Consider the following 72,089-nt stretch of genomic DNA (forward strand, 5'->3'; position numbering starts at 1 on the left):
TAGGGCGGTGTGGAGACAGAGCCAGGAGTGCAGATTCCAGGCTCTTGGCCTCACGTGGAAAGGTGCTGGCTCAGGTAGTAAATGACCATCAATTGTGATTGGATGGCCGTCAGCTGTGGCTAGTTGGCCGTTAGCTGTAACCAGTGAGCCATTGGCCACTAATATAACTGCCGTGGCTACGCTAGCAAGAAAAATGGGGGCTAGCAAGAAGATGGTGGCAGAGCTAGCAAGCGTGGATTGCAGTTTGGTGGGTTGCAGATCGTGTGGATCCTGCTTCCTGTGTCTCCAACTCAGGTTTCAGCGAGACTATAGTGGTATGACTCCCCTATCTATGGCTCCGTGGGTGTTCTTTTTTGGCCTTACCATATCCTGCATTCTTGTGCGGAGAGCGGGAGCTGAGACCTGTGTGACACCCTGCATGATAGGTGGCGTGCCATTTGGAGGCTCGAGAGGACCACCAATTCACCAAGGGGTCACGTTTCTCCCAGGTAGATCATGTTTCCTACTCCTGGCACCAGTCCTCATTGGCTTCCTGAGACTGTGTTCATACACACAAACTGCTCCACCGCCCTTTGGAGAGCTCTGGCCAGCACCATACCCTGCTCACTGCGCCATGTGTAATGCAGGGTCTCAGTTCCTGCTCCCCACACAAGAATGCAGGATATGGTGAGGCCAAAAAGGAACAACAAAGGAGCCATAGATAGGGGAGTTATACCACTATATTCTTGAAGTTTGCTGTTTAAGACACAAAAGCAAACATCCACCAGTACCCCGACGAGGGATCTTCCTGCACCCCAGTCTCGCTGGCGGCCGGTGAAACACAGGAAGTAGGATCCACATGATCCGCAATCCACCATTCGCACTTGCTAACCCCACTTTCTAGCCGCAATCCGCCTTCCACTTCTCTGCCAACCAATCAACCAACCAACAACCCCCAGGGTAGCTTCGCAGTTATATCAGTGGCTAATGGCTAACCAGTAACAGCTGATGGCCAACTAGTCACAGCTGACGGCCATCTACTACCTGAGCCAGCACCTTTCCACGTGAAGCCGAGAGCCTGGAAACTGTTCTCTGGGACACTTTCCCCACAGAGATGGTGGCCTGATTTTGTTACCATGTTTCTATAATAACAGACATATTGATCGGTGGGAAGACTGTACAGGGTACCAGGGTGTACTTCTTTATCCTCTCCCTCATAAAAGCACCAGAGCTAAAGTAGTGATGATGGTAGGGGAAGTAGAAGAGAGGCAGGAGCGGTGACCAGTCTAGTCTCACAGCTAAAACCACTTGAGGGAAGGCAGGATGTCCAGACCACACAAACTGCAAAGGTCAATGCTCTTGAGTCTTCCATTTGCAAAGCAGAGGGGACATGATAAAAACTGAGATGACCCTTGAATTGACTAAGACATTGACAAAATCATCAATTGAGACTCCACTTAAAACTTACCTAACCCTCAAGCAATTGTGGTAAACTGAGGCCCATTGAGACTGGAGTATGATTTCTGTGAGAAAATGAAAAATAAAGATTTATTACCCATTTAGGGTTATTACATGTCCCATGGTATTTGAAGAGAATTAAGGTTATATTCCATCTTACTATTGGCATTTAGGGGTTAATTTAAAGACTCTTTGAAATCCACTATTTAAGCAACTTGGACTGCATAAAAAATAACACGAGTACTGATATTTTAAACACATGTGCTATATTTGCCTCTACCCTGGAATGGTTTAGGTAATGAGTGAACTAAATCATCAGGTTGACATTCCAATTCAGTGAATGTGGTTGAGGGACTGACCCTGTGAGTTCCAGAACCTGCAGCTGCTATTATTATCCGATCTGCCTCATGTGCTACAGTGGATGTCGTGCGGGAGACCCGGCGGGGTCTCTGGTCCCGCTCCCCATACAAGAACGCAGGATATGGTGAGGCCAAAAAGGAACACCCACGGAGCCATAGGTAGGGGAGTCATACCACTATATTCTCTCTGGCGGCATTATACTCTCACTGGAGGCTGGATTCACACTGTCCGCAAACCGCCATCTACACTTGCCAGCCCAGCCGCCATCTTCTTGCTAGCCCCCATTCTTTCTCTCTCTTCCTCCCTCTCTCTAGCGTAGCCACAGCAGTTATATTAGTGGCCAATGGCTCACTGGTTACAGCTGACGGTCAACTAGCCACAGCTGCTGGCCATGCAATCACAGTTGGCCATTTACTACCTGAGCCAGCACCTGTCTATGTGAGGCCGAGAGCCTGGAAACTGCTTTCTGGGGCTCTGCCCCCACAGTGGATATTTTTCCAAACTCATAAAAATTTCTCTGCAAGGTCTATTGAATGTCGCTGGTATTTGTAACATAATAATCAAAATGAATTGTTGCTCTGGTGGTAGAATGAATATACAAGGGCTGATTAATCCATTTGCAGAACCTCTGAAATGAAGATGGAAAACATAATAACAGCCAACTCTTAGTATTAACCCTATGGGAATTCTGTTATTAATTGGTCTGGATTTGAGCACAGCTTTTAATCAACTTGCAGGGTTTTAAGCTTACACCCCCTGAACTGCTCATTCATCTCCAAGAACTGTGAAATAAATGTTGAACAAATGTCAGCGAAAGTCCTTTTAAGAGCTCATCTTAAGACATTTTATCTACATCCATATCTTGTAATAAAGCAGTGCAGCTGTGCTCCTGACTGAGCCTATGTCTGGAGAGAATCTGCCTGCAGTTTTTCAGAAGGATAAAGGGATACCTCTAAGCCACAGAATGAACAGGTTGTTGAATCTATACTTGGGCAATTCAGGCCAAACAAGCATGCTTAGGGAAGAAGGGGGAAAGTAGATCTTATAAATAAAAGTAATAGATTCAAATATTGGGATAATAAACTGGCATGTAATGCTGTTCTCAGCAGGGGTCTTTAAATATTTGGATTGCATCCTTTTTTGAAAACTAACTCCCCAGAACAGTGAAAACATGAGTGTATACGAGTATGTCTCCCAAGTGTAAACAAAATCCAGGAGATTCATGACCCCCTAATGTCCATCCTCTAACTCATGGAAAGAATCCTACTTTAGATGCTTTTATGGTAACTAGTGATTGCTGTTTTGCAACCCTCTTTACACCTGCTGTGATTGATTTAGTGACTGTCATGCGGGAGACCCTGCTCGCTGCGCCATTTGTCATGCGGGGCGGCCTGCGGGGTCTCTGCTCCCGCTCCCCATACAAGAACGCAGGATATGGTGAGGCCAAAAAGGAACACCCACAGAGCCATAGGTAGGGGAGTCATACCACTATATTCTCTCTGGCGGCACTATACTCTCACTGGAGGCTGGATCCACACTGTCCGCAAACCGCCATCCACGCTTGCCAGCCTAGCCGCCATCTTCTTGCTAGCCCCATTCTTTCTCTCTCCTCTCTCTCTCTGCTAGCGTAGCCACAGCAGTTATATTGTGGCCAATGGCTCACTGGTTACAGCTGACGGCCAACTAGCCACAGCTGATAGCCGTACAATCACAGTTGGCCATTTACTACCTGAGCCAACACCTGTCTATGTGAGGCGGAGAGCCTGGAAACTGCTTTCTGGGGCTCTGCCCCCACAGTGACTATCTTTTCTTTGCCGCCTAGAAGCTCCCTGAAGGCAGGAGCCCTGCAGATCTTTATTACTGAACCCCCAACACATAAGTAACACCTGAGTCATGGGTAGAACCCAGTAAATATTTATGAAATTCAAAAGACAGAATCCTCATCTATTGAATGTTTAATGTTCTTGTCCAAGTCTAGATAATGTTAAGAAAAGTGGAGAAAAATTTTCCAAAATTAGGAGAACACTGATTGTTCCCAGGCCTCCAGTCTGCATGGCTACCCTTTCATTGTACATGATTGACTTATTAATAATGGATTTGTGGGAAGCAGTGCTTGTAATTACGTTTGATTCATTCAGTTCTCTAAAGTCGTGCTGCTCAGACTTTAGCATGCATAAGAGTCACCTGGGAAGGTTGTGAAAACAGATTTTAGAACTTCCTCTGCTCTACCCTTAGATGCTCTGATTCTGGAGGACTGGCTTGGGACCTGAAATTTTGTGTTTCTAATAAGCTCCAGGTTATGCTACTACTGCTGGTCCGTGGACCACACTTTGAGGAGCAAGGCACTAAAATCCCTGTGAAGTGATGCTAATGACCTCATTTTCCGTATAAGGGATCTTGAGAGTCAGATCAGCCCCAGCTAACTCAACACAGTGAGAATTCTAAAGGAAGATCTTCAGACTCCGGTTTCTGTTTGTGTGTGACTATGTTATGAGGCCACACCACACATGGACCAGAATAACACCTCTATCACACCTCCACTCCATATTCCTCATAGGATCCTTCTTCAAGAGATATGACTACAAAGTAATTAAGCTCTTAATTTGTTTTATTTTATAAACACTGTCATAAAAGCATTAATCAAAATTTCCAGGAAGAAAAATAAATTTCTTCTAATTCCTCCATTTTATTATCTTTTTGCATTTTTGTATGAGCATGCTAATTTTTAAATAGCTGTGCAATGTAGGAGTTCGACTCCTGGTAGGTTCTTGGATTCAATGAGCCCCAAAAAAGACAATGGAGCCATAGGTAAAGGGTTCATACCACTATATTCTCGAGACAGCCTGTTGAGACACGGGAAGCAAACATCTGCCAATATCCCAACAAGACATCTTCCTGCACCACAGTCTCCATGGTGACTGGCGAGACACAGGATCCTCAACTTCCATGCCTGGTAAAGTAGCCATGGCAGGTATACGCATACAGAACAACGGTGGCTGCCGGCCTACTGCTTACATAAGTGCTTATATAGGGATGCGCCTGCCTTTCCATGTGAGGGGTACAGCCTGGAAACTGTTCTCTGGGACTCCGTCCCAACAAGCTGTAATCACGGTGAAGGTGAAATGTGTTCAGGTATTATTTAACGCATTGAACATATTTCCTTGTTGCATTGTTGTTTGTTCTTTTTTTATTTTAACAATGATTAAATGAATATATGAAAATGTGCGTGTGCGACTCTGTATTGTCTCTTCAATGTAGTCACCCCGAGAGGCTATAAGGCTACTCCATTGCTAGGGAGTTGCTCAATTATACTTGTGATGCCTCTTTTGGAAAAATTCTCTGAACCAGTTTTAAAGAAATTCAAGAAAAGCCGTCTCATTTAGCCTCAATCCGGTTTCGATCTGAAAAGAGTTACCAAATATCATCCCACACTATTAACCATGCTTGACTCTATAAGACATATTCCATTTCCAAAAAAGCAAATGTGTCATTAAAGAATCAATAATGGCCACCACTGAGGGATGTGAAGGAGACTTAAACGTCCTGGTGATTGCTATTTTGTGATGTTATTCAATTCCTCCTACGATGACTTATAATTCCTAAAAATACACTTTGTTTTACAGCACTGTATTCTTAACTTCTCATGGAAATATAAATATGTAAGAATAATAAACATAATTATGAGAAGAAAGTGAGTAACTAAGGGACCTGAGTCTACCAGATTTTATGGGGTTACAACAATTAAATAAATTTAGCACAGAGGCATGAATAGAAGAAGCGTTAATGGAAGAGAACAAATCCAAAAATGGGCTTGAATTCAGTATTTCATAAGACCAAGATTTTAAATCAATGTGAAATGGTGGATTTTTCAATTCATTGAATTGAGAAAAGTCATTAGATATTTGAAAACATAATTTAGTGGATCTCCATCTAAATTGTTGCACACACACACACACACACACACACACACACACACAATCCAGATGAAGGAAACATTTAAGTATTTAAATAAAGCTAAACTATAAAACTACCCAAAGGAAATACGGAAGACTGATAAATTTGACTATATAAAATGCAAATTTTCTTTATGGCAGCCATACCATATTGTAAACAAAGGTCAGGAGAGAAATGAGAAACTTGGAAAAAAATATTCTTAGCATGTAAGAAAAAAGAAAAATTTTTCTTATATAAAGTACTCTTTCAAATCAATAGTAAAAGACCAGAATCACAAGAGAATAATGTACAGCATCTCTGACCAGAAAACAGATCTCTAAGTAGTTTATAGACATGGAAAAAGTTGTGCGACATCATTCCTATTAAGTAAAATCACATTGAGACAAAAATGAGGCATCATTTTTCACTTATCAAATTGGAAGCTACTAAAAGATTTAATAATTTATAATATTATTAATAATGGTTAAAGGAACCAGACAGCCTCATGTACTCTGAATGAGGGTATAAATTGTTGTAACCTCATTGAATGTCAATGTGATAAAAAAAAATCTATCACAAAATAAAGTGTATATACAACTTAAACCAGAATTTTACTTCTAGGAATTTATGCCACAATTACACTCACAAATGTCCACTAAAATGTATGTATAAATGTATTCATTACAAAAAGATCTGCAATAGTTTAAAAAATGAGAAGCAACCTAAAACCCATAGGCGGGGGAATGGCTACATAAATTATGAAACATCCATTCAGTAGAATAAAAGATAATTACACAGAATGAGGTAGAGCTCTGTATGCTGACAAGGAAAAATCCCCAAGAGACATACTGTCAAATTAAAAAGAAGAGAAAAGAAAAGGCAAATTATAGAATAGCATAGAGAGTGTATATATTATGTTTCTGTCTTTTTAAAATGGAATGCTCAAAGTTAAAAATAATATCTAATATTTATTTAGTTCTCCCTATTTGTAAGTACATATTTCATAAGAATATTATGAAGATGAAATGAGATAATGTATATAACAACCTATGAGACTTGCTCTAGTTATCTATTGCCCATAATAAAACATTCTAACACTTAGTGGTTTAAAACAATAAGGGTTCCTTTATCACAATAATCAAAAGAATAGTTTATTCCTTTTTGTTGCTGGGTAGTATCCCATTGTATGAATATGCAACAATTTGTCTATTTACCTGTTAATGGACATTTGTATTGTTTCTAGGTTTTGGCTATTTATAAACGAAGCTGTTGTAAACATTCATGTACAGGTTAGGAGAATGAAAAGGCAAGCCATAGATGAAAAGAAAATAATTGCAGAGCCTCTGAAAAAGGATTTGTATCAGGATATACAAAAGACTCTCAAAACTCAGTAATGGGAAAATAAATAACCTAATAAATGAATAAAAAAATCTGAACAATCACTTCGCAAAAAAAAAAGATATAAGGATGGCAAACACATGATAAGATGTTCATCAGTCATTTGGAAAAGTTAAAATTGAAATGAGATATCACAACATACCTATTATAAACATGTTTGGAAGTTTCTTAAGAACTTAAATATACCTACCACATAAGTCATCTATTCCACTCCTAGGTATTCATTCAAACTGATTTTCGACTTCCAGTTTTTTTAATGTTTCTTTCATTAGAGTATAAGAGTGTAAGCATCTTGAGTTTAGGGACACTGTTCTTTAATCTTATTTTATCTCATCTCTTTATTTAATGTGGATATTCCTAGCATCACATATCATTTCTGGAACCTGATAGTTGTTCAGTAAATGTAACCTTGTAAACAAAATGTGAGCAATAAAAACCATCCCTGAACTTGATTTTCACTGGAGGAAGATAAAACAACAAAATAAAAACAGTAAGGGTTCATTCATTCCCATACTTCTGTGGATTTACTGGGTTGTTTTTCTGCTACTCCCATGTAGGCTCACTCATGTGACTACATTCAGCTGGTGAGTTGGCCAAGGGGGGCATTCAGGTAGGAAGACTGCAAGGGCTGGGCCTCTCCCTCCACATGGCCCATCAGCTGGGCTTCTTCCTGGCGGGCTTCCCCACATCATGGTCGTCTCAGGACAGCACTGCAACTGGAAAGTCCTCAAGAATTTAGCAAGATTCTGCTTGTATCACATTTGCAAGTCACATGAGTAAGTAGCAGAGCCGATGTGGGTCAATACAGAGATATGGAAAGCAAAAGGTAAGATTCTTTGGGAGCCATTACTGTAGTAAACTACAAGGTGTGTATAATCACCCTCATTTTACCAATGAAGAAACTGGGATTTAGAAAGAATTAAGTGACTTGCCAAAAGTCACACTGCTGCTAGTAACAAAAAGTTCTCTCCTGTTCCTCTGACTCCAGAGCCTATGCTCTTGACAACCACTGTATGTAGAATACCATTGTTTTTCCTACCTCAGACTTTCTACATTCTCTTCATATCTTTAATTTTAACTTCAGTTTTTGTTACGCCTTATTTTAAAGTAGGTTCAAAGCATATTCCAGCTTTTGCTTTATATCACATTTGGTTGGTCTACTTTGATTTTTCCTTGAGAGGTTTTTTATGATACGCCCTGCCTTTGCCCAACTCTCTGCCCTGAACTGCCTTCTGGAATGTCTTCTCACTTCAGAACTGCCTCTCGGTATCCCAGAAATACTTCAAAGTCTAGTCTGAATATCACACCTTCATCTAAGCTTTCCTCATTCACCCCGAGGTAAAACTGGTTGTTGCTAATTTAACACTTTATCTTAACACTTTTATCATATACTGCAATATTCAGGTATGAAGCTTCTATGTGACTTTCAGACCACAAGATTCCAGTCCCCTGGGTGTAGGAGGCTTAGAATAACACATCTCCGTGTGCACCAGTTTGCAGATCATAGCATCTTTTAACTGTGAGGTATTGACTGAATAACTGAAGCTACCTTTTTTCTAATTTGTATTTCTTTTTTAAATATCTTATAACAGTGCTTCTCAGACTTTAGTGAGCATAGGAATCACCTAGGGATCTTATTAAAATGCTAGCAGTTTCTAATTCCATAGGTCTACTTAGGGTTCAAGATTCTGCATCTTTGGAAAGCTTCCAAGAGATACTGATGCTTCTCATCCAGGGACCATACACTGAGTAGTGATATCCAAAAGACACAGTTCTGAGGGCTCCACACTTGAAAAATAGAGCAAGTATTTTGTAGAGCAAAATAATACCTATGAAACAACAACAACAAAAATAGTTAAAGTCAGAGTACCCAGAATAATTTGATGCATTTCTTATCACCAATTTTAAATCAATATATTTGGTCTTTGAACCATTCAGTAATCCTGGTTTCTGTTTTTATCTGGTAAACCAAAGAAGTGAAAAAGCCCCGGTACCTAGACAAGTGCTGGGACATTTTGGAGCTCTTGAAATTCTGTTGAAACCATTCAATATATGGTATCAGCATTTCATTGTGTGAACGTATTTATGTTTCATGATGCCTTTGCTTTTACTTGAGGTTAAAGCCAGCTTGATAACGGCTACTAGAGAACAGAACTGTTTGAGCTGAAACAAAATAAAAACCAAGTGATTCTTTTGAATAATTCCATACTGTATGTGCCTTATACTTTCACATAAGCTGAGAAGGACAGCTACCAGCTACACTGTAAATAAGATAGCAGGGTGGCTGCATTGGAAGTACTCATATTTCATGACTGTTGAGAGGTGTGTTTTGAGCAATGAGGTTCGTGCAGACAAAAGTTAATTTAATTCCTGTCAAAAGATGATACAATGAGAATATTAGTATGTCTAGGAAAAAATATGGTGACACCTTTGGAGGAGACAGCAATGGATTGAAACATCCCATATTTGGTTGAGAGAATCTTTACTTTAGATTTTAACTTTTTACTAGAACTCATATTGTTATATGATTGCATGATATATCAAGGATCTTGGACATTTTCTGTGCTCCAATTTTAGACCTGTTCTTTGTGTTGAATTTTTTTCTTTTAAATCCCTTTGAAGCTGTGTGATAATACCCATAAAACCAATAACAACAAGAACACTTGATTACATTTTTCAAAAATGTCATTGTTACAAAAGACAAAGAAAGAGTGGGCAGCTATTCCAGATTAAGATATAATGAGAAATAAAACTGAAACCTGTGCATCATTCCTAACTATATCCTATACGAAAATCAAAAATGTTTCATGAAGTATGACATAACTAAGAGAATTGATGAAATTGGATATGTATTGTAGATTATATGGAACTATTAAATCTAATGTTAAATATCCTTATTTTGATAATTAGTTATATCAAAAAACATCCATGATTTTATGAAAGCAAGAGCAAAATTCTGAGACAGGAAGAAGGTGGGGCCATCCAAGGAGAAGAAGGAAGGTCAGTTTGGCTAGACTAGAAAACAAGACAAGAGACTTTTATGAGCTTCGAGACAGAAACACTATTCAAGTACTAGGGAATAAAAGATCATGTTGTACCCAACATATTGTGTAATAATAAAGAAAATAATAGAGAGAATAATAAAATAAATGTAGCGAAATATTAAAAGTAGAAGAATTTGGGGAAAGAGTTCATAAAAGTTATTCTATTATTCTTATTAATTTTCTGTAAACTTAAAATTATTACAAAAATGTTAAAGAGTTAAAAAAAAAATCAAGTTATAGGATTTGTTAACGGGCCTGACAGGGCCCATTATAGTGGGCCCCCTGCGTTTAGAAATCTCTACACCACTAGAGGGCGCTAAACCCTATGTTCAAACAACTCCAAACTCCAGGGGACTCTTGAACAACTTCAACAATCATAGGTCTGCTCCACACTGGGATAAGTTCATTATTCTCGCTAAGGAGGAGCACTGCTGGACAGTTGCTGTGAGTCCCAGAGTTTATGCTGGAACCATAGAGACTAGATCCAGAAAAGCAGTGTTTCCAGAGATTCTGTACGACAGGAGTTTAGGGGCCACACTCTGGCTGGGGAGGCAGTATTCAGCTGTGCACTGCTTTTACTTCTGGTGGGTAGTTATTTAGGAGTACCTTGGGAGGTAATGAGATAATAAGGGGGGAAGTGCCTCTACAGACCACTTCTTAGCCCTGCTCCTAGTTCATACATCAGACTGGATGTGATTCCCTTTGCTCGGATATTACTATAAGGCCCAGAACAAAGAGCAGGGGCAGCGCAATGTTCAGAGTAAGGAAGAAGCTGAGACTCTGAAATAGAGTTTGCATCTCAGAGTAATTTCGTAAAATGAAACCACTTGAACAAAACATTGCTCCTAAATGAACAATAAAATATCAAATAACTTTAGCTCTCATTTTTTATGTATGCGAACACCCCCACCAAATATGACTCTAAAAGCTGCATGCTGATCTGTTAGTAATTTAGGTCTTTTGTGAAACTGATCTGGAAAATTATTTAGCTCTCATCCTTAACTGTTTGCTTTCTCTAGGGTCTTTCTGCAAATAAACATTTTGCTTTATAGCACTTGGTCTGTGATTTTAGGGATACGTAATATATTAATATAGAAAGGTTCTATGTTGCCTTTATGCATCATTCATTTTTTTTTCTTTGAGATGAGTGATGTATTTATTCATTCAACATTTTCTCAATATCCACTCTAGTAGATTTGTTGGTGCCCTTGGCCTTCCTGGAGATTATCTGCAGATTCAGTAAACAACACCCTCTTAAACATCTGGGGCCCTCCGCCTACAGGCTTTCTCTTGCTGTTGGCATAGGGTGAGGAATAGACCAGAAGTGCTGAGGAGTTGATGTTCCCTGTACGAAACATCCGCCAATGAGAACTGGGAGATAAATACCCCAGCTTCTCTTTGCCCTCGGCGGACTAATTCTGAGGTGGGTTCCACACAGTCTCTCAGAGGGTTCCCGGTGGGGTTAAGCTCCAGTTGCACCCACTGATAACCTACTCAATAACACAGCCTTTATTGGCCATCTTATCTTCACTGTTTATCTTTCCCAATCGCTCACCTGTGTTTCCTGACATACAGCAGAAGAAATTACTTGAACTCAAATACTTGTCTCTATGTGTTCAAACCAAGATAACTCCTCTGCCTGAGGTACTGGTCTATGCACGGGGTAGACAGTGGTAACAGGCAGAAAAAGTTTCTCCTCTCATGGGACTTACCTTTTAGTGGAAGCAACAGAGATGAACCAAGAAAAACTCAGAAATACATATGGAGAAAATATGTAAAATAGGGTGATGGGATAGAACATGGGTATGGAGAATCTATGGGAAGAAATATTTGAGCAACATTAGAATACTGAGAAGGGGTGAGCTTGGTCAAGATCTTTGGAAAGCAGATCAGGTAGTGGACCTAGTAAGAGCAAAATTCTGAAGCCGAAAGAGGTGGGGCAATCCAAGGAGCAGAAGGAATGCCAGTTTGGCTGGAGACTAGAAAATAAGACAAGAGAATTTTATGAGCTTTGAGACAGAAACACTAGGAGCACTGATATATAGAAAAAAATGTTATCTTTAATATTTATATTTACATTGTGGTTGCTTTGTATGTTTCTGCACAGAATACAATATTAACTCATGGGGGAATATATATTTATTCACTCAAAAAACATTTACTGATCACTTACTAGGCACAGGCACAGTTTTAGAAATGTAGGAACAGAACTAAGCAAAGTAAAAATCACTATCCTCATGGAGCTGACATTTTAGAGCATGGGAAAATATGAAAACATTTCCTGTTTATTTTAAATGACTGCTATTCACCATGATCCTTTAAATCACCTTTTCCTATGCCAGTGAAATTTTGGCTCAACTTCATAACTTTGTTAATAAGTTTCATTTTTAGAACTCAATACAATACTATTCAATACTTCAAATTCATAACCTATCTAAAGTTCTCTCCTTCCTCCAACTCTCCGAGATTCAAATTCTTCCAATGGAAAAGGAAAATAGCAAGTCTCTTTACTGAATGGATACAGTTGTTATAGTTGTTGGTAGGAACATGACTCTGTTTTCACTCTCAGTAGATCCCTTTTCATCTGATATAGCCCATCTTCCATTAGATACCTGTGGTTTTCTTGAGGTGATGTTCAACTGTTCCGTAGCTCTTCTATAGAAGGTTCCCTTAGAGAGAGGCAGCTAAGACTACTTTTGGCCCTGCCAGTGGTCCATGCTCCCAACACTTTTTTCATGTTAGGGATCCCAGTACTTGGCTAGGAGCCCCACAATTCCTGAACTCTATTAACCTCCATACTCCTACACATGGAGTCAGTGAAACTGTTAAGTCCTCACTCTCACTCTCCAATGGTGACAGAAAACAACACAATTAACAATGCTTTCCAAGCCTGCTGCATGTACCACTTTAGAGAAACCCTTGCCTTCAGATATTACTAAACTATAAGAGGACACTAGACTATATATTCAGCCACAACTCCAAACCCCAGCAGACCTATGTCAAGAACTCCCATGAACTTTAACAATTTTCTCTACTCTAATCAGAAAATGTCTGCAGATTTTAAACCCGGGTAAATATTCAATCCGAGATGAGATTAGCCTCCGTTTCTTATAACAACCCAAGACTTTATGAATCTTTTTTCTTAGAGCGCCACAGAACCTGACCTCAGATCTCAGGAAATAATATTTTTCCTCTCAGCCATGGTAAGAGAATTGTAGCTGATGCTGTAAGTGTCCCAGTCTCATGGCCTTCGCTTCCAGTACACACCCACAGCATCCTATTGCACATACTTGTGACTCTCAACTAAGGACCTTTCAGCCTCATGCAGTGTAGACTATACATGTTCAGGAATTGGTGCTGATCCCTTACATGGGACAACTCTGAGGTGTGTTCTGTGTTGTCTCCTGGTATTTCTCAACAGTACTGATATTCAATTGCTTTCAGTAACAACCTGCTCCATAATACAATCTTTTTTTTTTTTTTTTTTTTTTTAACAAATTTTATTGGGGGATAGTGTGTTTCTCCAGGGCCCATCAGCTCCGAGTCGTTGAGCTTCAATCTAGTTGTGGAAGATGCAGCTCAGCTCCAAGTCCAGTCACCATTTTTAATCTTTAGTTGTAGGGGTCACAGCCCACCATCCCATGCAGGGATTGAACTGGCAATCTTGTTGTTGAGAGCTTGCACTCTAGTCAACTGAGCCATCTGGCTGCCCTTCGGAAGCTCAATGGCAGCTCATTGTCCTCAATCCAGTTGTGGAGGGCGCAGCTCACTGGCCCATGTGGGAATCGAACCCACAGCCCTGTTGTGGTTAGAGCTCATGCTCTAACCAACTGAGCCATCCGGCCACCCCTCTGTGACACACTCTTTATTGGGTTTCCTTGCCTTTCTCACTCCCTCACTTCCCTATTGGGAGCTCCTGGAATCACATCCCAAATAAATCACTTAAATTCAGAATCAGCTTACAGGGGGACCCAAACCAAGATGAAAAAAGAAAACCTTCTATCATCAACCCAATACTTCCCCAAAACTCAACGGGGTACTGCATTTTATTTGCCCTTCTCAGCTTAGGGAATTAGCTATAATTTGGCTGATCAGGAAAGATTGCACTCAATACTAGATATATTTATTTACATTTACATTTATATTAATATTTATAAACCTATGTAAATATATGACTATTTGACATACATCTGGATATTTGGGTCAGAATAAAATATATTCAATCTCAGGAGCCTCATAAATAGTTATAGTTTTTCTGTGTTATGCTGTCCTCATCTGTAACAAAACAGTTGACTTCACCAAGTTCAGTGTTTCTTCCAACAGATGTTTCTTCAGCTCTATGAAATTTCTGGAACTTCCATCATAAAGGATGGAACATCAGTGTGTCTCTTTCCTGTAACATTCTTCCAAGCTTCAATGAGTGAAAAAACTGGGGGTGAGAAAGGAGCTTCTCTTCCCAGCAAAATGCACTTTGTAGGCCAGTGGGCAAATAGTTTTTGAGGCATTTCTGATGTTAGGAATGGTTAGGCAAAATTTTCTTTGTCTTGGTTTTCCTTGTAGAATACAGCCTTAATCTTTGACTTCATAGGGTGAGTTAATGTATCAGTGATAGGCATGGAAACAATTTAAAGACTTAGTTTAAATTGGTCCTAAGTTTAAAGGACTTATATCAGAAAACAAAGAGACACATAATAAGGTCTAATTTTACAGCATTCTTTTGGCCCATTAGCATACCAGTCGCAATGACTGAGCTGTTTTTACATATTCTCAACCTTGAAAGGAAATTCAGAAGAGTATCAGTGCCTTTCCCTGAAAAGACAAAGCCAAAAACACGTTTGATTTAATTGGAGATGTCTCAAGATTAAGGGCATCTGCTCATCTCAAGATCAAGGATTCTTGTTTTATTCCACATCTTCAACTTCATTCTCACAAACTGATTACTTTCTTCTTGCCTGCGGAGAGCCTTGGCACATTATTAGAGTTTCTGACTCTCAAAGCTGTTCATATTCATAGTGACTTTTACACCCAATCTAGCAGACACTGGGAATTAGCCACAGGAATCTCTTCTGCCCCTAGTACAATGTAGAGTATCAGAGCAGTGCCCTTTAAGCCAAAATCCTCTCTTTTTCCAAAATCATAGCCCATAATTTCACCATCTTATACTGGTTGGATTTCATATTTAATACCTTTTCTAATGCAAATTTCCAAAATTTATCTGTCTCATAGCAAATAACTTTGATTTGGCACTAAGTATTTAACCAAAACAACCAAGCAGCCATGGTTCTGCTAAGGAAATTAAAAAGGAAAAAATAAGAAGTGAGAGCAACTCTTTCAAACAGATGACATGGCAGTTATATTTCCCTTTAGTTTTTGAATGGCTCTTTTTTTTTTTTTCTTTTTTTTTTATGACCCAGAAAGAGGCAAGCTAGAATCAAGACATCTCACAATTTCCTAGACACTAATAACAGAAGAAACTATTTTATAGATCTTGTACCCCAGGGTCTTCACAAGTACAGAGTCCAGTTCTCAGAAATCGTGAAGCTTGAAGCTTTTGATGAAGAAACAGACAAATAAGCAAACAAAACCCCCAGATTTAATTATCAATTAGATGGGAAAATATCTGAGGAGGCAGTAGGGGAAAAGGAATTAATATTTTAGTCATCAGTCCTTTGTATGGAGACCCTGATATAAAAATTCCCACACTGGCTATGACCCACTCCCTTCAGCCTGATTATGCCATTGGCCATCAGAGCTAAAGCCTCTAATTTGAGGTCTCCTCAGTTAACTCTTTGCATAATGATGATTTTCCTTGCTATTGGATGCCAGTGTCTTATTCCTAACTCCCAAAGTCTTCAAGTTCCTGATTAAAATATAAGAGATACATGTTTACTAGATGTTTTGCACAAGACTTCACATTGTTCATGTAGTGTTGACTCATCAGCATCAAAGCCCAATCTTCTGGCTCTCAGTTGCTCACACTGCTATGTGTTGTCATAGCAGAAGCACCTGAAGTAGGAAAGGTTAAAGTCTAGAGGGCACGCAGGCACGGTCCTGTTTCTAACATTGTCATCCCAGCTGTGTCTTTCTCAAGACCTGACCTAGGAGAAAGTGCCCTTGAGTCCAATAATGGTTCTAGGCTGGAAATATCAATTTGTGAAAGTGGAATATTGTTAGTTTTCACTAAACATGATGTTGTTCTTCCTCTGTAGAAACTCTTTCTTTATTCTGAGCAGTCCAACCTAAAATTAGCCATTTCAGATCATACCAGACAGGTAATAGAATCCTCCCTGCTGGTTTTGGCAAGCACTGGGTTGGCCCTGGGTTGTGACTGGATGTGCCATCTGGAACCATTAATGGTACCCCCTTGGCTTGGAGAAGGCCACCCCAAAGACCAAGTTATGACCCTTCTAAAAGCAGGCCAAGGCTCAGATAACTGGCAGTAGTAACTTTTAAAGTGCTTCTTGCATGGAGAAATAGGGAAAACAGAAAGAGAGGACAATCCAACAGGGCCATTTGCATGAAAGTAGTGAGTTCATTATCAAATATGTGCCATATACAGCAAATAACCTCAGTCATCAGACAATAGAGCCAAATAGAGAGCAATACAGTGTCAATCAATAGTGTAAGACAAAAGAGCCATAAAGCCCAGGGAAACAGACCCTTGTGTTGAATCCAGTAGAGAAGGTAGCTGGCAGGCCACCACTTCAGCATTTTGGTGAATGCTGTTATTAGTGGTATTCCAGCTACTTCTCTCTCTGTCTTTGTCAAAGAATGAAACTTGTCCAGATTGTGACCCTATAGCAGTTGGAAATTACAGAACAGAATTGGAGCAATCAACAAACTGCCTAAGCTCCTCTGTTAAACTGATTCTACCAGCGAGAAAGAATCACAGCAGTCCTCATTATCTGAGGTTTGACTTCCCACAGTTTCAGTTACCTACTGTCAACTGTGGTCCAAAAATATTAAATGGAAAAGTCTAGATATTTTGAGAGAGAGAGAGAGAGAGAGAGAGAGAGAGAAACCATATTCACATAACTTTTGGTAGAGTATATTGTTATAATTGTTCTATTTTGTTATTAGTTATTGGTAGTCTCTTATTGTGCCTAATTTATAAGTTGAACTTAATCATAGGTATGTATGTATAGTTTATATAGGGTTTGGTGCTATTTGTGGTTTCAGGCACCTACTGGGGGGCATTCGAATGTATCCCCTGAAGATAAAGGTGGACCCACTGTATGTACATGGGAAGCTTACTGAAAGTGCCTAAGTCTTGCTAATGGTTTGGGTTAGAGAAAGCCCCTCATAGATGCCCCAGACATTTGTCCCACTGACAGACACTGATTTAGGTTTGGAGATAGTTCAGGAGGGGAAAGGAGAAAAGAATTAAAGCTATTCTTTCTGTGGGGTAATTCTTTGTTTTTTTCTTGCTAAATAAATTAATGGAAAACATATGGCTGACATTCGCCTTAGTAAGAGGGATAGATTATGTACTTTAAGATTATTAAGTACTTTAAGCACCTCTATCGTGACATACTAATTGTTATTGATTCTTATCTGTTTTCCATAAGGAATCACCTATAAACCAGTACTTCAATGTTCTGAGATTATTTTATATACTTGAAGCTACAATAAACTCTTTTTAGCACAACTTGTCCATAAGACAGATGTTACTCTGTCACAGTACAACAGGATTTTATTATAGACTCACAGCTTAGAGGGACAGTGGCTATTTTAGGATTCATCTTCCGGCACACTTACCAGCAGCTCAAATCTTGACAAGTATAACATTTACTAAAAAGTAGGCTACTCACTCCCCTTCTTACCAACAATTTAAGGTGAGTCTCCCTCCTCCACATTTTCCCCACTGCTAAGGAGCATGTCCACTGTTCTGACAAGAAAAAAAAATTACCTGCAACCATCTCTGGGTGAGGCCACTCAGAGTTTCAGGATTAGAGAGTTATAGAAAATAAGAACCAAGTTCATTAAATATTTCCTCCAGTGTATAAAGTCTACTATCAATCCGTCCTAAAGCAAAGAAGCAATATTTGAGGTTATACGGAATGTAAATACTAAGTACTGTGTGAAGGGGCCTTACTGCACGCAGAGGCTCTAAAGGGGCTGCAGATGAGCTGGTGTTATTGCTCCGACTGCCTGTGCAAGATTGCAACTAATAACTATGATTACATTCAAAAAGCCCTTGTTGGAAAATGACAGGAATGCATGCCCCCGTGACTTGACATTATTGCATTTCACACTCTGCTCCCTGGAGCTGCTGCTTTTCTAAGGTCTGTTGGTAAGAAAATCTATACCTCTCCATAGAGGCCCACGTTTTACTAAATGAATACATTTTCTTTGATAAAATACCTATGTTGTTTTCCAGATAGACAGTGTAATATTTTTTTTAAGGTGAGTCAACATTCTGCAGTCTTTCTCATTGCCTCTATTTTTTTTTTTTTTATTCTGGTCACCCTTTTAAACCAAAGGAGAGAAGTCGCAAACTACAAAGGCAGCATTTCCCCCACAGCTAAGGAGCATGCCTGTTTGGTTATAGCTGGTAATAGTACATTTTGTACAAGATTCTACAAAAGCATTTACAAAAATTATAGATCCAGAGACTTCTGTTTCTCCACCTGTAAAATGAGATGGGCTAAACTAAACTAAACTTTAAGATCACTTGCAAGCTAGTTCAAAAATAATTTGGGGGAAGATAAAGTGCTACTTTGTCCTTCAATCATTAGGCATATTCTTGCTAATCTAATCCAAGCTAGATGAAGAATTCTTTAAAAAGAACTTGATTCCACAACCCGACTCAGAAACCCTCTCTAACTACCTTATCAAGGAGCCACCCTTCTGAACTGAAGTTTTCTTTGAATGATTTAAGGCTAAAAGTCTTTCTGTTAGGTCATTAGAGAGAAGATGGAAAGCAAAAGACACTGTTTAGAAATTTCTCTTATAAATGTCAATACAAAAATTCAGAAATATTAAGTGAATTTCTCAAGTTCACACTGCTGGGGAACAGCAGAGTTGGGATTTTGGACTACACGTCTACTTACTTCTTAATGAATTATGTATTAAATCCCTGTCTTGTGGTAGGCATTGCGCATAGCATTACAAATCCTAGGGATGTAGAAATAAGATCCTGATCTTAATGAATCATGATACAGGTGAAGGGACTTACAACAACAACAAAACCATGGGCAATTGTCATAGAGTCTAAGTGTTTCAAAGTGTTGGAATAGGTGACCTCAAGATGCAGTGGTGCACATTAGTGGGGCACCTGAGATGGCCTGCGAGGGTGAGGGGAGACTGTTCAGTGGGGGTAACATCTGAGCTGAGCTCTGAAGGGAAAAATAGGGCTTAAGGAGCTGAAGACAAGGACTCCAAGCAGAGATTGCACAAGTTTAAGGGCATCTGAGGCCATGACAAGCCCAGCAGAAAAGAGCAACGCCAGCAGGTAGCCAAAGGTGAGCCACTGTGTTCACAGGATGAGGAGGCTGGTAAGTAATCCAGTCACTGAGGTAGACACAGCTCAGACCATGAGTAGTCCTTGTACCAGATGCATTGGAACTCTTCTCATCCCCTGGAGACAACCTAACCCCTGCCCACCCCTGGGACCTCTCTCTATTTATATCTATGGCCTCATCAAGGGGGTTGACTCTAGTGGGTACATTCCAGAGATATAAAGACATTTTTTCCAGGCCTGGGTAAATGATTAGATGAAAGACATGAGGAATAGGAGAGTGTAATTGAGAAAATTATCAGCAAATACAGGAAGGTAAAATATTTTGCTGCCCCACTAACTTCAGTTTTCTCATTGAAGTGGATGAGGAACTCCCCTGTGGGTTAACTTGGGTGCTGGAAGAGAAAGGAGAAGGCTAAAAGTAGCTAATTTGGGACCTGCTAGGGAGAACTGAGTAGAGAAACAAGACAGTGACCAGCCTAATTAATATGGGATGTAGCTCCTGATGCAGTATTTCAAGAAGGAGGTCATTGGGATTTACCCATGAGTGTAATAGGAAGACAGACAAGCAGGCAAGGCCAGTGTTCATGCCCCCACGCAAGGGATTGGCCAACTTCTGACCCTGAAGCTAATAATACTTGCACTCTATTTACAGGGTGATGGGGAAATTAGAAGAATCGTTGTTCAATGGGGACTGTTTTTGTTTGCTTATTTTTATATTTGTTGGTTTAATAGATAATAGACACCAGCTACAGAACTTGAGTCATCCACACTTGCTCCTAGTCACGTCTTATTATAGAAGCCACCCTCACAGTACTTTACCATGCGTAGTAATAATTCCTGGAAAAAAATCTTTACAAGAAACATGTCTTCCTCTAAAGTGAATAAGAACTGTGTGTGACAGAATATTTACCCAGCAGCATTTACCCAGCAGATAGGGAAAGTGGTATACATTTCCCCCAAAAGTTCTAGCTATAACACAGGCTTCTGGTAACAAAGCAGTGACTGATATCTTACTGCGTGGTTTTTGCGGGATTCAAGCAAACGAAGCACAAGCAAAGACTGTCACGGGGTTTCTAATCAACAAAGTGATACCACAGTAATTAGGTTTAAACTGACTCAGATCCCGTTCTTAGCATTAATTGGGGGGAAATATGTTGATTGCTTATTAATAGAACAGTATTAGTTTTATAGTCATTTAGTTTTGTAGTCATTTTCTTCCTGTTCATCAATTTGTTTGATTGCTTGTGTGGCAAACACTTGATCTTCCCTGTATGTGTTTAGCTATTTAAGACTTTTTTTTTAAATAGCCATTTATTAATTAGTGACGTCTTAAAGCGCAATTGTAGCTCCTGATGGACCATGGGAGATAATTTTGAACATTGAAATCTTCCAGGGGTGACATGGTGTTTCAGAAAATGTTAAGTGGGAGAGGGGAGAATAATGTGTCTTCCATCTGTGTGAGGAGGAAGGGGAAGCAAATACTCCAATTGTTGAAATAAATATGTGTTAACGATTCAGAACACGATGTGCCCTACTATTTACCCACTTTTAGTTAAAATTATCTGCCTAGTCAGGTTACAGATAATTCTGTCCACCCTCAAATCCCACATAGCTTTTTTCCCCCCACATTTGTTGTTCTGATTAATTTTATTTAATGATTTTTTTCTCTTCTAACTTTCTGGCACTTCCAAAGAGAGTTCAAACAGGTCCTTCCTCCTTCCTGGAATTATGTCATGTGGTCTATGACTCCTAGCTGGATCGGGGTCTACTTTTATACCTGGTTCTGTGCTAGGGATATGTATACAGTAGGTACATGGCAAGTTGTGAACAGTACAGAGAAAACGTAGGAATAAAAGTTATTCATATGTTCATAGTCTAAACCAGGAGTCACAAAGTCAACTGCCTATAGGTGATGTGCAGGAGAGAAACAGACTGAGTGTCAAAGAGTAGAAGGTGTAACAATAGTGAAAGAGGTGGTGGTTCTCAAATTGAAGCATACATCAGAATTGCCTGGTGGCCCTGATAGAGCCCAGATCTGGGGCCCACCTTTCGAGACTCTGCTTCAGTAGGTCTGGGGGTGGATGGGCCAGGAATTTTTCTTCCTACAAGTTTCAGGAGAATCTGCTTGTCCCTGGAGCACCCATTAAGTAGAGAACTAAATGTGAGAGCACATGCTTCACAAAAGCATTCAATTTACAAAACTAAAAGTTTTCAACAAAATGCAGTTTTGAAACACACCAACAATATCTTCAGGGAAGATATGATCCATTAGCTTCCTGTTTACAAATACTGATATAAACAAAATTAGGGAGTGGGCTTATGAAGAACCAGGCAGTGAGCCTAAAACAAATCAGTGTTACTTTGGAACTGCCTTCTTTTACTTCTTCCTTGGTTCCCAGGGAAGCCCCATTGAGAGGTTTAAGAGCTGGTGCTATTAAGCCTGTAGGAGGCAAGGACTAGGGCAAGGAATGTTGTGAGACCCTCTGCGCGCCCTGATATTTTTACAGGGATGACATCGTCACTCCCCAATGTTTTTACAAAGATGATATCAAGTCAAGCCAACCATTCATCATAAAAAAGTGGGCAGCAAAAATTTGCCAAAGGCAAATCTCAGGGGCTTAAAGATAAGGGGATGAAAGAAGTCCTTCTTTGCCTGGAAATAAGAGGGTAAAAGACTAATTCTAGCAAAGACATCTCTGTGTCAGGAAATACATTTTTATTTCATAAAGCCACAGTTGTGATATTGAATGTGTTATGGAGGAGGTATTATATTAAGAACATTACTTCATTTAATCCTCACAATAATGTAAGCATTACTATTATTTTCACTTTACAGAGGAGAAAATTGAGGCATAAGAATGTAAAGAAATTTGACTAAAATTAAAAAAAAAGATAATATATGGCACAACTGAAATTAAAAATCTTGGTCTCTTTCCTATCATCTCAACTATTTGACCGCTGTGATATAGTCCCCCCTCCCTCACATATTCATGATAATTTTGAGATTCCTTGGCAGCATCTCTTCCTCTTGCCTTAATTCCGTCTCTAGTAACATAATAATACCCACAAAATGGTTTAAGAGTGATGGGCTGTATTAACTCTACGCTGGGAAAAATCTATAGGTTTGTTAAATTTTTCCCATACAGGACAATTGCTGTGGGAGTGAAGATAGTGCTACAAGAAGAGCTAGTGTAAGTTTTGAATACCTGATATTTCATGAAAACCTATAGCGGCTCTATAATTTTGAGATATACTCTTATTCACATTTCTTGAATACTGATTTCACTGAAAAATCTTTATTTCCATTCTCAGAGCAGTACTGTGTCCCTTAGGACATGGTTGACCACAAGTAACATTAAACTTGACCAAACGTGGCTTAAAACAAGAAGTCAGAAGGTAGAAAACAAGACCTCTGGAGGTGGATGGTCCAAGGAAGATTCTGTAGCTCAGCGATCCCATCCAGGACCCAGGTTCTTTCTAACATTTAGTGCCCCGCCAACCCATTGCCATCACTTCTTAGGCTCTCTCTGCATGGTTGCAAGATGGCTGCTACAGCACCTCCTTGCTTCAATATGCCAAAAAGAAAGGAAGAACTGCATTGGGAGAAAGGGGTTGTCTTTTTATCTAGGGGTAGAATCTTTCCTGGATGTCCTCTTATATTCCTAGTTTCAGTGGAGAACAGGAAGGAAGTAGAGGGTAATCAGGATTGACTCTAATCAATCAAGATCTATTTCCTAGGTTTGGGCACATAGTTGATTTGGAAAAAAAATCTGCATTATGTTAAAAGGATGAAAGAGGGCATGGCTATGGGCAGAAGTGGCACTGTGTTTACCACTATCGCCATTACCCCCAATATCAAATCCTTTCCCACATAAAATCTTTTGTTGAGGGCTGCAGAGAATATATTAAATAGGACAGCACTTGATTTCTAGGAATTCACAATTTAATCTAAATCCAAATGGCACTGCAGAGATCAAACACAGGTGATGAAGGAGGAGACCAGAAATCACAATTAAGGGAAAGTTGTTTTTTTTTTTTAACTGCATATATTGTAGAGAGAAAATGCCATATTCCATCTTCCCAGATTTCATCTTGCAGTAAATGCTAATTTGTGAGATGGCTTTGATATGTCAGGCGAATATCTGATAGCAGAATCAGAATGTGGGCAAGCCACACATTTGCATCTGTTTTAATCTTTGAGAGTTGCTCTACTAAATGAGAGAAAGAACTTAATTTTATTCGAGCTCTGAAAATTATTATGAGTGACTCACCATGAATGTTGCATCCTTGGATATTAATAATAATTTTTTAAAAGTAGGCCTGCAGGCTGAATTTTTATTGGATTCTCTTCCAGTGCTATTCAAAGTTATTGAAAATGTCGGCTTAAGATAAAAGGACATTCATGAGTGATTGCTTATGCGCCACATAGATTCTCTGTAACTTGAAGCACTTGGATTTAATTCACAATCTACATTGCTATTCTTATTGTGCTCTCTACTTCTTCTCTGGTTATGGGGCTTTTGGTGACATTTTTAGACCCTTCTATTCTGCATTATTTTAAGTAGGTTTCAAAATTCACGACTAAGGAAAAGTAATTTTCCTAACTTATCTCTTTTGCCCCAAATAAAGAGTTCATTTCAGGCCACTGGGCTCATTCATATTTCTAGCCAGCCGTCCAACCTACATTGCCATTTAAGACAATTCATTTACAGCCCTTAGTATGGCACCTGCCAAAGAGACTGAGTAAGTGATAAGTAAATGCTACTTATCATTAATTTTAGCATGAAGATTCCTACTACGTCCAAACCTTTACTCAGGTACTCAAATGGTTAGTATGTAGACTCCGAAGCCTGACTAGCCGGGGGTTTATTGTCTCCACCACTGATAGGTAACCTGGACAAAGTCTTCCATCTCTTTGCATTTTCCCCATTGTAAAACTGAGATAACAAAAGTGATACCTCTATTTCCATTTGTTTAAGGATTAGGTGAAAGACTATGTCTAAGACACCTGGATTAGATGTGTTAACGACTTACTAGTTCTAGTACTTTTCCATTACTATCAATGCTACTACTACTGAAACTACTGCTAATAGTACTACTTCTACTGATGCTATTTTACATCGCTTCTGGGGTTTTTTTGGACATATATTTTCATCTTTTCCATCAACCTATATTCTTCTTATAGCCCCAAAGTCCTTCAAGTTTATGTAACAAATTGTCCCAAACACGAAGTGGTATAAAACAAAATTTTAATATTTTTGTGGATTTTATGGGTCAGGAATTTGGGCAGAACTGTGAGGACAGCTCATCTCTGCACAATGAGGTGTGAGTCCTGAGCTGGAAGACTCCAAGCCTGGCTCTATGGGCATTAGATGGGCCAGGCCAAGGCTGGGGCCAGAATCACCCTGGCTCTCTCACATGTCTGGCATCTAGACTGAGAAAACTCAAATGATTGAAGGTTGAAACAGCTGGAGCTCTCTGGGCATCTATTTTCAGATTTATGGTCTCCCCTCAAGAGACCATAAATCTTCCTCTCTTCAGTATGGAAGCTTCAGGCATGTGGGCTTTTTATATGACAGTTTGAGGATTCCATAGCAGGTTTCTCAAGATAGAGAAAGAGAGAGCAAGGCAGAAATTGTTACTTTTTATGACCTTTCTTCAGAAGTCATACAGCACCACTTCTGTCATATTCACAGGCCCACCAGTTTTAAGGAGAGGGAACATAGATCCCACCTCTCCAGGGAGGAGTGTCCATGTCTCCTTGTAAGGAAAGCATGTGAAATGGGAGCATAAGTGTAGTCATAGGTGTGGATACAGATGTGGATATCTTTGGAAACTAAATTCTGTCATGCCCCAATCAAACCCAGTCTTTAATATGAAGAATAGCTGCTCTTTCCCTTTGAAGTTCTCAATGTTTCTCTCACATAGTACATTAATTCAGAAAAGATGGTGCAGGGGCCTGGACCACAGGCAGATAAGCTAGCAGGCAGTCAAGGTCTCCTGGTTCCATGGGAATACTACTTCTCAGATAGCCAGTTCTGTACACTGACAAGCAGTCAAGGACTCCAGCTTCTTGGGATGCTGTGTGTGTGACAGCAGGCCTGCAGGCCTGCCAGGTGATTTCTCTCATAGAACACTCTATTTTGCTGTACCTGTGTAACCTTGCTTCTTCTCCACCTGGGTATGGATCACTACCCCTCTGGCCGACACCACTGCAGACTCTCCCTGGTCTGTAAGTCTCAATAAGCCTATGTCTCACACTCAGCCACCTAGCGTGGTCTTTGGGCTGCAGCTTCTCAAGCACAAGTCTTGGAACAACTTGAGCTCAGTCTGAACAGATGGGTCTTCCCCTTAATTGTTGGCCTCAGCTTAGCACTCCCTCAAAGAGAGCAGGAGCTATATTTTCTGGAGTGTGTTCCACAGAGTCTCGTCCTGAGCTGAGAGCACTGGAGGAGCTCAGTATTACTTGCTGTTTGTTTGATGGCCACTTTCCTTTTTTTCCCTGCTTCATGACTCATAGATACTTACTTTCCTGTTTCAAAGTCACATCCTCATTAACTGGATTTTAACACTAGCTTTCTAGATTTCTAGATTTCTGGAAATTTCTGTCATTCATCAGTATATTCATGATATTTTTATCAAATCATTCCAAACCCCACATATGGCTCCTCATTGTCTATTGTATACACCCAGAATTCTTAGCCTCCTTGTATGAGGAGCCATTTACTCAATTGCCCGTCCTTCTCATAAGCCCAAATTCTTTACTTCTTCATTAAGGTTTTCTACAATAATTTTCCTGATCTTTACTCACACTATAATATCCCACCTGGTTCCTTCCTTCAAGTTCTTTTTTACTTTTAAACCAGGTTCAAAGCTCTTACATTTCCATGAAAATCCTTTCATTCGTTCATACATTAACACTGACAACACTAACAACACACACACACACACACACACACACACACACACAGTACTTACAAAATCACTTTATGAGATTTTTAAATTACTGAAATGTTGCATCATCACTGGGGTTCCTTTGCCTATGTATACTCGTCCTGTTCAACCTAAGTATAAGACTCTTGGTTTCTAATGTGGCTCTGGTATTTTCATGCTACAAGCACCTCAGATTGCATCCGATATTGTATACCAAATATGTTTACTCCCAAATTGCTTGACAGAGATTCTGGATTATGAATGGGCAGTGTTAAAAACAAAATAAAATAAGCAAAACTCCAGATCAACTGATATGAATATTTTCCCAGAGGAAGAAACCAGAACTTAGTCTAACCATAAACCTCTAGAAGAAAATGTTAATGTTTAGAAATGTCACTACAGGAAAAAACAAAACCAAACAAACAAACAAAAACTGCTGCCATGTTTCAGAGAACTTGGATATGTTTTGCCTCCCTCCCTGTTCTTTATACAATATTAACCTACTCCGTGTTTGTGTGACAATAGCTAAAGTTGTATATTTTTCCACTAATTCTCAAGAAAAAACTAAGGAAGCATTCATGGGAAGAAGATGCATGACGGATCTTGTTAACTGTTGTATAGAGTTGGTTATCTAGTGAAACTGTGGGTCTGTCCTTGATTTGGCCATATCACCCGTCTTGGGTCACTGGAATCACCCTCTGTCATTATTCTGTGGCTCAGGCCCTAGTTTTGTACCATATTTTGGAGCAAGGGTCAGTGTGTTTCATGAAGTTGGATGTGATGGCTTTGTAATGTATCAAGGTAGCTAGGTTGAATTGTGCTTTACAGAATTCCCTTCCTCTATGTTTCTAGTCAAAAATGGGCTACCAAAAGTATTTTCATAGGAGATTTGGAGGCTGGATGTGACATATCAGCCCATGATTTTACTTTTGGAAAGTTGGGGAAGATGCTTTTGTCACTCACACTTTGTCATTAATTTACCAATTCATCCTGGTGCTGTGGGGCAGCACCTGGGCCTGAAACTGTCCAGCTTCCCCTGGATCCACTTTCACCTTCTCTGACTCTTGGGCCAGGTGTGTGTGTTTAGCTCATGGCAAAGAACTCCAGCTTTTGCAGGACACCCACATCGCCAAATGAGAGACAACAAGACTGAGATAGGTCCCAGTTCCTCCTTATGGGCTCTTGCCCATCCTTGATATCCTCTACCTTACCTCCATCTTCCTTTCCCAAATGTCCACCCTGGGGACTTAGTTTTATAGAGATTGTTTAAAGAATTGTTGCCACATGAGTTGTTACAGGTCAAATCCCTGTAACAAATCTATCTATCTATCTATCTATGTATCTATCTGTCTATCTATCTATCTATCTATCTATCTATCTATCTATCTATCTATCTATATATATATATATATATATATATCTCCATAGTGGTTTTGCTTCTCTGATTAAACCTTGGCTGATACAGTGGGTTTTATGTATTATTTTTTCATAAAATGGAAAATATGTCAGGTTTCAAAAATAACGTGTTTTTTCTAAGTGGAAAAAGGAGGATGTAGAGTTTGGTAGTTGGGTCTAATGTTGAGGTCTGTAGATGGGCTTGTTATAGGTCACCCTTTCAAAATATTCCATCTCCCTATCTGTATGTAGCAAGGGAAAAACAAATCCAAGCTAAGCCAAACAGTATACTACACTATGGTGATTCTCTTTACATTTGCTCTTCAGGAGATGAAACTATTTTTCAGTAGGATTTTTTTCCCCTAAAGAAATTTGTTCTTCACAGCCATTCCTCTCATACCAGAGAGATGTTCAAGGTCAGACAATTAGGTTCACAACTTGTTGCAACAATATTGCTAACCTTTTTTGACATTAGAGGGATATTCATTATGAATTTGTACCAACTGGACAAACAGTTAACCAAGTTTACTATTTGGAAGTGCTGAAAAGGCTGTGTGAAAAAGTTAGACAAAAACGACCTGAACTTTTCACCAACAATTCATGGCTCTTGCATCATGACAATGCACCAGCTCATATGGCACTGTCTGTGAGGGAGTTTTTATTTTTACTTTTTGTATTTTTAAATTATTTTTATTTTTTTTTTATTAAAGATTATTGGGGTGACAATGGTTAGTAAAGTTTATTGGGGTGACAATGGTTAGGTTTCAGATGTACAATTCTGTAATATGTCATCTATATACCACATTGTGTGTTCACCACCCAGAGTCAGTTTTGCTTCCATCACCATGCATTTGATCCTATTTACCCTCATCTACTACCCCTGTCCCCCGTTACCCTCTGGTAACCACTAAACTATTGTCTATGTCTATGAGTTTTTGTTTCTTTGTTTGTCTTGTTCCTTTGTCACTTCACAAAAATTAGAATGGCTATCATCAACAAGACAAATAATAACAAGTGTTGGAGAGGCTGTGGTGAAAAAGGAACCCTCATACACTGTTAGTGGGAATACAGATTGGTGCAGCTGCTATAGAAGGCAGTGTGGATGTTCCTCAAAATAATTAAGAATAAAATTACCATATGACCCAGCAATGTCTCTCCTAAGTATCTACCTGAAAAATATGAAAACATTTATCCATAAAGGTATATGTGCTCTGATGTTTATTGCAGCTTTATTTACAGTGGCCAAGACATAGAAACAACCAAAGTGTCCTTTGATAGATGAATGGATAAAGACGATGTGGTATAGATACACAATGGAATACTATTCTGCCCTAAGAAAAGGTGAAATAGTGCCATTTGTGACAACATGGATGGATCTTGAGATTATTATGCTAAGTGAAATAAGTAAGACAGAAAAAGTCAAGAACCATATGATTTCATGGATATGTGAGACATAAAACTGTGAGGGAGATTTTTAGCCAGTAAACAAATAACTGTATAGGAACACCCTCCTTACTCTCCTGATCTGGACCCCAATGACTTCTTTCTTTACCTGAAGGTTAAGGAAATATTGAGAAGATATTTTGATGACATTCAGGACATCAAGGGTAATACAACGACAGCTCAGATGGCCATTCCAGAAAGAGTTCCAAAATTGCTTTGAAGGGTGGACTAGGCACTGGCATTAGTGCATAGCTTCCCAAGGGGAGTACTTTGAAGGTGACCATAGAGATATTCAGCAATGAGGTATGTAGCACTTTTTCTAGGATGAGGTTGCAAACTTAATTGTCTGACCTCGTATCCCCAAACTCTGGCCCACTCCTTCTCATATCAAACTGCGTATCAAAGGGGCCCTATCTATGTATTTATTTATTCAGACCTTGCTTTTGAACTGAAAGTTTTTTCACTTTAAAAATAATTTTCCTGCACTGCACCTTGAGGAGAGATATCAATCTTAGCTTCCCTGAATAGCAGGGAAGGTTTTGCTGAACTGGTGGCCCTGAGAGCAGAACCACGTATATTATGGGGACATTTGATTCCTTGTTGTCCCCGCTCTCCCATGAAAGAACATGACAGAGAAACTAAATAATAAATCCACTAGCTTTCCAAATATATTTACAATTTGCTGTAATACTGAAGGCAGTCTGGAAAAGGCACTTTCTTGCCATCTTTTTATTCCATGACTGGTGACTGGGAAGCCATTCATGGCAGCCTCCTGTCAGAATTCAGTTACACTCAAATTCTTGTGGTCTTTGACTCCCACAGATTTCAAGTCATCACTTCCTCCTATCATGTTAATAAGCATTAACGATTTTCAGCCTGAATCATGGTAGTGCTCTATGTACCCATCCACCTCTACTAAATTTGTTTTTTGAATTCAATTGGTTATATGAAAGATGAAACCGTGGATGGAACTACACTTTTGTTTTTTCATCTGATTTTTGCTTATTTCTGTGTTGCTTTTGCTTCTGTTTCTTGAGTTTGTAGAGCTATAATAGTAGCCACATTGGTGAGAAGATGAGGAAGCGTCATTACTATTAAACAGAGACTGTTCAGGATCCCTCCTGAAATCTTCAATCTGGAAGGGGTCAGGAAGGGGTTCATTTATCCTCCTGAACCCTCTTGATTTGCAGTATGCAAAGCAAGATGATGGGGACATGGGTATGCTGATATGGATTAACTAGAAGTCAAATATTGGTGACCTGTAATCTAAGCAATAAACAACCTTCATTCTCAAGACATCCAAATAGGACCTAAACGGCCATAGTTTCAGCAGGGTTTCTGAGGTCATTTGGCATTTTGGAAAAAAGCACCAACTTTGCAACAGGCCCTACCTAGCTCAGATCACTGTCCCAAAACTGCTTATGGTACTTCCATGGGGCAAATAATTCAATCTCTAAGCCTCTATTCATTAATTTGTAAAACTGACATAGTAATGCCCACCTTTCAGGGTTGTTGTAAGATAAAAAATAATATAAGAAAATCACCTGACCCAAGTCCCTCACATCCTAGGTCATGTTGTAGAACTTGGGTGAAATTATCAAAATATTTGTTCAGTTTGATCGTCACTTAGTGAGAACTGGCAGAGTGAATGGGGAAGGACGACAGGGAGCACCTGGCAGAAGTTTGTGAGAGTTATAACCAGGAGTTAGTATTATGAAGCAACAATAGATAGGTCACTATTCACCTCATTCCATATGTATATATTTGGTATCCCCTGCCCCTTGCCATGTTAACCTGTCTTTCTGAATTGTTGAGACTATTCAAACAGTGTGCCAAACATCATTTACTGAAAAAATGACTTCCCTTAGATTATGTTGGTGAACAGTAAACCAGACATCTATCTCAGATGGGGGAGGCCTCTCTGCCGTATTTTGACACATAACTCAAGTCACTTATTTTCAACAAGCATTCAGTGAACCCCCTTGTATATAGAGCAGTATTGGTCATCTATAAGTGACTGGAGTGGGATTTGGATTATATCAAACCCCTAGGGCTTGACGTGGGTACATTGCTCACCTCAGGAAACCCATGTTCATCACTTTCAGGCGATGGAGAAAGGAGTTCAAATATTTTGACATTATTTATAAACTCAAATAACACAATAAGGAAAAAGAAATGTCTTTGAATATCCGTAAACTTGTTTTGCTTTGTGGAAAGTTGCTGCTTATTTCTTGCGTACTGCTTAGTAAAACAGGAAAGCATTTCATACTGGCTATTGGGTCCTATATATACATGCCTGCTATAGCTTTAAATTGTGTATTCTTGGAGTCCAATGGGATAAGTTTGATTCATTGATTGAGTCATTCATTCATTTCTTCATTCCTAAGAATCTTGACCCCTGATTGGTGACCTTAATTCCTGCTCTAACTCTTATCAGCATCATAGTTGACATTGATGTCTGGACTTTTCAGTTCTGTAACCTCCTGAACTTCAACTACCCTGTCCCATGACAATACCAAGAACCTGAAGCTGAGCCACCTCTAAAATCCAATTACTAAACTACAAAATCAAAGCTTTTTCTCCTTGACCCTTTCCGCATCAGTTCTTTGACCTCATTATTTTGCTAGCTCTTGCCACCTCCCTATTTTCTGCCTGTCATCCTGACACCCCATTATAGATCCTTTCAGTTATCTTCCTTATTTTTAATGTCATCAACCCCTCTTGTAAATTTCAAATCTAGATCCCTCTAAACTTCCCTTCCTTTCTGCCAAGGTGATACGGAACACCTCTGGAGAAAGTTATACGGTTATTTTCATTCATGCCACTCAGCAAGGCACTTGAAAGAAATTAAACACCAACTTAATTTGGTGTGGAATAGTTAGATTCTACTTTCTTAGATGCTTAAGCCTTACTAGGTTGAAGTGCTTTTATAAAAGGATAGCTGTGCTGTAGGAGGATATTGGTGGTTCTTATTTTCTCTACTGAGGAGTGGATCTGGGATTTCAGCACTGCTAGGTACACAATACTACTAGTTCATGACCTCAAAGTGCTTTTCTTTGAGGGTTTGCCAATGGTTCTGTAAAGATAAATCCTATGTGTCTATGCTCCTGGGAGGCAATTTCTTTAAAAAGCAAAACTGGTTGATTCCCCACTGCCCTCTGTCCTTAATTCCCGCTATTTGGGATGACTTTGTAGTTAAACCTGTCTGTAACTTGTAGCTTCTGCTAAAACTTATAAGCCTAAAGTGGGAAACTGGCACAATCGATTATTCCTTTAGCTTTGTCTGTAAACTATACACTAAAAGCGTCATCTGGTTCTTGTCTGAAACAGAATACACCAGGAAGTCTCCCTTCTTGAAGGCTTTCTGAGTTTGTCAACATACTGCTGATTTAAACAACATAACAACAACAACAACAATACAAAAAACATTCTTTAAATAAATGACCAGAAAACTGTAGTTCCAAATCCTTCATAAAATATCATTTATTTTTGTGGAAGTAAATAAATGTTTATTCATTTACCTTATATTTAATGTACCCAGAAGATCAACCCTAAATAATTTTTTGCAAGTTATGAAACGTGGCTTCCATTATTTCCAGTTCCCATTATCTTAACTCTTTTTTCTCTTCTCTTCATTCAATCTTCTATATCAGTTAGCTAGTGCTATGTAACAAACCACCCCAAAACTTAGTGGATTGAAACAACAACCAATTATTATTATTCATAATTCTATGGGTTGGCTGGGAAGTTTTTGCTGACCTGAGCTGACTATTAATGGATCTATTGTGTTCTGTGCAGTATCCGGGAGACTTTGTTTATCTTGGTTGAGATCTTTCATGTGTCTGTGGCCTCAGTTAAGATATTTAGGTAGACTTAATTTTCCCCCCTATGTCTCATACTCTTTCAGGCTAGCTTGGCATGTTTTCATGATGAAAATGGAAGAGCAAAAGAGAGAACAAAAGTGTGCAAGGGTAAGAACATGTTCCCAATCATTTCCACCATATTCTATTGGCTAAAGCAAATCACAAAGCAGCCCAGATTCCATGGGCAACCCAGACCCCTCCTCTTGATGGGTAGAACTGCACAGTCATGTTGCAAAGACTGTGGACACAGGAAAAGATAAAGGGTTGAGCCAGACAGAAAGCAGTCTGTCTGTCTCAGCTTTTCACATGTGCTGTAACTTTAAGATTTTCAGTCTATACCCTCCCAAACATGCCTTTTCATCCTTAAAATTTGTGGTTAGGAACTCATCCGAGGAACATATTCACAGGAAATGAATGTCTCTTAAGTTAAATGTGCTACCTTTCTATGGAAAATAATACTGAAGAACTATCCACCCCTCACCCCCAGCACACACGTACAACATAGACTCTCTGAAATAAAGAACATCACGCATAAGCAAGTAGTTCCAAGAAGCATTTTAAGTGGCAAGGGGGAATTATTAGTGAAATTCTTTATATAACAACAGTAATAATTACAAAGGATACAATAATAATGCCCATTTACATTTATTGACCACTTACTATGTTCTAGATTTTGAGCCAAAGTTTTAATTCATGATTTCATTTCTTTGAGAAAGTTACTGTTGATATGATACCAGTTTTGTAGACGAGGATATTGAGACTTAAATGTATAAGTAATGTACACTCAGTCCCCCAGCTATTTGATGGCCATGCCAGGATTTGCACCAGCACTTTCCTATCACAAAGTGAATGTCCTCCACCAGTGCATGTACCCACAGCTGGCTTTCTCTACAAATATTGCTCCCCACTGGTGGTTCTTAACCTTGGCTGCACAGTGAAATCACCTGCTTAAAAAAATACTGATGCCTTGATACTACCCCCAAACGTGCCGGAACTTGTACTGAGCATGGGAATTTTTAAATCTCCCCATGAGGTTCTCATATGCAGTTTTGCCAACGAAAATGTGATTTCTGAACCAGCAGCATCACCTTAGCATATTAGAAATGCAAATTCACAGGCCCCACCCCAGACCTGTTGAGTCAGAATGTCTGCAGTGAGACTCAGGAATCTGCAACTTAACATCCTCTAAGTGATTCTGATGCATGTGACTGTTTGAGAATTACCACATCACACAAACGATATTCAACCTTGTGCATCAGAATCCGCTAGAGAGCTTTATTAAAACTGGAGATACCTGGGCTCTGTCCCAGAACTATTGAAACTGTGTTTTCATGTCAGTCTTCAGGAAACTCTGATGCACCCAGGATTGAGAACCACATCTTTATACTAAATAGACTGTCCTGCTTTATATATTTCCATTGTATGGACTTTAGTATTTATTAAGCTTACATGGTTTTTCTCTCTCTCCCCAGATACAGAAACATAATGAGCACATCTTTGTTCTAAAAAAAAGGTTTGGTGCTAAAACTAAAGAATCACACTCTATGATGAGAACAGAGCCTGAATCTGTGGCATGCTAGAAATGACAGATTGATTTCTATCTCAGCTATAATTAGTAGAATATAATGTCAGAGGAATGGCTGAGCTCTGAGCACTGGGATGAAGCCACCCATGACCCCAGGACCCATAATACACATCCCAGTAGAATCCTGACTGTAGCCATTATCCTATCTAGATATAAATCAAAAGCCCAAGCATAACTGACTTTAAGATTAAACTCAGAAGCTGATGTCCGGTATGGACATTGGATTTCCCATGGCAAATAAGAAATCACATTCTACTTCTTCCCAGAATTGCCATGTTCAATTTCTGTTGGCATATCTGAAAAATACTGGCCCATTACTAATTGGCCCCTTAGCTCTCTGTCCTAGAACAGAAGAAATGAGGTTCAGAAAATATTTCTATTTCAGGTTATCTGGAAACTTTTACAAAATGTATTCTTTAGTAACTTTCACTTTAGTAACTTTTACTGAGAGCCCTACATGTAGAACAGAGGATCTATACATCTTCAGAGAACATACTTTTAAAATCAGCTTTATTTTCAATCAAAATGCCTTCAGTTTCCACATACTTCAATTAGTTTATAACCCAATAACAGACATTTACTAAGTGGTTATTGGCTAGAAATGCTGTGGATTATTTAAAATAATTTGTGCATAGTAGGACATGCTATCCAAAGTGTGATTTCCAGACCAGCAGTATTAGCATCTCTTGGGATCTTGTTAGAAATGAAGTTCTCAGGTCCCAACCCAATTCTACTGAGTCATTTTAATAAGATCTCCAGGAGATCTGTATTAACATTAATATTTGGAAAACATTGCAATAGAAGATGTGGTCTTATCTTCTCAAGGCAGTTGAAAAAATACTACGTACATCTATGAAAAGTTATAAATCATATTAAAAATTGAGGATGGACCAAAGCATGGTCTCTTCTCTCATGAATCTTAAAGATTAGAGATAAATTAATGTGACAAGTTGAATAATTATCTTAGGTCAAGTCCCACAGAAGCAGAACCTGAGAAAAGGGTTTGGTGCGCATAACTTATTGGGGGGGCGGGTTCTCAGGAGAAGGGATATGAGAGAATCAGAATGGGCGATGGGAAGGAGATAAATCATGATGTGGTCCCAGCTGGAGTCAGCTTTTTGTAGTTTCTGTGAAAGAGTATTTGGCTGTGGGCTGCCCCTGGATTGTGAGGACATAAACTCTTGGCCAAAGTGGCTTGCACAAAACTGAGAGCAATTCTCTAAAGAAAGAGAGAAACTGTGAGATGTTGGCAGCCAACACTCACAGCAGCTGAGGGATGGGTGCACTGGCGATTAAAGGGAATCTGGACAGGGCACAAACAGCATCCATTGGAATAACGTAACATATAAATCAGCACAAGGAATTAAGATAATGGCTGCCATGGCAAAGTACCTCATTTGTAGTATCCTTTATATATTGAGAGGAAAGACACAGTTGCTGTGTAAATCAGTGGTCTGGAAAGATGCCACAGAGAAAGTAGAATCTGAACTGGACACTGGAGAACGCAGTCATCTTTCCCCTTCCAACAACAGCTCTTGATTTTCTCTGGGGAAATCTCACTTCCTCCACCATCTCCACATGTGGTTTATGACGGTCACAATACCTCACACTTCAGGGGTGGCCATAAACTCAGGTGTACTCAGGGAATCATATCCCCTTGGTCACAGGGATTGGTTCTGGTATGAGGACTTGACCAAAGTCCTCATCACCAATGAGAGGCCCAATAAACTTGATCAGCTGTTAGGAAAGGGAGCTCTCTCTCTTGTTCTAGATTGTGGAGTCCCAAAATAAGTACAAATTGGTAGTTACAAAATAGTCACAGGGATGTAAAATACAGCATAGGGAATATAGTCAGTAATATGGTAATAACGATGTATAGAGCCAGGTGGGTACTAGACTAATTGGGGGGCTCACTCATAAATTATATAAATGTCTAATCACTATGCATACACCTGAAATTAATATAAAATAATCTTGAATGCCAAGTTCATTCCTCTGTAAGTCCATATGGGGAGATGGATAATTAGCCAAAAAATAAAAATATATAATAAGGTCAACTGAGAAGACAGCAAAGCTGAAAGTGAGAGAAATTAAGATCTGATTATATGAAGCATGAAGCATGACCAATCCCTGGGAATTTTCAGGATATGTAAGTTAATAAACTGATAAATTCTTTTATTTTTATTTTTTTTGCTTTAGCCAATTTGAGCCTATTTATATAAATATTTTTAACAGCAATGTTGCTGTTAAAAATATTTTAGGATTTAGGTATGAATACAGCTTTTCCTGTTTTTCATTTTCCTTGTGGTCTTAAGAAGATGGACTTTCCAGTCCCCTTCCTCCTTTTTATGAATCATTCCCTGTTATTTATACCGTGGCAGAAACACTATTTTTGATGTAAGTATGCTCTATGTTCAGATCACTCCTAAATCAAAAATGAGAATGTTTTCTTACAAGTTACTTCACAACTGCATGTTCTTTTTGAGCCCATACACTTATAGTAGATGAAAATAAGGTGAAAAATAACATATATTAGGGAAAGATGACATATTTCTTAATTCGATCTTGACCAAAATGTATCAATTTATTTCTTGACTTTGTAAATTAAAACAACATTTTAGAGAGAATATTTTCACCAGCAACCTCTCTCAAGCTCTATCTTATTTTCAAATATTGATAGAAATATTCTTGCAAACAAGATGAAAATATATTGACTTTAAAAAGAGAACTACTGAGCAAAACAGTTGAGTAAATATTTTATGACACCATAAAAACTAGGCAATTTATTGCCAGTATCAAAAAACATGAAGCAGACAATCAAGATGGTACAGTAGGTAAATGCTCTGTTTACCTTTGCTCACAACCACGTGAAAATTACAACTAATCTACAAAACAACCATTATTGAGAATCACCGAAAAATCAAGCTGAACTGAAACCTTTCAACTAAGGACCTGCAGAAGAAGCCACCTCCAGACTGGTAGGAAGGGCAGAGATACTGAACAAGCTGGTCCCACACCCGCATGTGACCATTAAAGATCGGGAGGGCTATTTTGGCTGTGGGGGCCCCCCATCCTCTAGAGGAGTGAAAGATCCTAGCCCTACCCCAGCCCAGGGTTCCTGTACCAGGAAGATAAGTCCCATAATTTCTGGTTTTGAAACCCAGTGGAGATTGTGACTGAGTGAGACTGAGTATAGCTGCACTCCCAGGCACTTCTTTTAAAGGAGCTGCACCTGGACTTACCCACCAATGGAATCACTCACTCTGAGCTCCAGCACTGGGATAGCAGCTGGAAAGGTGGCAGGGACAATGGTGGGGAATTGAGCTGTCTGGCTTGGGATGGGGGCTGGAGAAGCGTCTTTCTCCTGGATGGGGGAGCTGGTAGAGGCTATTGTTTCTTAGTTGAGCCCTCCATCTTCCCGGTATGGGAACAGAAGCAGCCGCCATATCTGAGTCTCTGCTGTTCATTAGCCACACTCTGGCGATTTGAGACCTGGCCCTGCCCAAATTTTGGACACACCCAGGATGCTTTCAGTGGCTTTTTTTGCTCACAATGCCTGCCTTGGTTCAAGCTGCAGACTTTCCTAGGGCCTCTCAAATATTTGTGGAATCCAGACAAGCAGCATCTGGCTTGAGCATGTCCTGTACCTCTGGCTGAGCATCCCTAAGCTGGCACTAGTGGCAGCCAGCCTTGGTTCGTGGCCTGGCCTGTCAAGGTGCTTCCAAGCACAGCATGGGTGGCAGCAATCTGCGGATTTCTTTCTGACCCCTGCTGGGTGGCCCCAGGTGGTCACAGGCTGTGGCTGAACTTGAACTACAGTGAATCTCCTCCAAGGTGGTCCTTGGGCTGGTGTCCCCAGTGGCCAGCTTCAAAACTAGCTGGAGCATCACCGAGTTGCCTACAAGTACAACACACCCCAGGGGCAGATTGGGTAGACACCACAGTCCTGCTGAGGCAGATCCTGCTTTGTAGGGTCAGCCCCTGCACAACAACTCCTCCACTGTAGTCTAGGCCAGTCCTCACAACCAGTGAGCCCAAGGGTCAGCCCCTCCCATTGATGTGCAATTATCAAGCAAGGCTCAACTACAAGAGGAGGGCACACACAGCCCACACAAGGGACAAACCTGGAACACATGGCTCAAGTAACCAGAAAGACTGTGCCACTGAACCCCCAGCACACCTACTACATAAGGCCACTCTGCTAAGATGGAAGACATAGCAGCCCTACCTAATACATAGAAACAAACACAATAAGGCAGCCAAAATGGGGAGACAAAGAAACATTCCCAAATAAAAGAACAGAATAAAGCTCCAGAAAAAGAAGTAGGCAAAACGGAGATAAGCCATTTATCAGACACAGAGTTCCAAACACTGGTTATACGAATGCTCAGTGATCTCAGGGAGAACTTCAACAGAGAGATGAGCAGCATAAAAATGGAGATGAAAACAATAAAAAAGAACCAAATAATAAAGGAGACAGAAATAAAGGATACAATAATGGAAATGAAGAATATATTACAGGGGATCAACAGTAGATTAGATGAAGCAGAGGATCCAACCAGTGATGTAGAAGATAAGGTAGCAGAAAGCACCCAACCAGAACATCAAAAAGAAAAAAAAAATTGAGGTGTTTAAGGGAGGACTATATCAAGTTTACCAACATTTGTATTATAGGGGTACCAGAAGGAGAAGAGAGAGAGCAAGGAGTTGAAAACCTATTTGAAGAAATAATGACAGAAAACTTCCCAAATCTGGTGAATGAAATGGACATACAAGCCCAGGAAGCACAGAGAGTCCCAAACAAGATAAACCCAAAGAGGCCAACACCTAGACACATCATAATTAAAATGCCAAAGGTTAAAGACAAAGAGAGAATCTTAAAAGCAGCAAAAGAAAAGCAGTTAGTTGCATACAAGGGAGCCCCCATAAGACTATCAGCTGATTTCTCAACAGAAACTTTGCGGGCCAGAAGGGACTGGCAGGAAGTATTCCAAGTGATGAAAAGCAATGACATACAACCAAGATTGTGCTATGCAGCAAGGCTGTCATTTAGAATTGAAAGACAGATAAGGAGCTTTCCAGACAAGAAAAAGCTGAAGGAATTCATCACCACCAAACCATTATTAAAAGGAATGTTAAAGGGACTTCTTTAAGACTGGAAGGGGGTTAAGGATGGGTGAAAGTGGAAGGGATTAAGAAGTACAAACTGAAAAAAAAAAAAAGGAAGTACAAATTGGTTGTTATACAGTAGTCATGGGGATGGAGGGTATAGCATAAGGAACATAGTCAATAATGTTGTAATAAATAGGTATAGTGCCAGATAAGTACTAGATCTATCAGGGCAATAAACGGGAGTGGGGTTGGGGGCAGGGTGTAAAAGGTGAAGGCATTAAGAAATACAAATTGATAGTTAATATAACGGGAATATAATCCACAATGTTATAAAGATCATGTAAGTTGCCAGATGGGCACTGGACTTATCAGGGGGATCACGTAATAGACTGTAGATGCCTGACCAATGCACTGCACACCTGAAGCTGAAGTACAGTAATATTGAATGTCAACTATAACTAAATATATAGGTTTATATAGTCATGGGATGTGGAATATAATATTAGGGAAGACAGTCGATGGTATTGTAACAGCTATATAAGATGTCAGAGGGGTAGTATCTTGGGGGTGGGTTATCACTTTATGAGTGGTTTAAATGTCTAACTATTATGTTGTGTTCTATACCTGAAACTAACACAATAAATAAATAAATAAAGCAATCAGAAATACCTTGGGGATGGGGGAAACACTGAAAATAAATAAGTCTGAGTTTCAAAGTACCCCTAAGAACTAAAGTAGTAGGGAACACATTTTCAAAATTTATGTGGACTTCTAGGCGATTATACTACTCATAAAAACTACCATCAAGTGAGTGCTCACCAAATAGACACTTGACAAACCTTGTCATTCTTAATCCTCATAACCATACCTGAAAAGAGGAGGAATCTGATGCTAAGTGTAGTTTGTTTTTAACTTTTCCAAGAACACAGGTTGAATAAATAGTAGAGCTGGGATCCAACCCCAAGTCTCTCTAAGTCCAGAGCCTAAACTAATAATGACGCTACACTTGCCATTTCATATCTGATTTTCCTTTCTCTGTTGACATAAACCTTGGCCTTCTGCAGTTCCTTTGAACTCAGGGTGGTGACGGGGTTCACATTTACCTACAGTGACTTTTCCACCTGAGTTGGCTAGGGAACAGAATGTCAACACTGACAACAAAAGGAAGGCTGGTTCTGATTCTATTCCTTCCCTCTTCAGGTCTGCAGCAGGCAAAGCACTGAATTTGACTGGACAGTACCAGGAATGGAGGGCTTCCTACATTTTGGCAGGGCTGAGATACTCCTGTGACAGAATAAATCCCGAGGAAGGTTCCATCTATTAGAAAGGCTGTGAAGTGTGACATTTCAGCCACAGTTCTCTAGTTCTTCCTCAAACACAGGCTGCACAACATGGCAGCTAACATTCAACAGTAGTTCATTGCATCATGTTCCACACTTGCCATCCACACTTATCATTTAGTATTTACCGTTACACAATTGCCTTCCACACTTACCATTTCATGTTTGGCATGAAAATTCAAATGACTTTTCGTTATGCATGGAAGAGTTTATGGATCTAGGCCTGGATTTGCCAAACACTGACCTCTTAAAAGATACAGGTTAGTCACTGTAATGAATATCAATCTTCATACTGGGATGAGAAAGCAAGGTTGTTCTCTTTAAGTCAATTGTCTGTTTTTGAAAATAAGCAATGGGAAAAGTTATTCATATGGTTTTATGAATGAGTTTTTAACTAGTGACATGTTAAGGTTATTTTCAAAGCTGAGTTCTTTGTAGGCCACTTGGTCCTAAAATTTTTAGATAAATCGATTTGTATTTTTTTATGGTCTTCCAAAATATCCTTATAAATGAGTTAAAACCATTGTCGCATATGCCTGTCCTCCAACCACTTAACATATTCCCACATGAATGTTCATTGTTCTTTTTTCTTTTTTGCTTGAGGAAGAGCATGCTTAAGTGGGAAGAGAGCACTGCACAATGGTCATTCTACAGATCATGTTCAGAAAGGTACACAGGACATAGGATGTTTTGCTAATGAAGATCAACTGAAGCGTGGGTTCCTCCGAGCAACTTCCCCAGCATCGTCCCTCCGAGGGGTCAGGCATTTCCTTGAAGGCAACTGTGGTTCACTAAAGATAGTGCCCCTCAAGGGGTGCCTTCCTGTTTTTTATAAAAAACATTTTCTCTAGATTTTTTGAAGTCTTCATTTGTTACTTTCATTCTGCATTCTCTCAAGGCCATTAGACCAGCTTCCATATAGATTGCCTTGGTGTCAGGACCAGAGAGATCATCTTTAGCCATGATCAAATTGTCCAGTGCCACGTCATCAGCCAGCATCATTCTGCTTGTGTGGACATGAAAGATGTGCTTTTTAGTCCTTTTGTCAGGCAGGGAGATCTCAATCTTCCTATCAATGTGGCATAGCTGATTAGTGCTGGATCCAAAGTTTCTATTCAGTGTATAGACATGATAACTTTCTCATCTCTCCTTGAATCAAATCCCTTCAACATTGTTTGCTGAGTTTCTCTCTCACCATTGGAATTTGAGTCATATCTTTTTGTCCCAATGGCATCAATTTCATCAATAAACACAATGGATAGTAAATGTTCTTCAGCAACCTGAAATAATTCCCAAACTAGTTTTGGCCCATGACCTAGGTACTTCTGAATAAGTTCAGAGCCAGCCACTCTCAAGAAAGTGGCCAGGGTTTGGTTTGCTAATGCTTTGGCTAATGAGGTTTTGCCTGTGTCAGGTGGACACTAGAGAATAGATCTCTTTGGGAGAGTTATACCCATCCTTCATAATGCTCAGCATGAGTGAGAAGAATCTCCACAGATTCCTTAATTTACTGGATTACGTTGTGCAACCCCAATGTTCGCATAGGTCTCCTGTGGGAACTTTTTCACCTTCATCACTGTGACCATGGGATTTGTATCATCCATCAGCACCCCTATCGTGCCATGCCCCTTGTGTTTGGGCAGGAACAAACAGCCCAGCTCCAGCAGATTCTTGTCCACAAATGAAAGAATGCTGACATAATGTTCTGAGCCCACAAATGTAGACACAATGGTGTGATTGTCAATGATCTCTTCCAAGGTTCCCACCAATATTGGGGTACCCTCAGCTCATCCACCTTTGATCTTTCCTCCTCTTGTTTTACTTATAAAGTCTTCATTTGTTCCTGATTTCTAATAAATCTGTCCTCCATGAAAAGATAGTCTTTAATTCTCTCTAACTTCAAAAATGTAAACCGGCACTGAGTGTGAGTTGTCACCAATGGCAGTTTGCTGGCAATATCTGGTCCCTTTGTTTTCTTCTTTTCCCCCACTGTAGTTGGTACAGGCGGTTCATCTTTCTTCTTGTTTCTTCTTGTTGTCCTTTTCCTCCTTCTTGTCACCTGCAGGACCATGACCACCCCTCTGACTTGGACCCATCTTGATTCTGTTGCCTGAGCTGCTGCTGCCAGAAGTGGAATGTGCATTTTTCTTAAAGAGAACAGAAAAAGACACTTGACATCATTTACCAATATTGTATCCAATGTTCTTTATTTGTCCCTTAGTGTGTACACTGCCGATCAAATGAAGGGCCCTACTATGCATATAGGTGACAGGTTCAAAAGCAAAATTATCCTGAAACTCTGGGCTGTACATATTTTCTTGGAGCTTATAATAGGCTTGTTTTTGCCAGCCTGATATCTCTTTTTGGACAACAGGAATCTTACCTTTCACTTAGCTGAAGCCCTCCTTTTACTTTTCGTTCTCATGTTTGGCATTGACTCTACCTCGGCCAGGCCAGTTCATCTTTAGCCTCACCAATCGGTAATGGAATAGATGCATGAGCCAAGGCTGGCCAATGGGAGCTCAAAGCAGGACTTTTGATACAGTTACCAGAAAAGAGGGTCTTTCTCTTCCCTATGTTGGGGGAGCATAAGCCTGAGCTGCTAGAAGCCATTCTTGCCATTTAAGATGATTTGGCCTAAGAATAAATTAAACAGAGAAAAGAAATAAGACTGAAGAAAAAAGGCTCTCCTATGACATAGCCATCACTGTTTCTGAAGTTAGGCAATTTTAGATTTTGCATAAGCCAACACATGGACTTTTTGTTCAAGTTTATTTTAACTAAGTTTTCTGTTACTTACAAACCAAAAGCATCATAATCAACATAAAAATTCTAACTGAAATCTACCCATTTCCATACCCTATTGGAAATTTCCTTTAGGAGAAGCCTATTCAAGGAAGATTGATCTGAAAATGAGCTGATTTAGAGGCTTCTTCATGTGTTGGAATTTTTCTGGGTCTCTCTGGCATTAATCCAGACTTTGTAAATACATGAAATATCCTAGGGTAGACCTGATATATGGGGGTAGCACCCACTTTCTACAGGAACCACACTGAACCCAGCAAAGACCTGCTCTCCAGAGATTGGTCGCTTGACGGTGTCTCTCAACTTTTGGAGGTCAGAAGTATGATGGAAGATAATTGGGCTAAGATGGGATGTGGTTTCTGATATTTACCTGCCAGGTCTGTCAGAATCCTGAATTCTGTACTAAAGTAAAACCAACAGCAAATTTTTAGTCTGGAAGTCCTAGATCACTGAACACTTTTCTGTGTTTTTATAGGTAAGTAAGAAGGCAGATATCTGATACCTTATAAGGCATTATTCTATTCCATCTGTTCTCAAACAGTAGCATGCCTCTGAATCACCTGGAGGGTGTATTACAACACACAATCTCTGATTCAGTAAGCCTGAAGTAAGGCCCCCAAATGTGCATTCTAACCAGTTCGAGGTGATGGTGATTCTGCTGGTCTGGGGAACCACAATTTGAGAACCACTGTTCTATAAGAATACTATTCACCGCACAGGTAACAGTGTTGGGTGGACAGCTAACACTGATCAGGCAAGATATGAATAAGATGGCAGTGCCCCAGTAGAATTCACTGCTGATGAAGAAGGTGAAAACCATTTCCCCAGAAAAGTTGTTAGGATTATTTCTCTCTTTTTGGAGTGCAAAAATGCATTTATGTACCCTGAACTTAGCACCTTTTTTCCTACCTGAGTCAAGTTCCCTAAGCTGCATATGCCAGTGATTTTCAAGTCATCTTGTTGCCTTCCTGTCTTTCTGTGGCTTCCGCAGAGTTTTCAACGGCCAAAAAAGTCATCAGTCATGGCACAAGAGCTTTTGTAAATATTAGGCCAGACAACACAGATTAGGAAAACTTCAAACTGGATAATTAGTCAGGAAAAATAAGTACTCTTTAGCAAACACCATAATAACCACATTGAGCTTCCAGCTAATCAATTTACTGGGCCATCTGTCTAAGAAAATGGGGCAGGAGTCAGTGCCATTGTGTGAGTCTGCAGGGGGCTTGGAGGAGACTGGATGGTGATGGGAACCTCTTCCTAACCTAAAGGAACCTAACGGATAAGACTTCTAGCCACAGTCTTTCTGCCTGGAATCTGTCATGAGCTTCAGCTTTCAGAGAACGTCTCCGTGGGGGTTGCTGGACATCAGAGGCACATCCTCAGGCCATCAGCCTGTTTGCATCTGAGATGGCCTAAGCCTGTTAATCTTTGGATCCTCTATTGTATCAGCAACCTTTTTTAATTGAATTTTTATATTTAAATCATTCTCATAAATGATAATTTTTTTAATTATTGTAAGTGTATTTTTAAACAAATATTATTTATTCTTCATCAATTAACCTTACTGGGCCCTACTATGTGTAATCCTCCATACACAAGGATTAGAAATGAACTAAATAACTTGGGCTTTAAGGAACTTGTGGGATGGTTAAAGTAAGAAGACACACAAAGAATGTTACTTTCACAAAGACTCCAGCCGCAGCCCAGCTAGAATTAGACGCCCTCCACCCAGGGGCTCCCATGCATGGACATCATCTCCTCGTCTGACTGTAGTTCACTGGACTGGAACCTCCCAAGGGAAGGACAAGGTCTCATTTGTATGCTCAGCATCTATTACAGTGACTGACACAAGGTAGACATTCTACTGGTGTCTAATAACTGAGAGAGAATGCACTAAAAATACAAGGCGGTATATAACATCTACATCAGCACATAGGGCAATTTATAAAGAGTGCACATGGAAAGTTTCTCCAAACATGAACTCTGCATAAGTTTTAATCAATAAAAAAAGATATGTTCTATGTGGATGGTACAGAGTTAACAAATACACAGGGGCAGGATGGTGTACCCAGAGCTCTAGGATATAGATGGGACTGCTCACCTGCAGTGGTGACTCCATCTTGTAGAAGTAGGAAAAGGCGATGGTGAAAGTCATGCTAAGCTATTTGTATGGATTATTTCACTGGGCTGTCTATATAACAAGTCCATGAGTTAGTCACTATTATTTGCTGTTTTATAGATGACGAAATAGAGGCTGAGACAAAATAAGCATCTGTTCTGTATTATTCAAGAGATATAACATGGCTAGTCTAGGGATGCAATGGTCTATACTCAGGGTCTAAATCAGTAACACTGCAGTCCACTGCCACCTTGTAGGATCAAGCAGAGGCCTTGTACATTTGAACCAAGAATCACCTCTTTTGCTCATTTTGAATGGGTTGTGTGTTTCTCATTACTGAGTTTTAAGTGTTCATTGTATGTTTTAGATGCCAATCTTTTAACAAATATGTTTTGCAATTATTTTCTCCCAGTTTGTACCTTGTCATTTCATTCCCTGAACAGTGTTTTTCACAGAGCATGAGTTTTTAATTTTAATAAAGTGCAATTTTTCAATCATTTCTCTCATAGATTGTACTTTCGTTATTGTATCTAGAAAGGCATCACCAATCCTAAGGTCACCTAGATTTTTCTCCTATGTTAGCTTCTAGGAATTTTGTAGTTTTGCATTTTATATGTAGGTCTATGATCTATTTTGAGTTAAATTTTGTGTAAGATAAATGTCTAGAATTTGTTGTGTGTGTGTTTTTTGTTTTTTGTTTTTTTTGCATGTGGATGTTCTGTTGTTCCAGCACCATTTGTTGAAAAGCTTTTATTTTTGAAATGCTTTTGCTCCTTTCTCAAATATCAGCAGACAACATATGTGTGGTCTGAGTGTGGGATCTCTTTTTTTGTTTCATTGATATATTTGTCTATTTTTCATCAATAGTCCACTGTCTTGTTTACTGTAACTGTATAGTAATTCTTGAAGTTGGAGAATGTCAATCATCTATTATTTTTAAACTCTAAATTTTGCATTTTGGAAAACATGTGTTTGTCAATCTTTATAAATTCACATTGTGTTGTCAGGGTCTGCATACGTAATAGAGGATGCCACTCCCTTCTGCCTATCAACACCTCAATCTATCACCAGAGTGTAGGGGTTTGTTCTCTCCAACCACCAGCTAGCCAGCGACAATCAAAATGAATGGACCAAGTATCCACGCTTTACTAAATGTTAAGAAATACTGTAGAGCTTTCCACAGCCTTGGGGCATCTCTGAGGCAGAATGTGGTACCTGGAGGACCCTCAGATGACATGGCCAGAGTAGAAATGGACTGGGGGAGGCAATAGTAGAGTGACCACCTGTCTACTGCCTGTTGAGCCGTATTCAGAGCTCAGTGCTAGGATGGGGCTTCTTAGTCAGGGGCTGATTTCAAGCTCTTACTAGCTGCGCATCTTCCAAGGTCCTTCACAATGCTCACTGACCCTGGCTTCTGGGGTCAGTACAAAAGTCGTTGTCTGCTAGTACTTAATTTTCTCTATTTCCTTCTTAGAATGCCACAACCCTTCTTTTAGATCTCTGAAGTCGTCTGTCTGAAAATTTTGTTCCTTTGATCCACAAAGACAGATTCCCCTTTCCCCCCCTCCCACACACAGTCACATTTTTCCCTCCTGTCATGGATGATGTAAAGAAATAGATTTTGTGCCCCCAAATCGTTTCTCTCTAGTCATGGCCAATAAAAAGAGAAATTCAATCTCTAGTAGATCATTCTCCCTGTTGTATACATTTTTATTTGCTAGTAATCCAGATATAATCCACACTACGTAATGAAGCGCTCATCTCTCATTTTCCCTGTCTCGTGAGCATACACTCCTGGCTACAGGCAGGATTGGTTTTATATTAGCTTTTACCTCCAAAGCCCTCCCCTATCAAAACTCACACAAAAGAAACAGCCAGGTGCCAAAATGTGTATAGATGAATTTTACCTCTATCTATGGTAGTCATGCCTCAAAACAGCACAGTCTGATAATGTGTTCCATCAAAGTAAGAAACTCAAGACTTTTGCCCCATTAGGCAATTATATACAAAGAATAAGGAGTATTCTGCTCTCCTTGGAAGAGAGAACAGTAGTTACTAGTTCTGTCTCTCAGCCAGGTAACACTCCCACTCCCAATGCCAATATCATACTGGATAAATTGCTCTATGTAAGATTTAATAGTCAACTGATTCAATTGTAAGTAGTGTTCGATAGAAAATGGAAGCAATTATTTTCCACGATCACTAAATATCATAGAAATCCATGTTCTCTGTAAAGAAAGCTTTCACAGAATAAGGATATATTTCCTCAAAAAGAAGATGGGCATGATTTCCAGATAACTATTCAGTTCATAACTCTAAATTATAGGTTGTAAGTAAAGAAACAGTTTTTCTCATGTCATCACAATGAATAGAAACTTTTCATGCTTATTTTTTCTTAGAAAATAGTCATGGAGGGTGATGCATTACCTTGTTCATAAATGCTTCGTGCCAGTAGACATTGAAAAGATATCCATTCCCAACTTGAAGCACTAACAATTTTTCACTTTTTAAGCTGCCACAAGAGGGTAAGATAGACAGCAGGATAAAGGGCATATATTCAGTTCACACTTTTTCGAGCACCAATTAACCAGTTGTAGATCCTACTCCTTTCTTATTTCTCTTTTCACTTATCCACAATTTGGCCATTTTATTTTTCACCATGTCAGAAGAGAGATACAGAGAGGTAATAAAATTCAAAGTAATCCATTCAGTCACCTTTTAATATGTCTTGTAAAAGACTACATAGAATGGAGTTTGACATTACTGACTAAAATTGTAACTCAGTAATATTTGTATTTTATTTAGGTCTGTGTTCTCCTTCTGTCTGTGATAATTTTTTAAATTACATTTTTCTGTTACTGTTGGCATTCAATATTAATTTATATTAATTTCAGGTGTACAGCATAGTGGTTAGACATTTATATAATTTATGCAGTGATCCCCAACCCCTTCATTAGTCTAATACCCACCCGATACTATACATAGTTGTTGCAACATTATTGACTATATTCCCTATGCTATACTTTACATCTCTGTGACTATTTTGTAACTACCAATTTGAATTTCTTAATCCCTTTGCTGCTTCATAACATAATTGTGAAGATGTATCTTGCATACAAATAAATATTAATTGAATGAATCAATATACATATAATGCTTGGTCTTGCCCTTTTTTCTCATATCTCACCAGAATCTGTCTTATATCTCTATTCTCTCTCTCTCTCTCTCTCTCTCTCTCTCTCTCTTTCTCTCTCTCTCTCTCTCTCTCACAAATATTGATGTACAGAAGAATTGCTAACACTCACATTTATTACTGGGCCCAAGGTCAGATTTTCTGATTCAGTTGGTTTGGTAAAAGACCCAAGATTTTGCATTTCTAATATGTTCCCAAGTGATGCTTATGCTACTTGTCCAAGTGACCATATTTGAAAATCACTGCTCTAATGTACATGCCTTCTCTTTTTGGTGGCTTCTTTCACTCTACTCAGGAATGCTTTGTGTGGCAAACAACTTTGTTCCCCTTGCCGCATCCCCTAGGGATATCTCAGATTTCAGCTATGCTGGACAGTTCCATGCAAGACCCAAGCTGCCAGAGATCCCACTCATTTGGGTATTTATCTCCTGTTCCATTTTGGTGCCTCCTCTGAAACTGTAGGAACCCTCTCAACACACAGTCTAGAAATACAGGGCAGCTAAAGTCCCTGAAGGATGAGAGCTTGAGGTTAAATGCCCATCATCATGTTTGTCATGGGGTCAGTGCTGAGAGTAATTCTGTAGGCGTCTCAGAGGTCCCACAGAATTCAGTCCCCATTAACTACTGTAGCAACCTTGACATCGCATATTCATATTGGTTGCTGCACTTCCCTGTATCACTCACTCTTTTTTTCTCATTCCTACCTCCTGAGTCATGTTCCTATAAACTACCAGCACCAGTATTTTTGTCCCAGGTTTTGCTTTCAGGCAAATCTAAACACAAACACCTTCCCTGACTTTTAGTAACGATGAGCTAATGTCCTATTTCTCCCATTCCCTTTATCTTCAGCTATCTATATGACCATTTACTCAGTTACTCTATTTCCTTACCTCTTAGTTGCTTCTTCTGAAAGAAAAGATGGCCTCCATTTGCTGTACTCTTCCAAGATCCATCTCAGGTAAATAGCTTTCTATGTTTCAGATTCTACATACTTTTTCCAGGCCCCTTTCTTTTCCACTCTGCAGGATTTAATATGTTAACACTCTATTGTTCTTGAAACTCAGATGAAGAACCATCTCTCCTCTGTAGCTGGGCCATCTACTCCATATGGACTTTTTCAGAACTCTATAACACTTTATTGTGCTTGCTCAGTCATATGTCCTGTCTCATTCTAGTAAGTTCATTAGTCAGAAATTCCCAAGTTTTCTACATTCACAACATCCTTAGTATCTCCGTAATTTTTTCACAACACCCTAGGGCCAAAGGAAATACTAATAGCTCCATTTATCAAAGAGTTATGTTCAAACAACTTAACACAATATATGTAGTGACAAATGATTAGCCGTTTGGAAACATGACACACATAAATATTGACTACATTGTAAATAAGCACAATTACTAATAGGATGTGTGTGCCTTTTGAGCACTGCAAAACTTCTAAAAATTTTGTATCAGATTGGACACCCTCACACTCATTTCCTTTCTCACATTCATTTTTATACATGTTTATCTGAAAACTCAGGTTTGAAAGATATAACATCATTAAAAAGAATGTAACCAAATCTAATGGATATTGAAACTGTGAACTACTTTTATTTAATAATGGACATATAGATCAATGAAATAGAATTGAGAACCCAGAAATAAAGTTACACATTTATGGTGAATTTATATTTGACAAGGGTGCCATTACAATTTAATGGGTAAAGAATAGTCTTTTCAATAAATGGTGCTGGAGCAACTAGAGGTCCACATGCAAAAGAATGATCTTGGATCACCCCTTCAAACCACATACAAACTGAGCTCAAAATAAACTTAACTATAACAGCCAAAACCCATAAAACTTTTAGAAGAAAACATAGGTGTAAATAAGTGTCCATGACCTTTAAATAGGCTATGATTTCTTAGATATGATACCAAAAGCACAAGCATCCAAAGAAAAAAAATAGATAATTTGACTTCATCAAAATTAAATATGTTTGTGCTTTACATGATATAAACAATGAAAGGACTACCCACAGAATGGGAGAAAATACTTGCATATCATATATCTGATAAGGGACTTATATGTAGAATATATGTAAAGAACTCTTACAACTCAATAATAAAAATACACATAGTCCAATTTAAAAATTGGCAAAGGATTTAAATAGCTAGACCCTTCTCCAAATAAGATGTACAAATTGTCAATAAGCACAGAGAAAGATGTTCAGCATCATTAGTCATTATGGAAATATCAATTAAAACTGCAATGAAATATACTTCATACCCATTGGAATGTCTATATTCAAAAACAAGGAATAATAATTATTGTAAAAGATGTGGAGAAAATGGAACAACACCTACAGTCCTGGATGGAAGGTAAAATGGTGCAATCCTTTGGTAAGCATTTTGGCAGTGTCTCAAAAAGTTAGGCATAGAGTTATCTTATGACACAGCAGTTTTACTCCTAGATATATATACCCAGTTAAGAACATATGCCCACACAAATAACCTGCAAATAGATATCATAACAGCATTATTCATAATGCCAAAAAATGGGAAAAACACAAATGTCCTTCAACTGATGAAAGGATAAACAAAATATGGTATAACTTTACAATAAAATGTTGTTTGGCCTTAAAAGGAATGAAGCATTGATAAATGTTTGGTTAGATGGATCTTGTAAGATGGATGAACCTTGAAAACATTTTGCTAAGTGAAAAGGTAGGCATAAAAGGCCTCATGTTATATGGATACATTTATATAAAATGTCCAGCATAGGCTAATTAGTAAAAATTAAAAGCAGATCCGTGGTTTTCATAGGTCTGAGAGACTGGGTTGACTGCTAACGGGTACAGAGTTTCTTTGGGGGTGATGAAAATATTCTAGTATTAGACAGTGGTGATTGCACAAATGTGTGAATATATTAAACACCAGTGAATTGTCTACTTTATAAAGGTGAATTGTATATTAATTATATCTTGATACAAATTGTCAAATGATCTACACTTTAATTCTGGTCCAGTAGTCCAACCAACCCCTTCCTAATTCTAAGGGAGAGACTTAAATTTTCAGCTAAGCCTCTGCTACAACTCACAGTCTGAAGTGGTTCCATCAACGTGTGGTGAGTGAGAATGAAGAAAAACTGATAAATTAGCCCAACCTTCTTGAAGAAAATGTTTTTGAAGGACCAGAAAGTGTTTTGCTTTGCCAAATTCAACAAAATCTGCTAAACCATGAGCTGAACTGTTTTTGTTAGCGTCTATCTTTACCCACCAAAGAGGAAAATGAAAGACAGGATGACGACTAGCTTAGCAAAGCAACGTTGTTAAGAGCACAAATTCTGAAACCAGAACTCATAGATTTAAATATCAGCAGAACTAATTCTATCTGTAAAATATTCAGGAAACCACTTACCATTTTTGTGCCAGTTTCTTCATTTCTAAACCCTGGCAGTCAATTCTACACACTAGGATTATTATGAGAATGTAATGAGTTGATATTTATAAATCATTTAATACTGTGTCCAGTATATAGTAAGCATGATATAAATGTGTTTTAACTAAATATACCATGTTAAATAAAGACAATAAATGATGGTGAACACAGTTAGAACATATAAAATATCAAGATACACACACAAAATGCAGTGCTTATTACAACATAATATAATTTGCTGTTTCTTGGACCTGATAGTTTAGCCCCCAGTTTTGGGACTCCTCTGAGTCCAATGCCCTTGGATGATCTCTGAATTCCTGAATCTACATCCCCATTGTTCCATCTGTCTCCTTCCCTCTTTCCTTGTGGGGTACCTGAGTTTCATCTCCTGCCTACTTGCCCCTATACTACATAAACCTTGAACAAAACTTCCTTCCACTGCTTCTCTGAGAAATACAGTTGTATGGAGAATAGCTCTCATTTCTTAAACTTAGGTAAGCAAGGAATGTTATATTTGCTTATTTTCTCATTTTCTTTATAAGTCAAATTGAATCTAATTCCAAGCCCCTAATCTTTTGAGCCGGCAAGAACCTTCGGGGATAGGGGGGCTCTCACTGACTCTCGTCCATCTGGGTTCAGATGTAGGACCCAACCCACTAATACTGTCCACACCATATTTTGTGGCCTCAAAGTCTGACAGCTCTGCTACTTTGATGCCAGGCTCATGTGTGAGAATCCTGGTAGAGACTGAAACTATAAGAGCTTGGGGCAGACTCCTTAGGGATACCAGTAATGGTTTTTGAGTTTGGTGACTTCCCAAGATGCAGGGTACAAACTGCAATTCCTGGTGCCTTCCATGTTAAAGATCTAACCAGAAAAGACTGAGTCACATTGACACCAGCTAGTCATCCACGCCTGGACCAGGGCTGCTTGAGGAAACCTTTCTGGCCATTTGGTCATATTCCTTGAAGGCTGTCAGTGCCACAGTGCTGTTTATTTCTCTCAAATGAATGAGGATGCCAGGACCCTCTCAGATGATATCCAAATTATTCATCACTCCTCTTGTAACTAACTCCAGTCAAGCCTAATTTTCCAAAGTATACACTCCACGTTGTGTCTGGCTTGCTACACAACTTTCAAATCTCAACACATATGTGTTTTCACCTTCCTGCTCATGTGTGATCACCAAATAGATACACGAATCCAACCAACTCTTTCAATTGCCATAGCTGGGCAAGAGTTGTTAAGCATTTCCGCAAAGAAACTGAGGTGTTTGAAAGTTAGAGAATGAGGAGAAGAGCTGTCCAATGGAATTTTCTGTGATGATGGGCATTTTCTGTGTTTCTGATGTCAAATGTGGTGATCTCTAGCCATATGTTGATATCGAACCCTTGAAATTTAGCTAATGAAACATTGCAATTAAAACGTTTGAAATGTGGAACAGAGGGACGAATTTTTACTTTAAAAAAATGTAATCCATTTATAAGTGTGTTTAAATAGCCCCAAGTAGCTAGGGGCTGCTGTGTTGAGCAGTGCACCCTATGCAAAGAATTCCCAATGTGAGACTACACAGCTTTCCCAGCCCCTTCTCCCCAGAAGCCTGACACTCTTTCAGCATTTCAGTGACATATTCTAAACTAATATTTCCAAAATATAAACAATGCATAGATATCTTTTCAAGGAAAAATAAAATTCCTGGACCCAAATGCTGTCTGAATTTGATATGCTTGTGGTGTTTGTAGTCAACGATGGCTCAATTTTTTCACCATGTTTCCATTATTAAACAACCACAAAACCTCTATTTGTACCAGGTAATGACATCTCAGAGCCTTCACTTGGCTCCACTGAAATTGCAGGACAAGATTTATTTATAAGGGACCATCTGGGCGATCTGAGATAGGCTTTAAAATATTATTCTTTTATTCACTCATCCAATAAAAATCTTGAAAGCAAAATTTCTCCTTGAGAATTTGTAACCCCCAGTTTGACAGACACTATCCTGACATTGACTTTAAAAAGTTCTATTTCCTGACACTACACTCCTGAAAAATATCTCCAGTTTTTGGAAATGAGTAATCTCAACCTGGATTCCAACAGTTGCTGACAGCCAGCCCTGGGATCAACACAGGCTAGTGTCTAGTGTGCAGGGAATTCTATTTCAACAAATCAGGACCCACTAATGGAGTTCCTTTCCCTTCTGGAATGGTCTTCAATTTTTTTCCAGAAAACAAAACAAAGTCTTAAACATTACCATCATCAACTGCCAGTGTGAAATTTTATGAGAAAGTCCCTTTGCTAATTTCAAATTATTCTCTTGGCTCTCTCATGAGCCTGGATCTCTCTGCAACATTTAGTCTTGGAAATGTTTTCCCCTGAGGTTCAGCTGTCAATCTCAGAGTAGTTTCCACATCTCTCCCCTTATAAGGAGCACCATGCCCTTGATGGATGGATGTTTACTACCTGCCTAATGAGTTGCACTTTTGTAGTCAGGATTTGGTGCATGTAAACTCAGTTCAAGGGGAATGATTTAATGATACAGCTACACATTGTTCCCTATGACCCATATGTTGGGAAACATTCTACAACATACCTTGTAAATAACTCAGAACCCTCCTACCTGTCAGAAATTAAGGTACTTTTAATTGGACCATTCACTTTCACATTGTGGGTGGTTCCAGTCCCTCCCCACAATTTCACAAAGTCCTTCCCCGCAATTTCACAAAATCTCCAGAGTTATTATCACACTGTTTTCTCTCATCTCCATACTTAAGGTCACATTAGCCAATTGGATTAACTGATATAAAACTCCACCCCTTACCTACTTCCTCAAGATATAAAATCACAAACTGCTTATGTTTGGGGAAGTTATTTTGAAGCATTGTGGTGTTACTGAAGGATATAGATTCTGTAACAGTGGTCTCCACTCTCCACCATCTTATGTACTCGCTCCACTTTCTGACCATTCTTGGATAACTTCAAAGACACATATTCCTCTCCCAGAGACTTCTCACCAGGCACTATGCCATGGGGACTCTTGTCCAAAACCCTTACTCCACATTTGTTTTTATTATAAGGAGCAAAATAAATAGTCCAGCCAAGAATCAGCTTGCATGACCTGTAGCTCCGTTCATTGAATCAGGTTTTTGAAAGCAAGTATTTCTATAAGAACCCTCTTTCTTATGTGCATATTTGAAATAGGATCCTTATTTTTTCAAGTCTATAGCATAGCCAGTGTCACACAACACATCACCTTCACATTTAGTTCTAGCAACATTAAAGCAGGCACAATTTCCCTGAAGAGGAATGGAACTCTAAAGAGTACCCTGATTATGATATTATCGCACTCAAATGGAAATAATATCTGCAATTTGTCTGCCAGGGGATGAAGTTTAATGACTAAACTCAAATCTTCAGAGGGCGTAATAAAACGGTGGAAACATTCTGAATTGATCAGAATCACTGAAGATGTGATACATATATAACAGTTCTTCTGAGTCTGGAGATGACATTGTTTTAGAACCTTGAAAATCAGCTGACTTCATTAAAAGCATGTAGAACCAGACTACATAGAGTCTCCCACATTCTTAATTTTCAGTATCATCTAAAGTTACATTGTTTTTCTGGGCAAGAAGTATGATTTCAATATTCAAATAGGCGTATCACTTAAACGTTAACAGAGCAGCTAATCAGAGTAGTTATCCAACCTTAGAAATTTTGATTTTATTGTGTGGAAAGGAAATAAAAGTATTAGAAGACTATCAGTTAGTTTTTGCTGCACAACAGACCACCCTAAAACTTAGTGGCTTAAAATAGTAATCATCAATTTAGCTCATGATTCTATGGGCCAGTAATTGGGGTTGGGCTTAACTGGGTGGCTCTTCTGGTCTCAGCGGGCTAACTCACATGTGTGTGGTCAGCTGCCAAGTATTTTGGCCAGCTAATCTAAGATGATTTTGCTGGGATGGTTCACTTCTGTTCCACATTGAAAAGGTATCTTTCCTCAGTATAGCCTGGGCTTGTTATGGTGGTTGCAGGATTCCAAGAGAAAAACATAAGCATGAAAGGTTTCTTGAGGATCAGACTCAACTTGTACAGTATCACGTCTGCTGAATTTGTCAAAGCAAGTCACAGGCCAGACCTAATTCAAGGGATAGAGGAAGACTTTCCACCTCTTAGTGGCAAAAACTGCAAAGCCATATGGCAAAGAGTCATGGATACAGGGAGGGGAATAATTGTGCCATTTCTGTGAGCAATCTACCACAAAGGTATTTCCTGACTTCAAAGAATTTAAAACCTACAAGAATAAATCAAAAATTCAACCAGGAAATTCCTGAGGAAAAACACCAGTCTTCATCCATAATTACTATAAATTGATAATTAATTATTCATTGTCACATCTCTTTGAAGAGACTTTCCACTTACTTAGTTGTTTCTCTACTTCAGTTACACTTGATGTCCTCCATCTTCTTCTTTGTGGTAGTTGATATTCATAGCAAATGTTTGTGATATTTGACTCAAGTGAAGACATTTTACAACTCTAATGACTTAATAAAAGACCGATATTGTTCCCTAAGGGGCACTGTCCCTAAGGTTTGGCACACACTTGTCCAAGAAAAATAAAACAACTTACAAAATGTTTATATAAACAGTACTGCACTTGAGATGCAAGCTGAGGTAAGGACTTTAAGGTCCTATATGTCCAGACAGAAGCCTAAATGCCACTCATCAGAGATTCCTGACAATGGACATATGCGGCCAGGAAACAGCATTAGTAGCGCAGCCCACTTGTGGACTTTAACCATGTGAGGCTGAAGGACAGGCAGGCAGATCCCTCCAGACCAGTGTAGTCCCATCGAAATATAATGTGAGGCACTTGTGTAATTTTAAGTTTACTAGCAGTCACATTTAAAAAGTAAAAAGAAATAGGTGAAATTAACTTTAGAGTATATTTTATTTAACTCTATATCTCTAAAATATTACATCTTTAACATCAAATAAAATGTAGTCTTCATTTTTCCTTAAAGGGCAGAAAGTATATCATGGATTTTATGCTTTGTGTCTTGCTCAGGGCTTTGCACATATTGTATGATCAATAAATATAGGCTGAATAAAAAATAATGCACAAATCGACAGGTAACCGTTGGGGTACTTGTTATATGCTATTAGGTGATTCAGTCTTTAAAGACTGTGTTGTCATTGCCTAGAGGGATAGCCATCTCTTTCCTTGCATTTTTGGTTTTAAATTCTTGAAACTGAAGGTCAGCCATCAACTAGCTTAATCATATGCTCTTGATCCTTAAATTATATAAACAACTTACATTGTGTCTGAATTCCACTTGACAGCTTATCTGAGGACAGAAATTCTTTAGACATAGAGTAAGTTTGGTATTTATGCTAGTGTTAGAGTAACCTAGAGAGCCCAGTAAGGACAGTTCTTGGCTACCTCAGGGTCCTTTGTAAGGACCTATAGTAATCCCTTCTTACCTACAGATTTACTTTCTGTGGCTTCAGTTGCCTGCATTCAACTGAGGTCCAAAAATTTTAAATGGAAAATTCCAGAAATAAGCAATTATTAGTTTTAAATTGTGCACTGTCCTGAGTAGTGTGATGAAGTCTCACGTTGTCTGAGTCTATCCCATCTGGGGTGTGAACTAAATCTTTGTCTAGAATTTTCATACTGCATATGCTTTCTGCCCATTAGTGAGTTAGTAGATGTCTTGATTATCAGATCAACTGTCATATTATTTTACTTAACAATGGCTCTGAAGTGTAAGAGTAGTGATGCTGGATATTTGGATATGCCAAGAGAAGCCATAAGTGTTTTCTTTAAGGGAAAAGGTATGTATGTATAGGAAAAAAACATAGTATATATAGAATTTGATACTGTTCACAGTTTCAGGTATCCACTGGGGGTCTGGGAATGTAATACCCTGTGGATAAGGGAGCACTATTGCATATATATTTTCAGTAAATGGATTTCATGTAGTTTACACTTACAATTCCCATTTGACTTTGAGTTTTCTGACAGCTTTTTTTTTTTTCCTGCTATAAAAACATTTCGTTTCTTAACTCCACTTGATGGACATTCCTTCAAATATTCATAAAGTTTTCTGTAAATGTTCAAGCTTCCTTCTGCATCCATAAATATATCGGTAAGAGAAGAACCATATATCAAGCCAAGACACATTTAAACTTTAGCCTAAGATTCTCTTTGAAGTTTACAATCTCTAAAATATATGTCACAGTTTTCAAAAATGTTTTTTTCTAGACAAAGTAAGACTGGGTATGAAAGGACAGGAAATGTGAGTAAAAGGAAGAGCTCTCAGTGGCTGGTAGACCAGCAAAACTGTACCTATTAACCTGACCAACACAAATAGCATATTTTAATGGGCATGAATCCACATGACTAAGAAATCAACAAGGGACCTTGCAACTTTTTATCTCCCCAGTGATTTAGTGAGTCACCCAAAACTTATTATTTACTATTGAACAGTGTGGGTGAGGGACAATAGGGAGCTCTACAGGAGCATAAATCATGATCTTTTCTTTAAGTTGTTTAAATTGTATTTGGTAAATAAGGTGAAGGTCACCTCAATGCCACTATTCCTCCTTATTTCCTTTTTGCAAAATCCCTTCACTGCAGCAAGGTGGTCTCCTTAAGAAGGTGTTCTTATCAACCCAATAATATACTGTGCCAACTTTGCTTTATTATTTTTAATTATTACTATTGTTACTATATTACTATCTGTAAAATATAATAGATAGATGATAGATAGATAGATAGATAGATAGATAGATAGATAGATAGATAGATAGATAGATAATAGCTCAAGAAAGCTGAGAGCAAAACAATAGGTGGCAGGTACTTGCACCTTCCAAAATGAGATGTTAGGCTACAACATGCAGAGGATGCTGGGAAAAAGAAATGTTTTCCATAGCCTGAGCCCAATACTCACCTCAAGTATATAAAAGGTCTCAGGTTAAACATTTTAGAGAAAGAATTTCAGAAGAGTTGTTGGTTTGCTGCGGATTTTCCCTCCCTCATCCAGTGTTTGTCCCCAATCTGAAAGAGGCTTCAGGGAATCTTTTGGAGACTGTGTCCCTTAGGTGGGGCCAAACACTTAGATGCGAAGGTCTCATGGAGAGAAATCGGTAAACTGAGGAGCTTTAGCTATAAATGAAAGTAAGAGTTTTTACTAGTCCACAGGACTGGATACTTCTATTACTTAAATGAAACTGCTTTGTGCCTAAAAGTGATTAGAGAAATTTTCATTGTTGGAGTGATGATATGACTTAAAGAAGCTCTGCTGGTTAACTATCGTTACATCTGGGAGAGAGGAAGAACCAGTTTCACAGAGAGTTCACGTAAGTTACAGAGAGGAAAACAAATGGTGTTTTACGATCGTTCCTTCCGGATAATGGCTTTTTCAACATAGTAGTTACCTGTATTTATGTGCTTGCCTATTTTCTGTCTTCCCCATTGGAACATAAGCTCCCCAAGGGCAAGGACCTTGTCTCTTTTAATCATCATTAATTCCTCAGAGCCTAGAAAAAATGTCAAGCACGTTGTGAGTACTTAATAAGTATTTGTTGAATTAATGCATAAATGGGTAGTAGTGCATGGGGAATTAGAAGCTCTTCTACATGTTTCTTGAGGATAATATGTTGGCTGAAATGAAAAAAAAAAAAAGGAAATACAAAAATACTTAGATAATCCTTCTGAAAAGAATAGGAATAGTGCCTTTCCAATCTAGCCATAGTTTACACTGGATTCAGTGGAGGAAGCTCAAAAGTCACATTAAGTCTTCCCTTGTCTAAAATATCAGCTGCTAACGATATTCAGCTTGTGTAACTAATTACTGCTGCGGCAGCTTTCCTGCCTCCTTTGTGTTTTCTTGTGTGATATTCTATTGCTAATAAAACTGTCAATTTTCTTTTACTTCAATGAAAGGTCACACATGACAACAACCTCCTTTGCCTACTAACAGCAAGAGCCTTTATTAATATTTTAAATGTACACAGTGATATTTCCAAAAGGTCAGATTTTTTAAAAGACATAAAATGTCAGTCCTAATTCTTTTCTCTCCTTTTCTCAGCCCTGCATTATCATCATTTTGCTGTTCACCCTCAGATATTGTGCTTATTATGAATTATGCTCAGCCAAGTAAACATCAGGTGGGGGTATCAGGCGGAGGGCATAGCACAGGAGGCACATGTCTTTACCATCGTTATTTCTCCTATGGCTAAAATACAACCATAATGGCAGCTTTCTGAATAGAAAGATTCTAATAAGCTATCACCAATAGGTCTTAGGATTTTAGTCCTTTTTCTAATACTGTATTAGTTACATACTGCCATGTGAAAATAACTCAAAATTTAGTATTTTTAAAACAACAAAAATTTATTCCGTGAGTCAGAAATATGAGTTTGGCTTAGTGGGTTTTCAGGCTCTAGGTATCTCAAGCTCTGAGACAAGATGTTAGCCTGGGTTATAGTCACCTCAAGACTCAAATGAGGGGAGGTTCATTTCTAAGCTCACTCATGTGTCTATTGGCACAATTCAGTTTTTGGCAGGCTGTTGGATCACAGGCTGCATTTTGGCCAAAGGCCTCACCCAGGTCCTATGCACGTTGGCATCTCCATAGGGTAGCTTACAACATGGCTGCTGGCCTCCCTCTGAGCAAGCATGTGAGAAGGAAAGAGTGGCAAGCAAAATGAAAATCACAGTCTTTTTGTAACTTAATCTTTGAAGTATTATCTCATCATTTTTGTCATATTCTATTCATTAGAAGTGAGTCACTAGGTCTAGTCTACATTCAAGGGGAAGGGATTATACAAAAACATGAAGACTAGGAAGCAAGGATCACTGGATCAAATCTTATAGGCTGCCCGCCACAGTGCTGAGCATGTATTTGCACGGAACACTTCAAAAAAAGAAAAGAAAGACAGACAGACAGACAGACAGACAGACAGACAGACAGAAAGAAAGGAGGGAGGGAGAAAGAGAGAAAGAAACTGTTGATTATTTACTATGTAATAGCAAAATGCTAGGATTTTACATGAAATAATGTGTTACCTCACAAAAATTCTTAAGCTGGGTGCTATCAATATCCACATTTTATAGATGAAGAAATTGAGGTTCAGAGACATAAGGAAACTTCTCCAAGATTTCATGACTGGTCTGGGGCAAACCCTGCCTCAGAATCACTACACCACAAATCTTACTAGGCTCCCTTTCAAGTCCTCCTTTGTGATCAGTGATTGACATTTACAAAGATACCTGGCTAGTATTTTGGGTCACATCTATGGCTGTGAGAGTGCACAATGAGCTAGGCTAGTCAAGAAGAGAGCTATAATGAGCAAGCAGACATTTCTGAGGAGGAAGAATGCTGAGCAGGGAGAGGAAGTCATTCTTACCTCAAGAAGCAGGGTTGGGAGGGCCCCAGAAACCATTGGTCCTACCCCTTAATTCTTCAAGGGAAGCAGAAAGGAGAAGCCTTCGCACTATCCAAAGCCTCACAGCCAGTAGAAAACCAACCCCAGGTTCCCTGGCTCCAAATGGGTGTTCCGCTGAATCAATTGGCCTCCACAAAACCAACTGACATGCAGATCTATAACACTATGGAGCTGGGGGAGGGCAAGGGAAGGGAAAAAGCCAAAATCCATTCCAAGAAACCTAAAGTCAAGCTACGAGGACTAAAATATGTAAGGCAAGATAGAGAGAAAGATCGTGAAGATCTGCCTTGGCCTTGGATGAGCTATGTGCACAGCTCAAAGAGCTTGTCCAGAAATGAAAATTTTAAAAATTAAAAATAGCATAATCAAAATATGGTTCAGTGGATGAATCAAACTGCAGACTAGAGGTGATGACAGAAAGAATCAGTGAATCAGAATATGAAATCTTATAAATTACCAATCTGGACAATAGAGACAAGATGGAATAAAAATAAAGATAACATCAGGGACCTGTGGCACTAAAACAAATATCTAATATTTATGTCATTAGAGTTCTGGAAGGAGAGGAGAAAGAGAGCAAAATTGAAAAAGTATTAAAAGAAATAATGGCTGAGAACTTCCCAAATTTGATGAGACAACCCTATAGATTCAAGAAGTTGAGTGAATCTTAAACAGGAAAAACTCAAGTAAATCCATACTAAGACACATAATAAACATCTGGAAACTAAAGACAAAGAAAAAAAAATCTTCAAAATGACCAGAAAAAACATGGCATATATTACCTACAGAAACACCTTGAATGACAGTGGACTTCTCAGCAGAAACCATGGAGGTCACAAGGAAGTGTCACAGTAATTTTCAAATGTTGAAAGAAAGAAATGTTAATGCAGATTTCTATCCAAGTGAAAATATCCTTTAAGAATAAAGAGAACATAAAGATCTCAGATGAAGGAAAACTAAGAGAATCTGTTGCCTGGAGACATACCCTAAAATAATGGTTAAGGAAATGCTCTAAACAGAAGGAAAATAATAAAAGGAGAAATCTTGGAAAATCAGGAAGGATAGAATAATACAATAAGCACAAATGTGCATAAATACAGTGGACTTTCCTTCCCCATCCACCCAACAGCAGAATGCACATACTTCTCAGACATTCATTAAACATATAGCAATGTAGACCATATCTAGGGCCATGAAAACAAACATCAACAAGTTCAAAATAATTGAAATGATACAAAGTTTATTTTTTGACCAAAATGGAATCAAAGTAAAAATCAGTAACAGGAATACAACATGGAACATCTTCAAAACTAAACAACACATTTTTAGTAATCCACAGTTCAGTAAAGTCTCAAGAGAAATTTAAAAATACAAATAAATAAAATACTAAAAAATAAAACATATCCAAATTTATGGGACCCTTCTATAGCAGTTCTGAAAGGAAAATTTTTAGACTAAATATGTACATGAGAAAAGAAGAAACGTCTTAAATCAATAATCTAAGACCTCACCTCAAAATCTTAAAAAGAGCAAAATACATTCAAAGCAAGCAAAAGGAAGTAAATAATAAAGATAACTTAATCAATGAAATTGAAAATAGAAATGCAATAAAGAAAATCATTGAAACAAAGAGCTGATTATTTGAAAAGATCAGTAAACTTTACAAACCTCTTGCAAGATTGACAAAGAAAAATACAGGAGATATAACTTGCCAATATCAGAAAAAAAAAGACAGGGGATATTACTAAAAAACCTGAAGAAATCAAAAAGATAATAATTACTGCAAAGAACTCTACACATATCAATATGACAACTTAGACAAAATGTTTTCTTTTAAATTCATTTCAATCGTTATGAAATAAATAATTTGCATAACTCTATTAATATTAGGAAATTGTATTATTAATTTAAAAACTCCCCAAAAAAGTAATCTCCAGGCTCAGATGGTTTCACCTAAGAATTCTACCAAACATTTAAGGAATAATTAATGCCAATTCTATATAATCTCTTCCAGAAAATTTAAGAGGAAATAACACTTCCCAATAGTATTTCCTTGATACCAAAACAGACTAAGATAGTACAAAAAGAAAAAAATATAGTCTAATATCTTTCATGATTATAGATACAAAATCTTTAACAAAATATTAGCAATCAGATTTCTATAATATATAAAAATAACTATATACCATGACCATGTGGGGTTTATTTTAGGGATGCAGGGCTGGTTCAATATTCAATCAACATAGCCTACCATATTAACAGACTAAAAGAGAAAAATCATGTGATTACATAAATCAATGTAGAAAAAAATTTGACAAAATTAGTACTCATTTATAATAAAACTCTCATAAAAGTAGGAAAAAAGAATATCCTCAAATTAATAGAGCTCATCTATAAAAATCCTACAGCTAACATTATAATTAATAATGAAAGATTGAATGATTTCACCTTAAGATTGAGAAAATGTCAAGTATGTCCTCTCTTACCAAGTTTATTCAACATAGTACTGGAAGTTTAAGGTACTGCAATTTGGCAAGAAAAATAATTAAAGGTACATAGACCAGACAGGAATAGATAATACTCGCCCTATTTTCAGATGATAAAATTATCTATGTGAAAAATCCCAAGGATTATACAAAAACATACCTACAATTAATAAATGAGTTCAACAAGGTTTCAGTATACATGATAAACATACAAAACTCAATGGTATTGCTATGTACTATCAATGACCATGTGGACAACAAAATTAAATATAATACCATTTAGTTATTAAAAATTAAATACTTAGAAGTAAATCTAAAAAATATATATTTACAGGATTTGTTTGCTAAAAAAACTACACAACACAGATAAAAGAAAGAAAAGAAGATGTAAATAAATGGAGAGAAATACCATGTTCATTGATTGGAAGACTACAATTATATGAGTTCTCCCCAAATTGATATAAAGGTTTAATGCAATTATTATCAAAATTGCAAGGGTTTTTTGTTTTTGTTTTTGTTTTAACAGACATATGTAAAACTATTCTAAAATTTGCATGGAAGGAAAAAGGAAATGTAAAGGGTACAGAGGATCTCTCTGTATTGTTTCTTACAGCTGCATGTGAATCTATAATTATCTCAGAATAAAAGGTTTAATTTATAGAAATTGGGAGGAAATACATCAAAGAAACAATAAGGATGGCATCTTTATCTACTGTGAAGTCCCAAGATACATGCTGTCCTACAAATTCAGAACTATGGCTCCCTCCAGATAGAGTGAAGCTGAGCCTGCAGAATAGGGGCTTTGTTTTGTATTTCTCTTTAAAAGCAAAGAACTTAAGGAAGTTAGACATAATTGAATCTACAGGGTAGCCACACAAAATGATGACATGAATGTAATTACCAACCTAGAGACACCTTACAGAGATTGTAACTGAAATTCAGTATTTACAGAGATTCAGTAACTGTATACCTTATAGATATCCTCCACATTCTTTTCTTTTACAAAATATTAGAAAATTCCACTTTGCAGTAGAGTAGACACCATGCTTGGCAGTCACAGAACAAATATTAACCACTCCAAGCTATCAGGAATTGCTAGCTAATACCATCTAATTAAAGATTACCTTGGAAATAATTTTAAAATGTGTGGGGATAGAGTCCTAAATAGACTAAGTGAGTAGGTTTTTGACATTGAAGGAAAAACCTAAAAAGTAAATGGGTTTTTACTAAAACACATTTATTTTGAGATGGAATGTGATGAAATACATTTCAGAAGAAATGTAGAAATAGCCAGTTTACATATCTCAATCAAAGTGGCAGGGAACTAAGATTTGAGCCCATATGCTGTCTTTTGTCCCATGCCCTTTCCACAGTGCCATACTCTCTCTCTCTTCAGAGGCAATAGTAGGTCATATACTATTGTTGGGTCAACCTCATTTCAATTTCTACTGCTTAATATTTGAGCATAATTTATTTTAAAATAAACAGATGAAATATATGTTAAGCATCCATAGCCTGACATAAAGGAAACAAAAACAAAATAAAATAAAAAACAAAATGGGCACGAGAAGACCTGAAACCAAATCTCATTAATATTATGAATATTCTTATGACTTTAGTAAAGTCCACTATCTTTCAGGGTCTTGGGTTCTTTGAGAGGGCTGTTCAGGTCTTCATTTTTTATGTTAGAGCTCTTGTTTTAAGATCATATTAAATTAAACAGATGAAACTTAAAGCGTTAAAAGCACCAGAACTAAAATACATATATCATTATGTAATCATTGTTTCAATAGAGAAAAATTAAACCACCAGTTGTCTAATAAAGAATGGGTCTTCTGCCTAAGCACGCCTATTCCAGATCATGCCTGAATTTCCACCTTTCTTTACCTGCCTTGTAAAGTCTTTCAGTTGTAAATTTCAATAAAACCTTCAAAAAGCAATTTGGAAGAAAAATGTTTTAGGTAAATGCCTTCTTCAGTGATATGTTGAGAGGATTTAATTCCTCCTACTTATGCCTCTCTCATCTTACAAGTATACTGAATACCCAAATGTCCCCTTCTGGATGGTTCCTCACACAGAACAGAGTTGGCTTCAAGTCGATGATTAATTTAACTCCCATGCACACACTAAAACGTGTTCTCAACAACTGCATTATTTATTTTTTTAAAGTAGGAAAAGAAAGGGTGGATAAAATCTTGAAAGAATTAGAGTTCTTGTTTTCACCCATTTCTCAAGAACTCAAATCTATTTTTATGAGCAACGTTTAACGGATGTGACATTGCACATCTTGCTGTTTTTGTCATGTATGTTACCTAGAGATGATATGAGCCAAATCATCAGCCAAATAATCCAACAGAACCCACTCTAGGAGTCTGATAAATAATTTTGCAAATGGGCAAGGGGTAAAATAGACCAATTGGGGCTTACTAGGAGAAATGCACAGGCAAAGTCAGTGTAGTTTATGGTAGCTGGTAATAAAAATTGAAGAAATAGAATTTGGAGAGATAATGAAAAGGTTTTATTTTCCTATATCTCTCTTTTGCCTTGGACAGAGCTATGGGGATGATTAAAGATTTTTACAATTTATAATCCTCCCAGGAAGAATCATTAGTAAGAGCATAAATCCAGAAATGTGGAAATGGTTGCTATGAATTTGTTGATGGAATGATAACATTGAAGACTTTACAAAGATGGAAAGTACCAGCTAGATATCAGAAAACAAGTTTAAATAGTAAAACCTTAGAACTATACATTCCCAAAAAATGGAGTGACATCACCTTTTTCTAACACCTCTCGAGTTTTCTCCTGTTTCATGTCCTTTGAGCACCATTACTCCTCTAGAGACACAGGAAAAGAAATTTTCTTCCTCCTGTAATATGGCAAAACCGGTATTCCTTTCTCTCACTGACCCCTCGAATTTGCACAGAACAAATCTATCATCTCTTCCACATGGCAGTCCTTCAAGTATTTAAAAAGAACTATCACCTTCCTTTCTGTCTTCTTTCTCACATGTGTACAAATACACAAGAATGTATATACATTATAATTTTGAATACATAAAAATAATTTCATAAGAAAGAATATGACACACTAAAATAGAAAGGAGCAAATACAGATCATTTTTTCTTTTTTATATATTCCAAAGTTTTTGAAATTGCTTTGGTAATGGGGAAAATTATATGAAAATAAAAACGACAATATCATCTTATCCTAAAAGATGTAAGCAGAAAGAGAAACAAATAAATTTGGTGAATTTGGCAAAAGAAGAGATCGTATAATTCAGACTTCTACTTGTTTACTTGGTAAAACTGTGGCAAGGGAAGGTGAGGAGAAAACCACGGTTACTGCTGCAAATGGGCAGGTCAAGGACTCAAAAGTGTATCTTTTGTCCCCTAATCTAGGGTTCATTTTGTCACACCAAGTCACCTGGGTTGCCTGAAAGTAACAGTATTGAATTGCTTCAAGTTCCCTAGTCCAATTGGTTGACATTTCTTAGGTTGCCTCTCTAGATTTATTCTTTGATAATAGAAATTAAAGAAATGGATTTTGGAGAAATTATAAAAAGGTCCTGTTTTGCTATGTCTCTTTCTTTGCTGTGGGCACAGCTGTGGAGATATCTAAAGTTTTCCACATTTGTGTCCTCTCTGGAAGTGTCATTAGTAAGAACATCAGCTCAGAAATATCAAAATGACTGCTGAGTTTGTTAATGAAGGATAACACTAACAACTTTACAAAGATAGAAGGTGAAGGTGGCAGTCAGTAAAACCTCTTTTGTTTCTATGGTTTGCATCATGGTGATGCCCATTTTAATGCCCAATGTCAAGAATGTCAAATAATAACTGAAGCATTTCATCCAGCCCCTATGAGTTTTGACTCATTAACTACAGATCTTCAAACTCACGTCTCTCCTGAAAAGATAGGTAAATACAGGAGTGAAATAGCCTGGCTATACAGTGATGTTACTAGCACTGATGTTGGGATAACCCTGAGCTACATGCTCTCCACTGAGTCTACACTACCTAACTTCCCCAGCAACACTGAGCTGTTACAGTGATAACCTGCTCAGTGATGTTCTTTATTCTTCCTTTATCACTTCCTCACTTGCCTTCTATTGCTTCCTGGGATCACATTCCAAACAAGTTGCTGGCAGTCACCAGTTTATTTTAGGGTCTGCTTCTGGGAAACCCAATATGACAACCCTCTGACATAGACACCTACCTGCACACACAAACTTAGGACCAGAAGGTGTGCCATCACGTACATCAGTTAGAAGTGTTCCAGAAGGTATTTGGGAAATAAATGTATCATCTATTCTTGAGCATGACTGAACAGAACCCTGTTGAGTCAAGTTCCACTGGAATTTGACTAGGAAACAAATGATTTATGGAAAGAGTTAAGCCCATCCATCTTAACAGCACATCCTTGGTTATTCCATCTCCTCCTTACATGTATAGCTTCCTCCCCACTGTACTATGAAATAAATTTATTTACCAACTTGGGTAGAAGACAGATTTCGCCTGTCAAAACAGTCATTATAGGAGCCTCAATGGAACTTGCAGGAATAAACATAATAATAAGGCTTGTTGTATTAAATAGTGACACATAACCTTCCTCTCCCTTCTCAGGATGTGTCACTTTACTGTGATTCATAGGCTATTTCTCTAAAGTTTCCCATTGAACACCTGGGTTTTGAAAAGAAGTGAGCTGACTTGACATTAAAAGTCACTTTACTAAATCAGTCCAAGAGCATTACTAAAAGTGTCCAGCCTTCCTAAATAATGAAGAGAAATTAACCTATGAAATTCCCACAATGTGCTGCCTTCACTGCCTCCCACAGTATTTTGCAATGCAGTCCCTTGAAGAGTTAAAGAAATGATACAGTTTTATTAAAGGATAGACTAATAACTTCTGAAATTATATACTGATGTTCTGGAAGACTCCCGTCCATGGGTGATATTCCAAACCTTCAGCCTCCATGGAAAAACACTGAACAATCAGATCAGCAGCCAGAAGCCTGTGGGGAGATCTAAAGGGTCCTAGGAGTGGGCTTGGGGGAACCAGAGTGGTCATGGGGCACGCAGGGGCCTAGGAGAAATGACTCTACCGATCTGTGACTGAACAAAAGGGTTTAAATATCTAATGACCAGCTTGACTGCCCTTGTGTGCACCAACTGAACATCATGCCATGAGTAAGGCGTACACAGCTCTGGCCAAGGTGACTGACTCCAGCAATTGTGCTCCACTCTGCTTCTGGCTGCTGCCATATAATGAGAACTGGAAAGTGCCAAAACTGATGGGCTGACAACAAACGCCAGTTCCTTGTCCTCCAGGAAGCAGATCCAGAGCTTCCATGGAGTCAGGGTGAGGCAGGGACTTCTAATACTGTGCTCTTGTTTCACCTTTGCCCTTCCCTTTCTCTGTCTTAGTTTCCTCCTCATCCTTACCAGTTACTCCTGAGAGCACGTGAGTCCTAACCCCAGGGTCTGACCTTCGGGGACCTGACCTAAGCAACTCTCCAAGCTACACTTACAGTTGACCCTTGAACATCATGAGGGTTAAGAGCACCAACCTCCCACACATAGTCAAAAATCCACATATAGCTTTTGACTCCCCCCAAACTTACTGTCCCTTGGTATGTTAAGGGGACTGCACCCAGGCCCCACCCCTACCCCCAGATATTAAAATCCGCAGATACTCAAGCTCACTATATAAAATGGTTTAGATCAGTGCATACAGTCAGATTTCTGCATCTGTGGACTGCCAACATGGATCAAAAACCGTACAGGTATTTATTGGGAAAAAATCTGAGTGTAAGTGGACTCGCTCAGTTCAAATCCATGTTGTAAAAGGGTTTACTGTATTTTTCAGCTTTTAATATCATGGATTTAATTTTTTCCTCCTCTGCCCTTTTATGAGGCTCCACTAGTCCCTGCTCCATGTTGGTCCTTACAAATTAGAATCTTAATATTTACTTTTGATCCAGAACACGTGTTCTGATTCCAGACGACATCGCGTCTCCAAGTCTCAGAGTTCAGTTTTGAAAACTCACCAAGATTGTGTCTATTGCCTCAGCTGCTTTTGCTCTGAATTGTTACTGCCAAGTTCTAGGCAAATGCAGACCTGCTAGAAGCACAATATTACTTCAGAGAAAATGGTTCTCCTGTAGTGTTCTTAGCCAATGTCTGAACATCTTTCATAGTTGTGGTACCACTATCACTAATAACAATGATAGCTATCATTTATCAAGTACTTACTCCATTTGTGTCTCTGGCAGAAATGTTTTATGCATTGTATCATTTAAGTCTCAGAGAAACTTTAAGATGAGCGTCATCAACACCAATGCACTTTGGGGGAAACTGAGGCAGGGAGAGTTAAGGAGTTCACCAAATGTCACACTGCTACCATGTTGAAAAGCCAATCTAGGACTCTCATCTGGTATTGTCAAAATTTATGACAGACCTTAACTAAGTCAGGAATCAGGAGGGCCTGTGGGAGGCGCTCTCACACCCTATCTGGGTCACAAAAGCCCTACAGGAAGAACTCAAGTTTACAACAGAGTTCTATGGTTATAACAGCCTCTCCCTTTAACTTCCTTTTCTCCTCTGAATAGAAGTTCCTGCTTCTTCTTGCTCTATCTTTATGCACGCAGCTCATCCTGTCTGCATGTACTGGATTGCAATCCTTTCTTTTTCTTGAATAAATCCTTTTTGTTGATAAAATACCTAGTCAACTTTTGTTTATTTATGGTCGATAGTATAAAAATCAGTTCTAATCCCACTGCTGATTGTGTCTTCCCATAAGGAAGACTGGACTGAGCTCCCTGGCATTGTGGGGACAAAGGTAAAACCCAGGTTACTTCCCCCAATAGTTGAAAGCTTCTTAAAATCAGCTAAGCCTTGCCTCATGCCTCTCATTATTAAGTTCCCTGGCCTTGTTAGAGCAATTTGGGGCTCAAGCTGTCCATTTCCTGCCCTGCTGGGACCCTATTTTGTTACCTTCTCTCACTCAATTACATTTTTCCTTCATGTAGTCTAATAAGGAAATAGCATTCCTTATTCTTTTCTGAGATTCTCAAAAAAAAAAAAAAAAAAAAAAAAACAGCAAAAAAAATAAATAAATAAACAAAAGCATTTCTGGGTAATATGGAATGTATTGAAGTATCTTAACAACAATTTATATAGGACACAATGTAATAGGCATGGGGGTCTTCTCCCTCCATAAACTCTCCCCGTATTCGTTGCTTAAATGGCCCCTCCCCCTTCTTCCCATAAAATTATGAAAGTTCTCTTTTGTCTGTTATGTGA

General features: G+C 38.6%; 1 pseudogene; it reads right to left on the reverse strand.

The window, feature by feature from the left end:
- Window positions 1–42,113: 42,113 nt before the first annotated feature.
- Window positions 42,114–43,402, reverse strand: LOC109435457 (26S proteasome regulatory subunit 4 pseudogene; annotated as a pseudogene).
- Window positions 43,403–72,089: the final 28,687 nt, after the last annotated feature.

This window comes from Rhinolophus sinicus, chromosome 13 (assembly GCF_057876585.1).
Source record: "Rhinolophus sinicus isolate RSI-liver-muscle chromosome 13, RSI-T2T, whole genome shotgun sequence".
Classification (NCBI taxonomy): domain Eukaryota; kingdom Metazoa; phylum Chordata; class Mammalia; order Chiroptera; family Rhinolophidae; genus Rhinolophus; species Rhinolophus sinicus.